The following is a 60,948-nucleotide window of genomic DNA, read 5'->3' on the forward strand; positions in this document are numbered from 1 at the left end:
GACAAAAGTATCTCCCGGAGTATCATGCATATATAATTCTTGGCCTTTAAATGTTATACGAATGCATGTGATGTGAATACGGGAAACTAGTATGGTCATAGAAATTGTTTTTTTAATTCTTGTTTCAAGCACGGATAGGTGCAAATTTGTAATTAATTTTAATTTCAAGTTTATACGATCTGCGAATCGTTAGAGTCTTGTAATTAGAGTTTAGGGCCTATGAGTCCATTGAAGAAGCTCGAGGATGAGATCCAAAGGCGAGTGGGAGAAATCAACGGAGGTTCAAGGATGACGATCTAAGGCGAATCAAAGATGAAACAAGAAGAAACCAAAAGAGATTAGATCTTCTAGGTTAGGGGCCATACTAGGATCCATGTCTGCTTAATCTACTTTCTCGCGCGTATTTACTTACTTATTTACGCTTTACGTCGTGGATGTTAGTTAGGCTAAGTAGTTCACTATAACACGTGTCGGACTAGCGTAAAAGTCCCTAAAAGTAATTTTGAGTGAAGTGCCTATCCAGATTAAGAAACTAATTGCGCCCTTGTTCGTGATGGTGGGTTGGCCTTCACAGAGTACCATCACTACCTCGGGACAATGCGGTAGGCCTATTGCAGAGGCCTACATACTAAATGGTTCCACTCAACGAGATCAGCAAAAGAGTTTTGAATACTCGAGGCAAAAGGATAGATTATTCATTCATTAATGAAATCTATCAACTAAGAGTCATAAGGATATGATCAGTGAAGTAGTTTGCTCACTTGAAACGACGTAGTCGAGGGTACGGCCCTAGTCCGCTTTACTCCGAAGAACTGGAATCTTGGAATCACGTTATTCAATCAGGGACGGTTTTATATTGAATAATGTGGGAAACTGAATTTTTCCAAAAACGATAACCAGTTTAAAACTTTGCAATTCTTTTATGTAGTTTTAAGATGACGAAAGAGAATTTCAACTTTCGCTCACTCCTCGACGAGGAGAAACTGAATGAGCACAACTTCCTCGAATGGGAGAGGAATCTGGGAATAGTTCTCAGGATGGAAGGCAAGTTGAATGTGCTAGATACTCCAATTCCAATATTGGATGCTACTTCGACTAATGAAGAAAAGGAGCACGAAAAGAATGTTCGGAAGAGGGCAGAGTCAGTTACGTGTTTGATGTTAGCGACCATGGAACCTACTCTTCAAGCGCAGTTCAAACATGGATGCTTACTCCATGATTCGACAACTTCGGGAAATGTTCCAGAAACAGTCGAGATTGGAGAGGTATGAAACCGCTAGAAGACTGCTGGACATGCGCCTCGAGAAAGGAAAACCAGTCGGGCCTCATGTTCGTCAGATGATCAGGCTCATTGGCAAGCTAGCTAAACTGGGTTTTCCTTATAGCCAACAAGTGGCTACCGACACTATCCTTCACTCCCTCCATAGTGGTTTCAATCAATTTTAAATGAACTACAACATGAATGGATGGGATAAAACGTTGGAGGAACTTCATGCGATTCTTCAGACAGCCGAACAGGACGTAGCAATAGTGGAACATAAGAAGGATGTTCTTATGGTACAAAAGGACAAAGGGTTCAAGAAAGGTGGAAATCAGAAGAAGAAGAAGCATGTGTCAAAAAGAAAAGGCAAACAGACTGCCAAACATAAAGACAAAGGTCCTCCTCCTGACACCAAATGTTTCCGCAGTGATGGCAAGGGTCACTGGAAGAGAAACTGCGCTAAGTTCTTGGAGGACAAGAAGAACGGAATAGTGGTTTTTGGTTCAGGTATTTACAGTTAATTTATCAAATACTGTAAAATTCCCAGTATAGTATGAGATACCTAAATGCCCTATCATTATGAATGTACAGGAGCAGCTGGGAACTGAGTATTTGGCTAAAGGAGATAAGATCCAAGAGGGAGCAGAAGCCAAGACTGCTAAGGATGCTGAAAGGGATCGGAGTCTTCTTTAGGCACAAAATCTAGATTAAGTGTTTTCTAGTTTAACATCATCTCTGTACTAAGTATTATGGGGAATCAATAAAGAAGTTTAATTCTATATTGAGATGTTATGAAGTGCTAAATTAATCAATTATACCGAATGATTCTAATCTTGGTTAAACCTGTAAAAGAGACATGAAACTCTCAAGTTCATCCCAATGAAAAAGGGATGAGGACGGTATGCCCAAAATAACCAAGATTTATTAAGGAAACACTTAATCGATTGACAAGATAGAAGGTCTTGTGTCAGAAACAGAGGTTGATCGTCAACGTACTTCCAACCTATCCAATTTGGAGTGTCCAAAAGGATAAAATTGAAGAAGACGAATCGAACCCTATCCTCCAAAATCCGCTATGTCTAGACACAACTTCTCACGTATTACCAAAATCCGTCTAAAAGCTAAAGCATGTGCAAAAGTGTTTTACGAGGATACAAAAATTAGCTAAAAGGCTGACGCAATTTCTTTAGAAGAAATTTGGGTTTTTTCCACAAAAGATCAAGAGAACAAAGTGTTTGTTGCTCACGATAGTATTCTTCTAGTAATTAGCGTAACAAATTATTAGAAGAATAAGTGGGACAAAAGTATAAGACGAATTAATTCGACCATGAGAAAAGTCATGAGGAGTCATGAGGAACAATCATGCAAAATTGTACCTGCCGATTAAGTTCGACCAAGAGCAACAATACTGTTAAAAAACAGTTAACCGCGGTTCCACACAAAAGATAAAAGATAGAATCTAAAACCTACCGCACAAAAGCGAATGAGATTCGCAAGAGATCTCTCAAGTAGTTGAAAGTTGTTTAAAAGGAAAAATTTCAAGTAATCGAGAGTAATCCAAATTGTTGCTTAAAAGCCCTCAAGGTCAAAAGGTCATCTCACAAACTCAGAAGATTAAATTCCTCCTGAAGAGATAAAAGACCTGCGCAGAGACGGAAACCGACTCTAGATTTTGGCATCAAGCCAAATATTATGGAATCCATATCTCATCAAGACATGTAGCTTGATAATTTAGTGAACGGAAGACTTAAATTAGTTTTTCATGATAAGAAAACTGAGAAGGATGGAAACCTTACAGTTTCCCAAAACTAGACAGGAAGAATAAGATTCCTCTAGTCCAGTTATGTCCATACGCACGCTTCGCGAATCCGTAAATGGATAGAAGCATGCGAGAGTTGGATTCTCGATTCATAGAGGTGATCAAAGAAGTTTGATTCCTGAGGAATGAAGAAAATCTTGAATCACGAGTTTGAAGAAGGTAAGTTGGAGTAACAAACTTTCAGGTCCGTATGCAGAGTACATACAAAAGATTGAGTACAACATAAAAATGTTGGTAAAACAGTTAGAAACCGACTCAATAAAGGACCACACACAAAAGGATAAAATGCCATTTTGGGCATCAAAGGTCTGTAAGCATAGATCGATTAGATGATAGGATTAAGAGTCCTTGGTATGTCAAAGATTCTTGAAGTCCAAATTCGAAAGGTCCATGACTCAAAAAGTCTATGAGAAATTCGACCCAAAAACTCATGACAGAGAGCGTTGCAAGACACGGAGTCTAGAAGACACCGATGAGCAAGCACGCATGAGAGAGACATTTATGTACAAAACATAAAGTCGGTCATGTATGACATGATTAGACTTTAGACATCTAGAACACTAATGTCGACCTCCAAATTTGGATTGGAGAATCCGAAACACCTAGAGCATCCTAGAAGGCTGAAGGATGAAGTAGCACAAAAGTTGAACATGTCATCGTAGCAAACTTCCAGACATGGAAGGAAAGTAGGTTGAAAGAGTTTCAAGCCGGGAACTGTTGCAAATTCTACATAAACAATTAAAGCCTTAATGCTAGTAAAGAGTTACTAGTAATTATCAAAGTTGAAGGAACCAACCTTCATATTAATTGATAATTAGAAAAGTTTAAACGGATAATAAAACATTCCGAATAGGTTTGTCAGATACGTGATCTGATGAATGAAACCCTATTAAGTGAACTTGGAATACATATTATCATCACCCTGGTCTAGGTCGTTACATGGACAACAACGACTAATGAAGACTAGCACGTAAGCTCGATGGGATAGCGCAATTTTATGGGTTATAGGAATAGTGTATTCTATTCGACTACGTGGGTGTGTAATAGGGATTATACACTGGATAACCCTCAAATTAGAAGTACATCACTCATGATGAACGTCAAACGCTTCTCATAAGACAAAATTGGAGAGATTCCTAAAAACATGAGTGCTCCGCTCATCTTATGTAAGGAATGTCCGACTTTGATTTCGTTAAACGTCGCGCCGTAAAAGGAGGTTATAAAGGCGGATACTGATAAGGACATGATAGACATGAAGTTAAGTGGGAGTGGAAGAATGGATTGTGTCAGCCTAATCGGAATCGAGCATTGCACTTGTTCTAAGTACAAGTGAGAGTCTGGAGGAGATATCCTTCGACCAAGATTTCGATGCGAGCAATTTGTCGGATAGGACAATTGATGAAGAAGATCATCAAGTCCGGTTGATTTAGGGGTCGTAGTGTTTAGCTAGAAACCAACTACAATCGTCGAATTACGAAGTAATTCGCGGCTAACTTCGACCGGATCCTACAACGGATTACACATAAGAATGGCTATCTTCAAGGGGCCGCCACTACCACTAATATCACCAACATTTCTGTACAAGAGTAATCGTGAAAATCATAAATAAATTCATTAAAATCAAGTATCTCTATGAGTAAAAGAAAAAAAAATTATCAAAAGTAAATTGGATTACCAAACTTACTTTTTGACTTTTTTTTTACTTATAAGTAACATTTTTGCCAAATATACTTCTTAATTTTTTTTACTTTTTTAAAGTAAAATAACTTCTACTACAAGCAAAAGTACTTATACTTTTGGTTGCTAGACGACACCTTAATCATATTCAAAATGGTCTTTTAGGAAACCAAATTAGAGGTGGACTCTTATTAGGGTTCTATAAAATGACCTTTAGGACAGTGAATAAGGTGTGGAATTTCTCTTATAGCTTTCTTACTCTACCATATTAAGTAGAGAGGAGAAAGGGAGCTAATTCTCAAAAAGCTATCAACTAGTCATTCAAGAAAAAGTGTTCTTCTTTATGAAACTATCACTGGAGTTCTAGCTAGCTTTCAAGGTGGGAGATTAAGTAGTCTATTCGGTGTCCCAAGTAGAGGAGCAACAATGGGAGCTCTTGGTCTTCTAAAGCGATTGGAAAGGTTCGAGGGAAAACTAGCGATTAAGGTAATCTTTTAGTTTTACTTAATTACTTAGTTAATCATTAGTTTATGCATGATGATCCAGGGACCATACTAATATTAGACATGAGATGTCTGAGATTCTACTAACAACATTAGTAGACACCACCAGTACCCAACACGTCCAACCCGGGGGACTTCCCCAACTGGCAAGCTCATTACGGCGAGCTGCCCTAATGTCGACCTCGGGTGGAATATTGTACTTATGTCGCAATCCACTCACATAATCTTCGTCAAGTATTGAAAAACAACGCCCCTCTAGCGTACCCTCTGCCTCGGCACTTTGCGAGTCTGAGGCACCCTCGTCGTTATCATCAGTAAGACACATGCTCGGGTCCTCCATCCCAGAAGTCATCGACGAAAAAGGTTGAACAATTATTTCCCACCTAATGTCTAGGCCTACAAACTTCTATCTGGAACAAGTCTAACAAATATTTGCACATATACTCCCATTACACTCACGAGCGAGTTAACACTTAGTCCACATAGACTATATTTTGTCTCTCTGTGGTAACTAAAGTCCTGTTAATTCGAATGGAGTGAGCCGACACTTAGTCTAGCTAGACTATATTTGGTCTCTCTAGGGTAACTAAAGTCCCGTTAAACTCGAAACGGCTAGGCATCTAATACTTCCAAACCGCCCATATGGCAGTTTCGAGGGCATTGCCCTCCAAATTGCCAGTTGGAGAAATTTTCTCCAACCCGTCCATGGGCACTTTGGAGGGAATTTCCCTCCAAACTACCTATGGGTAGTTAGGAAAAAATTTCTTCCAAATCGTCCATAAACGATTGGAGGGTTTTTGTCTCGTAACGGTGCCTTGAACTCTTCTTTGTCTGACGTTCATTTAGAAACTCTCAGCCGCCCAGTTGATTATCGAGAATCTTACACCGATAACGGTATTTGGACGTTCCAGATATCCATATAGTGGTCCCAAATTATTCGGCAAATTGTCAAGATCTTTAGTTCGACATAATAATGGTCGAACTTAGTCGAACTATAACTCCAGTACGACACTGGACACAGACGCTTCCTCAACGCTACCAACCTACTCTCTAAGTGAGCAACTCACTAACTTAGAGAGTGGGGGACAAACTATAATGGCCAAAAATCGTATTAGGCCCACTTCGTCTAAATGTCGCCTAGACCGAGCATACTTCAAACAAATATCACTTGAGCCCGACCCAATCGCCTACTAGTTGAACACTCTCCAACGCGACATTCGACCCATTAGAAGCCCAAACGGTTGTAGGCCCTTGTGAACGTCCATCTAGACGAACAATAACCGATTAAAAGTAACAATACTCCAAGCACCCCTTGGCCGTCCTCAACCGAGCCTGCCGGTTACCGAGTCAAACTCAACTTCGGAGACCTCGCCACGTATTCATTGACAAAATTGTTGATGTCAAAAAATGGCTTTCTGTTAGATCAGCATGAAATAGGGAGTTGATGCATGACAGCCTCAGTTATGTTCGAATCCTCCGTTAAGTTGGGGGATTAATCAGCTCGGTGCTCCTGCTTTCAGCTCTGCTTCTCTTTGTTCCAGCTCCTGGCTCCTGTTTCTCGCTCCTCGCTCCTGCTCCTCGCTCCTTGCTCCAGATCTTTGTTCATGTTCGTCTGTTTTCGAGGGGGAAAACCCACAAAGGGTTCGAAAATCGCTCCGACGCTCAAGCCAGTCAGGATGATCTTTGTGGTAAAAGAGTGAATATTGATTGATCCTTTTGGGGGCGAGTTATGAGAACTCTAAGTTTCTTGTAATCTTTTTTGGGTAACGAGATCGTGTCCTGTGGGGGGCCTTTTATAGGCGATGTTAGGCCGATTGTGATTAGTGGCGGTGGTGAGGCGGTTGCCGTCAATCCGAAGGGAAAGTTTCCTCCCTTGAGTATCTAGGGTTTCTCTCGGAGTCTATCCCGGATCTTTGATAAGTGGAAGTTCATAAGTTCAAGGATCTTCCGTAGATATCTTGTTGGTGTGATAAACTCTAAAAGAGAAGTTTCCTCCTTTTAGATACATGGAGTTTAAACTGACTTAAACACTTCGAGATGTGTGGCTGACTGAGATCTTTCTAGAAGTTTCGGGATTAAGTCGATAGGTCGCTTGGCGTTGCTGCCTCCCCAGTTCTGGGCGTAAGACACTGGTCGAACCTGTGTGGACCCCCCTCACTCCTTTGAAGACCCCAGGGCTGATTTGTTCATGCCAAGGGCGTCTCGCAGGGTTGGTTTCTTCTGGCCGACCTCCCAGTTAGGGGAACATTCGGTGGACCATCAGGAGCTCAGCAGTCTTGCTGCCTTAAGCCGGCTTGACCTTGTTGACTTCAGGTTTAATCTTGACTCTTCAGACGTTAGTCAACGTCTAGACATTTTGTGCATCATCATGAGTCCCGCCACTCGTTAGTCGAAAGTAATGAGACTGAGAAGTAAAAGTAACTCATGTGTTTTAAACATTGAAGACTCTGAAGTCAAGGATTTTACCTGCACCAGAGTTGTTTCGCGAAGCTCGGTCTTTCTTTTATTTTTCTAGGGTTGCATATTCCTGAGCTAGTTTGAACCGAGTTGGAAGAGATTGTTGATGGTAAAACCTCTTTTTCTAGGGTTGTATTTGTTAGAACTTATTTAAGTTGTGTTTGCTTTTGTCTGATGGATGCGTGGCTGGTTTTTTCGAGGCATGTTACTGCTTCTGCTCAAATAATTAATTTCCTTTTCATGCGCGATTCTGTGACGTCACATAATTGATCTTCTGATCACGCGTTTTCGGTGTTGATCTTTTGAGTGACTGCGTACGGCAGTTTCGGTGTCATGCGTGGACATGTGGCATTTCGCGATTGAAGAGGTTAGTGCGCCTCCTGCTCGTTTTGTTTAATTACTCCTTTGGTTCTGCCGTTACTCGAGCCGTCAGTGGTTTAGGGAGGTAAAGGGGCCTTTTTGATACCCGGTGCTTGTTGCTACGTGTCTGTACCCCATTGGAGGTGCCTTCAATATATGCTCTACATCTCTAGTTTCAAGAAAACAAACGACTTCTTTGTTTCGTAAATTTCCCGTCCGAACTTCAAATTGACTACCGTTTTCACCTTCAGACCCGTCATTGACTCTACTTGTCATTTGATTCACTTGACATCTTTTTCTCTCGTTCCGGTCGCATGAGATGAAAGTGATAATTGGTTCGTTTTATTCCAAATCAAACGTTAAAGTCCAAATAACTTACCTAACAACAAAAACACATAAATAATTAGAAATAAGACCTGAAATGAACTAACTCATCGAAGTAAGTGACCAAAATGTGGCAATTTCACGCCACATCAATGTGTTCACTGCGGGACGTGGTTTTAGACTTATCCTTAGAAGTTCTTATAATCCTAGGCTTTTGAAGATAGGTTCAACTTGAATGGAGAAGGCCCAATAAATATTCTGAAATTCAAAATCTTCTTCTAAATACATAAATATCTTTATTATTTTAGCAATATTTGTTCTAAAGAAAGTTTTGATCTTGAAAGCATTAAACTTGTAACTTTTTCTGTTGTTGTTGGTAGATGGATAATTGTGTCGGGCTCTCATCTGAGATGCTCGTGTCGAATTTTCTTATGAGATGCTTGTATATTGTTGGTAATCTTGTCTGATACGTGATTATGTATGTTCATCTTGTCTGTACTTGCAATCAATAGTGTTAGGACTTAGGATCACAAAACATTTTTTACGTTTTTTTTTGTTGAAAGAGTCTTTTATGGATACTTGCAACAAAAAAAAAAGTCTTTTATGGATAGTGTCTATGTTAAGTAAAGGGTTAGATAGAATGACCTTTAAAATTGAAGCGTCAAAAAAACTTCATGAAGGTGTTTTCATATTCGTAAGTTTGAGTTAAAGTACTCTAAACACAGGATACCAAAATAACTTTTAAGTAGTTTCTACTATTTGACTCTCTACTTCATCGCATTCTTTCATAATCATGCTACAGCAACTCTACTTCATCGTTTTCTATCATATTGTCGTGTGTTAATCTTGTCATTTATTAAGTCAAAATAAGATTTGTTCTACGTATTTTATTTGTCTATAATGCTATATATTTATATATAATTGGTATAATAATTAAGATCTCTTTGTTTTTTGTCATGATGTTACTTCATCGTATTCTTTCAGACGGTACATGTCAAGCATTTCGACTTAAGTTCTATATACGGTGTCATGAGGCAGAGGTAGGGTACGAAATATATCTTCGTGATAACTTGCTAAACTGATCCGTTGTACTAAATTACGAAAAATGTAGTCGAAACCCGATTTTTCCTTTTTATACTTATATCACACTGCCTTCATCTCACCACTTGACCACCGTTGTAGGGTTAGAGTTCTTTCCAAGACTTTCATGTGACCAGTCAGCCTTTTCTGTTGGCTTTAAGTAATTTTAGTAACCTTACTTGCTCTCTTTATTATGTTGTGTTTTTTGAAATAGGGTAGTTAGTTGAGACCAATTCATGGATAGATATCTCTGTTTTATGTATATTAATTGGGATCAGTGATAGTCCACTCCAATATGGTTAAATCTTCCAAGTGAAGGTTCTACACGTTAGATTCAACAAGGTTGTTGATCATCTGATTAGCCAAGTGCCCCTTCACAAGTTATCCTTAGTAATGGAGTGACAAAAGAAAAAAAATGAAAAGACAATGAGCGAAAGCATTAACTGTAACAGTTGCTCTCACAATTGAATATAAAGTTGAAGAAAATTTGCACATCTTACGATGGATGAAACACTTTTTTTCATTTATTTATAGGTGAAATAGGGAAGTCTTGTGCTTTGGTTTTGCGAGGAATTGTGAAGGCTTTGAGCAAAGACAGTAAGAAAATATTCTAAATTTGTGTTGGGCTTGTGAGCAATAATTATTTTCTCTCTTTCTCTCACTGACTATTTGTCTGTAGTTCGCACTCTAGATCTCTCTCTTGTTATAGATCACTCTAATTATTTCTCTAATTATAGACATTTCTCTGTTTCCCGCAGTCCCTCTCTCCCTCTTGGTCTGTATAGATCTCTCTTTGAAAATCACAGAGTTCGTGGCCACGAAATGATTTGTAGCCACGAAACATCTTGTAGCTACGGAATGTTTTAGGGCAACTAAATGTTTTATAGCCACAAAATGGTTATGGACACAAAACATTTTGTGGCCACGAAATCCTCGAGGAGGGTCTCACTAAAAACCCTCCTCAATGTCAGTTCAGACGAAGGGAACACTTTCCTTCGCAGGAACGGTGTCTATGCGAGAGAGGGACAGAAGCAATGAGAAATCGATTCAGAAATAGTGAGAGATGGAGAGAGAAACAGTGAGAGATGTAGAGAGAAATGGTGAGAAATCGAGAGGCATAAATAGTGAGAGCAATAGCGAGAGAGGTAGTAAGAGGTAGGCAATTGAGGAATCGAGACAGAGACTAAGAGAAGAAGAGGGAAAGAATAAGAGAATAAGAGAGAGATGGTGAGAGAGGGGACAAAGATTAAGGGGCAATGTTTGATTAAGTCAGTTTTTGGACTAAAAAAAATATATCCACGAGTCAATATTTATTGACTAAATTTTTATTCCCCGGAGATTTTTTTTTTATTCCCCAAAGTCGCGGCCATAATTAAACGTATTTAAAGGTGTCATGGGATTTCAAACTTATCCTCGTAAATTCCGATAGTCTTATAAAATGAACATGCTTGTTAAAGGTTAGGCTAAACATTGTGAGAAGTAAAAATAATGTAGGGCAGGGGCGGAGCTATAGGTGGGCAAGCCGGGCTGCAGCCGGGTCTTCCCACCTGTAACTTCTACCTTATGTTGACTTTTTTACGATGTAGCCCGAGTCTTCCCACCTGACTTATACTTTGCGTTGAACTTTATAACTAAAGATTTCAGTAGCCCAGCTGGTAAGGCAAGAGGTTTATACCCATGAGGTATATTAACATGGCCGCGGCTTTGGGGAATAAAGAAAATTCTCCGGGGAATAAAGACTTTCCTTAAAACTAGTCAAATAAGATTGACTTTTTATGTTTCTTTTTATTGCTAAGGGGCTTCTAATTTTAGAAGATGCTATAAAAAAGGCTCATCCATCTCATCACCTCTCTCTACCACTTCATCTTCTTGACACCTCATCATCTTCTTCGGCGAAAGTCGACCTTCAAACATTAAAAAAAAATATATATATTTTCTCTCTCCTCTCTCTCTCTCTAAATTTTTTTTTCGTTTCTCTCTCTCTCTGGAACAAATCTAGAGAGAGAAGGATAATGCTCTATACTCTGCTTCAGTGGATGACCTGGAGACAATGTCTTGCTTCTTTGAGGACCAACAAACAGGAGTTGCACCCAAAAATATGCAGTAGCCACTGGTGGATCTCCTTGAGTCTGAGAAGCCATGTAGAGACGAAAGGTCTCCTTCAGTGATTGTAGTACCAGCTCCTAGAGTACCTTTTAAGTATCTGAGCACCTTTTTTAGTAAGATAAGATGAGTGGACCTAGGTTGATGCATAAACTGTGCCAAATAGTTCACAGCATAGGTGATATCAGGTCTTGTCATTGTAGCATATTGTAGTCCTCCCACAATGCTTCTATAGAACAAGGGATTGTCAAGTGGTTCTCCATCCAATTTAGACACCCTTTTTCCATGAGAGACTGGAACCAAGCTAGGCTTGCAATCAAGGAGCTCAGCCTTATGAAGGAGCTCAGTAATGTATTTAGTTTGAGTAAGATGTAAGGAGTGATGCTTGTTACCTTGATGCACCTCAATTCCCAAGAAAAAGTGTAGAGACCCTAACTGTTTCATTGCAAATTCTCTGCCTAGATCAAAAACCAACTTGGACAGGAGGGACTCACTTGAACCAGTGAGAATAATGTCATCAACATACAGTAGGAAGATTAATAATTTCCCATCCTTGTGATAAATGAACATAGATGTATCAGATGAACTCTGAGTGAATCCCCACTGAATAAGATATGTAGCTATTATTGTAAACCAGGCCTTAGGTGCCTGCTTTAGGCCATATAATGATTTTTGGAGATGACACACAAAGTCTGGATGTTGAGGATCTTCAAACCCAGGGGGTTGTTTCATATAGACATCCTCTGAAAGATCTCCATGCAGGAAAGCATTGGAGACATCCAGCTGTTGAATAACTTGTGAGTGACTGCAATTGTGAGGGTTACTCTTACTGTTTGGATTTTAACAACTGGACTAAATGTTTCCTGATAGCCCAATCCCTCTGGTTGATCATACCCCTGAGCCACCAGTTTGGCTTTGTATCATTCCAGAGATCCATCAGATTTGTACTTTACTTTGAAAATCCATTTACACCCAAGAATGTTCATAGAGGGTACCTTAGGAGTCAAAGTCCATGTGTGATTTTGCATAAGAGCCTGATATTCTGTCTGCATTGCTTGAAGCCAATATGCAGACTTGATAGCTTCCTTATATGTCCTTGGTTCAGGAATAGGTGATAATGCAGCAAGAAAAGAAGAATTAAGAGCATGTGGAGTTGTAAAATGAGCCACATGGTCAGGGATGTTCTTGGGTTTGACAATTCCACTCTTTAACCTTGTTTGCATAGGATGAATATTGGTGTCAACAGGAAAGAATGGTTCTGCCTGGGAAGAAGATGGTTCCATCTGAGGAAGAGGAGATTCACATGAAGATGGTGAATCATTAGGTAAAGAAGGAGAAGGAGAAGTGAGTGTTGGAGATGATGAAACTTCTTGATCAGAACTAGAATAGTCTGTGTGGTAGGGTGGAATTGATTGTATTGGACTTGGAGCAAGGGAAGGCAAAGCTAAGGCTTTATAGGTTGGTAGGTGCTCCTGAGGTGGTGGAGTATTGGGTACTGGATTCTCAGCGAAAGGAAAAGAGGACTCATCAAATATGACATGCCTAGATATATAAACTCTTTGAGTAGCCATGTCAAGATACTTGTACCCTTTATGGGTTGGACTATACCCAATAAAGACACACCTTGCTGACCTAGGACTTAGCTTATCAATTTTGATGTCTTCAAGATAAGGGTAAGACAAGGAACCAAAGACTTCAATCATAGAATAGTTAGGAAGCTTATGAAATAACATCTCATAGGGAGTTTTATCAGAGAGTACCTTAGTAGGTGTCCTATTGATTATATATGTTGTTGTATCAAATGCATGAAACCAGAAGTGTTTAGGCATGGAAGCTTGGATGGAGAAGATTGGAATTCTGATTTGTGGGTTTTAGAAAATTTCAACTTCTTTCACTATTGCATTTTGTCCCAATTAGGTTTTCAAACTTCATTGATTTTGGAGTTGAAAATCGCTATTTAAGGCTCTGATACTATGAAAACAGAAGTTTATTGATTGATTACTTCATATTCATACAATGATCTCTCTCACACTATTTATAGAGTACAAAAATTATTCTAGAGAGAGAAAGAGATGAGTTAGTCACATAATTAACTAACTAAAACAGTATTTAGTACACTAACTAACACTTATTCACACGTGAGTTATAACACGCGTAGAGGAGTGCCCATAACAGTCTGGTAATATCGTTATCTCAGCTTAATCTTCATTACTCTTCTTCTTCCATATCTTCTATCTCACACTTGTCATGTTTTCCCTTCCCCTCTATATCTCTCTTTCCCCTGTATATTTTTTTCAAGCCAATCCAGAAGAGGACAGCAACAATCCAGAAGACATGCGTATTGTCTGCTCTGGCTGATGAGCCGAGGATCCCTTTTTTTTATCCTGATAAAGAGAAGAATCATTCCAATAACTAATAAAATATTTGGAACACATTCGTTCATATAGTTCTGAGGGGTTCTAGTCCTTCCTTCTTCACTCATTTCGCAACGACGAAGTCAATTCCATTGACTTTGGCTCTTAGCACCCCCGGTGAACTTGATGGAGTTGCTAGCGTCAGTTCTTTACTCAGCCTGAATGGGTAGGGGTGTGCAAAAATAGACCGAACCAATCAAACCAAACCGATCCAAACCGGTCCAGTCGGTTTTTAAACCAAACCAAACACCGAGTGGTTTGGTACGGTTGTAGATTTTAGGGGTGTTCATTTAGTATCCAAACCGACCGATCCAATCCGATCCAAACTGATTTCAACGGTTTGGATACCGATCCAATAGTATTCCGGATTGGTTCGGATGTTAAAATGGCAAAACCGAGTGGTTTGGATCGGTTTATGGATTTGGTTGACGGATAACCGAACAAACCGAACCAAACCATTTATTGTTATTTTTTATATATTATATATATAAATATAAATGATAGGAATGATGAACGGTTGAGATTTAATAGTTAAGTTAGTTCCATGTTTGTTAATATCGTAGCTTAATGCATGTGTAACAGAAGTAAATGGCGTGGAGAGTTGTAGCTTAATTCAATAGTTAAGATAGTTCCACGTTTTTAAGTCGAAAGTGCGAAATTTTATATATGGTAAAATATCACAGGTGGTTCGGTTATCCAACCGATCCAAACCGTTCATGCATAGTTTGGATCGGTAACCGAACCAAACCATGAACAGATTGGTTCGGATTTAGATTTGGAAAAACCAAACCCTTTGGTTTGGACTTTGGATTGACCGAAAAAGTCGGTTATCCAACCGATGTTCACCCCTAGTAGATTTCTAAAAACCAACTGGCATGGTTCGGTAAGTGGATGTAATTTTTAGGAACCATTAAAACCAAACTGAACCAGTCAAGTTAAATTAATATATATATATATATATATAATTATATACATTATTTTTTCTAAAATGTATCTATCATATCTCTATAATTTGATACAATTACATATGTTTTATCAAGTTCTACCCATACAAAACAACAACACTATTACAATATAATGTTACTAGCAACTATAGAATATTTCGGTCGGTGGCCTGCACACGTCTTTAATGTTTCAAATGTTTTTTCGATGTATTATGTTAATTAAAATATTGTTTCTCCAGGTTTTTAAGGAGTGTTTTCTTAATTTTATATGTCAATGTATGAAGAAAGTAATTCGATTTGTCGATTTTCATGGAGAACAAATTATTTTTATGGATGGTTTGATATCCAGTGGTTTCCAAACCGCTTATGATGGTTTGGTTAGTAACTGAACCAAACTCTGAGCGGTTTGGTAACGGATGACACCAAAATACTGGATACCGAACCAACGAACACCCCTATGAATGAGAGTGATCCCCCCCAAAAAAAACAGAGTCAATAGAAAGAAGCTCTGGCGAGCGGCCCCTGCTTCTGGCTCTTTTGACCAAGTCGCCGTATTTTGAGAAGATAATTTTGTGTTTTTATAAAACTTGTGGACTTATTCGATTCATATATTTATTCATGATGTATCTATATCTTACTGAATATCTGTGAAGACCAATGTTAAAAAGGAACAAAATATTGAGTGAAAATATCCATCGACACCGATTGAGGCACACAAGGTGAGATGTTACCCAATAATTTCAACCATTGGATCAATCTTTGACTTTCCATTCCGTCTATCATTATTGAGGCCAAAATCAACTTACCTGCTTAACATAATCCCATGTGACTCATGTGAGGACATGTAGCACATTTTAGCCAACCTTTTTCACAGGTTTCATTATCCCCCAAAGAGTTAGACTTCTCTTCAACCACACAATCTCAACTCTCACTTCTCTTCAACCACACATACTCAACTCTTACTTCATTTTCATACCTAACTGTCCAGTCCAACCCCATAAACTGAACTCTCTCTCTCTCTCTCTCTCTCTCTCTCTTTGTGATCAATAGCTCCCACCCATAAGAGAGAAAGAAAGTAAGAACTACCACTTGGGTGAGTAGAAAGAAGACACTTTATATGAAAAGTAATGAAAGAATTGGCAAATTTGAGTTGGAGTTCAACACTGATGGGAGCAGCTTCAGTAGCTTCAACGGCTGCCATCATTGTAGGCAGACCTCGAGATCCTACTTTTCAAGTCATCACTATAAGCCTCTCATCCTTCAAACTCAACTTCCCTCTCCTTGACGCAGAACTCATCCTCACGGTACAAGTCACCAACCCTAACATCGTCCCCATCTACTATTCTTCCTCCACCATGTCCATCTTCTACGACGGCTCTCTCCTCGGCTCAGCTCTCGTCGAGGCCGGCTCCCAGCCAGCCAAATCGTTTCGGATCCTCACTCTCCCGGCTCGGCTCAACGGGATTAAGCTAGCCAGCCATGCTGCAAAGTTCCTGTCTGACGTGGTAGGAAGAAAGATGACCCTTGATGCCACAGTAGATATAGAAGGTGAAGCCAAGGTACTCTGGTGGTCCCACAAATTTAAAGTCCACGTGGACAGTCACATTGTCGTCGATCCTGTTTTCCTCGATGTCATCGAACAAGAAAACAAGTCTAAACTTGAGCTCTTTCTTACTTGAATTAAGGTTAGAATACAATCTTGTAACAATGAGATGATAATGCCAAGTTACATATCTTGAAGCAATTTAATATGTTCATTAAACACAACAGACAAATAGAATTAGGACATTTTGAATTTCAGTGATAAGACATTACATTGAGGAATATTAGAAAAATGTAATGAAGCTTTCATAGTTCCTTCACTTTACAACAGAAAAGTGTAAACTAGTAGAACAAACAACTATTAAATCCCAAGATGGGATTTATTTGTGATCTAAGAATCCAACCCTATACTCATATATAATTGTTGTAGAAGTAACCAAATGAACCAACAACACAGCTACATTAATAAACTTACAAGGAACAATATTTTAATCACCCAAAACAATAGTGATGAGAGAGAGAGAGAGAGAGAGAGAGAGAGAGAGAGAGAGACTAGAGAGAGAGAGAGGTGTGTTATTACCTTAGGAGCAACATTTCTAGTTGAGTGGAAGGAGAGGTGGGCGTGATATTTGATCAGGAGAAAGCTTCTGTTCAGCTAATGATGTAGTTTCGTAAGGGTGGTTTTCTCTATAATCCTCAAGTAGAGAATCGAGTGGCATTGTTCTTAGTGCTTCAATGTTACCTTTGCTTGGTACTTCCACATCACATCTCATTGGACTACTCCCACTTGGCTCGTAATCCTGCCCATTTTCATTCAATGTTCAAACTTCTAATACATCTTAGTACAAGGACTGACCCGTTGGTAGTCGGTCGGGATGGATACTATTTTTCATGGGGCCGGGGTACTCGAGGGGGACATGTTACCCCCAGCTATAAGGTTGTGATCGTCTGAGCCATGCAGTTGGTACATATGGGCCTGGAACATGCTACCCCCCCTCCCCAAGTACCAGTTTCACGGCTAACAAGTAGGGGTTGCCCGAGTCTGTGTAGCCTATGAGCTGACACAGACTTGGACAGCTATGCTTATTGCTTAAGTCACGGGTGCTGGAGCCATTTTCCTAGCCCTAACCACTTTCGTGATGTTGAAAAATATGAAGCATTTAGTGTGGGTTTTTAGCATTCATTTTGAAATTGAAAGTCGGTTACCAAGTATTGCTGTTGGAAAGTATTCTGAGTATGTTGCTCAATCTCTGAAGTCTGGCCTGAATGTTCAGTCCCGAGTTTCTGCAAGGTTTTGCTATGGGCATCAACAGCTGCTCTAATTCCACATATTGACTCTTGCTCCTGCTCTGACATACCTGTTCAATATTTCAAATAATTATCCGGAATGGTTTAGATCGAGGATTCCAGTCCAAAGTTAACACGACAAGAATGAAACATCAAATGCCTGAAGGATGCACAGTAAAATGCTCCACGGCTCTGGTGAACTAGGTAGTGAAAACTGATTGATTTTAAGAAATTTAACATAGATAAATCCGTTTCAACTGCCGTTTAAAGGTCACTAGAAAATCACATTTCTAATTGGCCAAAACTGATATGGAGCATTATATGGAACAGGAAAGGTGGGGTGGTACAGTTTCTTACTTCCGAAACGGTGAAGTATATCTTCATTGTTCTTTGCAACATCTTCCTCTGCTGCAGTCCGTGTAGAATCGATCTCGACATTGTGTTGTTCATTAGAGTCGGAGGCATTTCTGCGCACATAAATGATCAGTTAAAAACACGAATGGAAAGAGAGAGAGAGAGAAGAGTGACTTGAACCGGACCTGACAAGCAACTCGATTGCTGAAACATGCTTCGTGCTCATCTTGTTCAAAGAAGTATGTGTCTGCTTCCGATGGTTTGAGGCATTCTCCACGATACTCGTACTGGAAAACCAAAAACATTGAAGATTGAACAATAATGCCATTTGAAAATACTTCATAAAAATAACCAAGGCTAGGAATTGCACAAAAGTCTAGCCCACAATAAAAATAAATTTTGCTGGTTTAGAAGGCTCTCTAGAAGGAAATCAACCTTTGTTGAAGAAGTAACTCAATACGACAATGTTTTGCAGCAGAAAATTCAATGCTATCCTTAGTGCCGTTCTCTGCTTGCGTAGAGAACTCTTCCCATTTTCTTTTAGCGTCAGTTGTAATAACTTCCATTGAAGAAGTATATCCATCAACTAATGCTTTATTTTCAACAGTGGAGTCCCTTAAACACCCAAGCCTTGCATCAACCTACAAGATCGACAATCACCCATTTCAGAAAAAGCAAAAAACCAATTGACACATATCACAACCGGAAAAAGTAAATTTAAAGCATACAAGCTCCTTTTGACGGCGCATGTGGTTTGAAACTAAGTTTGTCATATCAGACAAAAGCTTTTCAGCTTCCGACTTTGATTGTTCCTGCAATTAATAAAACTAATGATTAGAGAAACAGATAGTCATTTTGGTACAAGGTTATATCTAAAAGGCTTTGCAGGAGGTACCTCGTAGGTTTTCTGGAATTCACAAATGCTTCTCTCTTGAAGCTCATAAAAGCGCTTTTCTTGGCATCCAAGCTTGTGGTTTTCTTCCCCAAGCTTCTCAAGAATTCCGAGGATGAAGCTTGAAGTTTCTTTTGAATGATCAATGCTATTATAAAACCTCTATTGCAAACCAAGAAAAAGTATTTCAGAGGAAGTACATAACAATCATAAGTAAGAACTAAAAGTACGTCTGGACTATGGATTACGAAACATGGTCCACAAATCTAACCAAATAACTTTCTTGACAAAGAAAAGCTAGTGGCTGTTTAGTTTTTCAGACTGTTGCCAAAGAGTTAAATGAAAACACAGGTCACGGCTACACCACCGTTCAGATATCTCTTAGTCCAAATCAATTTCATCTTTCATGCATAACTGTGTGATTCAGACTTCAGTGAAACTATCCCTTGAAGTACACGCAAAATTGCGTCTTATATCTTCAGTTTTACGAGTTTAAACGTATAAGCAAGACCCCAACCCACAATTCCTACTTGAAGTGACTCCCTCTAACACCAGATAGGCTTTTCTTCCGTTGTCAAACAGACCAGAATATTATTTATGTCTTAGTCCAAACGAATATTTATGCATTCAATCGTAATGAGAATATACTAATCTAATATTTTCGTACAGTCGGAATAAGCCTATTCCCAGTATTGCGCCTGGTAGTGCACCAATTAGACCACAAAGAAACTGCAACTAGTAGATAGGGAGCATACCTCACGTAATTCCTTTGCAAAAAGAGCCATCTCTCCTTGTTGACTTGATAAAACACCTTGAAGATCAGCAAAAATTGAATTTGCATCTCCACATTCTGCATCTAGAAACTATAGTAAAACATAATAAGAGAATGGAAGAAAACTAAAAACATATGCGGGTAATGGAAATGTAAAGGGAGGGGTGGGAGAAAAATTGGAAACAAGATTAGACATTATTTAACTTTAATAGTACGAAATGCAATAAGAGGTTTGTGAGATGAACTTGAGTTAATAATCATTATTCCCTACATACTTGTTTAATAGAGTTGGCATTAGCAGAAGCCGATGATGAAACTTCCTCCAGACCTGCATTACTGCTTGCCATATGCAAACGCACAACATTCTGCAAAGCTTCCATATGAGAAACATACAAAGTCTTTGAAGCAGCTACCTTCCTCCTTAAATCTGTTACAGACTATTGGCAACATCTCATTAAACACAGAGAAAATATGTACTTGTTGCAAATGATAATTAGTGCTAACTAAGGACACTACAAAAGGTGTATCAAGGAGAAGTGAGATACCTTCTCATGGAAATCCAGAAAAGTAGAACATATTTTCTCAACACACTGAAGGTGCCCATCTTGTTCAGATATTGATGTGGTAACAGTGTCACAAAGAGCACCAATTTTCGCTGCAAGATCTGCCTGAAAGTTGTCCACCACTGACCTATTTTCAGCATTTAGTTTATCTTCTCTAGCTGTGCCGAGCCATCAAATTAATGGATTAGAAGTGTTTCGAGAAGAGTAAGCAGTGGGCGAGGTTTTCAGATGACTGGGTCAAAAAATTACCTATTTTCGAAAATAACAATGCATTATCCTGTAAAGACTTTTCCAAGTCAGACCGCAGAAGACATGCCTGATTAGTCAAAGCGTTTTCTGTTTCACATGTTCAAATGCGTAAGAAACTGAGAAATGAAAATGGCGTTTTTTGCTAAAAATCGACATAGATAAAGTAAAGCATACCTGCTTTCCGCTGTTCAGCTATAATATAATCTCTTTCTTTCAGAGCATACTGGGATTTCCTGAGTTCTTCCTCTGCTTTAGTCAGAGAATTGCTGGTTTCCTCCAATGTTTTCTGCATATCTTGCCAAATTCATACAATGGTTCTCAAACTAAACGAAGTAAATAACTCAATTATCTTACCTCCGTGTCATCAAGTTTGCAGCACAAATCGGACGACTGTTGGACCTGGCCATCATATTTTTCTTGCAATTCCTCAATTTGCTATTAGTCAAAAAGAAAGAACAATTACTACGAAATCAGCAATAACATAGGATATCCAGAAACAGATACTCCTCAATTATGCTAATACATCATAAGGTTTTGTGCACCTTCTGATTTGTTTCAAGCATAATCTCCATTTGCTCAATTCGATCTGCCATTGCCTTAAACCAAATGAAAGTGAATGCTTCAGCCATAATGAGAACGAACAAGGAAAGGATACAAAAAATCTAAGAATTGACCTTTCGGAATGTACCTTTCGTTCACTCTCCTCTTGATAGTATCGCTCCTTTGGTATGTAGACTCCACTTTTTTCTCGAGCAGCGTAGACCTCTTCGCGAAGCAAGTTTAGGTTTTTAATTAAATAAACACAATAAAATTGTCCAAACAACATGAAAATAAGGGAAGTTTGTTACCTGCTTTAAGACGCTCCATTTCTCCATAAAGATCCTTGATAAGAGTTGATTTCATCATCTTCTGGTTCACCTGGAAATGGCACAAGGAAGACAACATATATCAGAATAATTAATTATATCAACAATCATAGTGACACAATGACAGAATGATTTTACATGACCGCAAGATTTATCTGATTCATGATACATCCACTGAAGACATCAAATACTCAAAAACATGAAAAGTGAGTTTAGAACTGCTTAAAGCTTGATTAATCTAGAAAATTTCCAGCTAACTAATAATTCATTAGTGCAATTGTCCAGTTATCAGTTCAGAGATATTTGTAGATGCGTAGACACATTGAATAATATTTACTAACTTCCATTTCAAATAAGGATACAGTAGAGTAGTGACACTAAATTTTCCAAATGCCTGTAAACCTGGGTGGCAAGGTACAGTACTTTTTTAGTGGCACCCGGATAAGGAGAGGCCAGAGAGACAGATAGCTAATTATTTTGATTATGATTTATAGACAAAGTGATGTTAAAATCATCTGACCTCGTGCATAAAGCAAATTATTGAGAAGCTTTACAAACTTGAGAAACAGGTATCAAAAACTACAGGTGCAGTTATGTTAAAACATAACAATCAAGAGATTCACCCAAAACCATAAGACGTAACTCATAAGGAACAAGAAAGATATAATTAGACACAACTCATAAGGGACAAAAATGATATAATTAGGCCAAAAAAGAAAACGTTCCTGGGTATTAAAGTTTAATATTTTAGTTAAAGCAACTTAAAAATAGAGTACAGCATAACAAACCTCAGGCTTATTTCTAATGTTCTTTGCTCTGTGAGCATAATCTAGAGTACTCAATGTCTCCTCAAGACAGTGAACAGCTGGTGAGACAGTGGCTATGATGCATGTCTTGGTTCTTCCACCCAATGAATCTCGGAGCAATCTTGTAAGCTTACTATCCCTGGTAAGAACAATATCGTAAGAATAAGAGAAGAAGCAAAAACTGATAGCCAAGGAATTCAAGGAAGCAACATTAAGTTGGAACCTGTATGGGATATGTCCAAGATGTTCCACGAGCGCACTGATACAACGCCCTAATGTAAGTAAGCTTTTATTGATTTCTCCAGCTTCTCTTGCACGGCCCTTGCAGATTAGAGCAAACAATCTTAATAAATGCACAGCAAAACAATACCTTTTCGTTTTAAAAGTAAATGGGTGACAGGAAAGAATTTCAGGTATTGAAACTAAAGAATATAAACTACACCATTTTAACAAGTTACAAGTGAAATACCTCTCTAGCACCAGACCGAGAAATATTTTCTGACCCAGCCAAATCTACCAAATTAAGCTTGCCACATTTGATAAGCTCTTCACCTTCTGGAGTGGCTTCTTTGATGTGAATGGTTATAGAAAATAATGAATGTGATCGACTGAAAAAGCAAGAAAAGAGAGACCACAAAAGATATTCAGAATTATATTAAACAAGATACATTGCAAACCAAAGGAATTATTTGTTATGCATAACCTTGATTGTTTGTTTAACAAAGTCTCTGCCGTCCTACGTTTGGAAGACCCCCTCTCAAGTAAAGTAAAAATCTCGCTAGCACTTGTTACTATTTCCTCTTCGAGGCCTCGTACAAGTACTCCACCTTTTCCATCCTCCATAAGAAGTAGTTGTTTTTTCTGCTTCTCATCCGACGTATTTTTTGTTAAATCTTCAGGAGCAAGTAAATCCGTGATTTCCTCATTATATAACTCCAAGAAGGTAACTTTAACACTGTATTCAGCATTTTGGCTCTCCAATGTGTCAAATATCTGTTTAACAGCTCGAGGTATCACACCCGCTTCTGAAGGCAACTGTCCTCTCGGCCCACTCTATAACATAGGTAACACCAACAACAAAAGCTATATGTTAGATCGAACCACAATAAGTACTAAGCTTGTAACTAAAAGAAATCAAAAACAAAAGTAATTTACCTTAGATTTTCTACATTCACCTTCCATTGTGAATGTTTTTCCTGTACCAGTTTGACCATATGCAAAAATTGTGCAATTAAACCCTTCTAACACTTCATTTACAATGGGAACTACCGCTTGTTCGTATAAAGCTTTCTGCTTTGCTGAGGGACCAAAAACCTGAATAATTTATCAATTAAACCTCAAGAATCAGTTTAGGGTTCAAAAGAAAGTTTACTTAGTACCCCTAAATCTCTTAAATAACAGTATAGTTAAAGTTAATCCCCTGAAGATCTAACTACCCACCACAAAAATTTCTGTTCCCAGATCCAAAAATTAAAAAAGGCATACCTTATCAAATGTGAAAACTCTATCAATTTGCTTCCCTGCAATATTTTGAGTAACCGCAACCTCTCTCTGGTACTCATTACAAGTCACAACTTGTGGTGCATTATTTCGTAACTCTTCGTCACTAAAGGGTCTGAAAAATGGGCATTAAAGTAACTTATGATGAAGATGGCATTCAAAGAAAGGGTATTTCATAGACAATCAAGAATCGAAACCCTAGAAATGATGTATATACTAAGATCCAGACTAAGAAATGAAATGTAAGAGGAAGAAACCCTAACCATGTAATTGATAATGTTCTTACCTGCAACGAAGAAGAACCTGAACATTTACACCTTTCTCCTTTTCGTGTCTAGCCGACATTATTGATGAATCTGAGTTGAGATAGAGAGAAAAAAATTGTAAGATCAAAAAGGATTTTAGGAATAAGAACCAACCAATGAGAGAAACAAACCCTTTCTCTCTCTAGAATTATAGAATACGCTCTCTTTCTCTACTTTCTCTACTTTCTCTCCTCACTCTATTTAACTGAGAAGCGGGATAGGTATAAATTCAAATTTTAGAACCACTTGAACCCATTTATCCCGAATTTGAACCGAGCCTTGCCCTTTTTCTGGTTCTACTTTTAACTCTAAAGAATGGAATAGGATTACAAAAGGAAGGTTTTAAAGGCGCCTCTCCTAAGTGTTAAAGGTACCACTTACATAGAATGTGAACCAAACTTTACTCTCTCCACCTAGTGCATCTACTCTGAATCTGAAAATTCAGAAGTCACACATCAAAGTTATATGGTGAAAATCTATCATCTATTGATTTTGTGTTATGAATTGTCTTTAGGGCCGGTAATTATAAGGCCCAAAATGGGAAAGTTAAAGAGAATCAGGCCCAATACTAAATAATAATGAGGAAAAACTCCAGTAGGTAAAAATACAATTTTACCCTCTAAAATGAAATTTTCCGCCCAAATCAATGTCAAAAAAAATTTTGAACATTTCTGAACAATTATTGGTTTGCTCTCGACAATTTTGTAAATTTCTGAACAAATCTTAGTTTGTCTCAACAATTTGTAAATTTGTGAACAAATTCGTTTTTGCTTAGACATTGTTTTGCCAAAATATTTCGCATTTTTTTCTTTTGCATTTTACATAGACAAATTAACACAAACATTTTGGCTACAACATTTTTCAATTTGTCTTGTGAAAAAATAAATGGTTACCGCATTTTTTGTTTTGCTTTCGACATAAATATAAAGACTAAAGCATTTTTTTATTTGACTTTTACAAAAATTAAAATGTTATGCATATTATCCTTTGTATTTAACAAATCCGTTAACGAACAAATAATATTTTGACTAATACATTATATATGTTGTTAAGAACATAATTCTATATGACGCCAACATTTTATAATAAGTCGGGACATTATTATAGATATTGTCAACATTTTATAACAACACAATGATATATGTTGTCAACATATAAGGGTAAAAATGGAATTATGAAAAAAATATGTTGTATTGTTAACAACATAATTACATATCTTGTGAACATTTTGAAAAATGTTCAAAAAATGGGTTTTTTTGACATTATTATTTTTGAGTGGGTTTTTTTCTTATTAGGGTCTAGATTTTTGGGTTTTTCACTCATTTTTTCTTGTCTCTTTAGGGCACTTATGAGCATATTGTGTATTATGATGTATTCGAATCTATTTTTTATGAATATCTATTGTGCTCATGTATAGTAAGTTAAAAGAAGAATTAGAAAATTCCTCATGAAATACAGGCTACCAGTCCAAATATGGATCTATGTCAATGAAATTTTAGAACATAAAATTACAGTGAAAAGTTTTGAACGAATAACCACCTGCATTTTCGGCAAATGCATGTATTTTTTTTTTTTTTTTTTTTTTTTGAGTCAAAACCTTACTAAAACAAACAGTATGTTACATCCAAACACCCCAATGGAAAAAGTCATCAAGAAATTAACCTATGGGATCTAAAACATAACAGAATTAACAACCGAAGGTATTAAATAATAAACTTCTAAGCGTCAGGGGGGTTAACCGAAAAAGCCAGGAGATGAGCGTCCTCATTCTGGATTCTCGGACAATAACTAAGAGACAGCTGTTGTCTACTAGCCCTTCTTCTTAAACCGTCGATATCTCTTATAAGTCTCCAAGGTGGATCGATCTCGGCCGTTGATATTAGGTCAATTAAGACCCTACAATCTCCTTCTAATATAAAGTCCAGCAACCCTAACTCTTGAGCCAGCTCCATACCGCATTCTAACCCCTTCATCTCCGCATGAAGAGCCGAAGTAGGATTCAATCTCCATTTTTTCGTTCCAATCACCGTCCCTTCATGGTTTCTAGCTAAAGCAGCACAAGAAGCTATAGTACCTCTATAAGATCCATCAAAGTTTACTTTGATTTTTCCCATCGGAGGAGGAATCCAGTCGTTTATCTGCAAGAAAAGGTTAGAAGTTGAAGGATTATTTAAGTCTATAACATACCTGAAATTCTCTTTGGCCGACCACCAACATCTGTTCAAATCAGCTATATCATTTCGAAAATGGCGATTATTTCGACACTTCCACCATTCCCACATAAGATACGTAAGCTTGAACCAGTTATCTCTTCCATTACTTCTTTGTTCCAATAATTTATTCAATGTTCTAACCGGGTCCTCGTGGATGTGCTGTAGGTGTTGCAGCCCTGCTAGTTGGATAAGCTCCTTATATTTCGAACATTGGGCAAAGAGATGAATCGAACTTTCCTGTTCATTATCGCTACACATTAGACAGAGTTGAGGTATGTGTTGTACTCTTTTACCTATGTTGTTTAGGGTTGGTAAACCCTCTTGAATTAATCTCCATATGAACAGCTGTACTTTCGGATTCATCTCTGGTATATTCCAAAACTTTTTCCATTGAAAAGACTGAACTTGAGAAGGCAATATTGGGATATTCTTAATCTCTGTATAGTAGGATTTGGGGGAAAATTTGCCATTTTCTTTCGGACACCAAATGAGGGTATCCCTTTGAACTCCATTGCCAATATCTGTGCTTTTAATTGCATTTATGGATTCTGTTGTGAAATACATTTGAATTAGCTCCATCTTCCATTGTCCTGTATCCTGGTTTATCAAATCAGAAACCCAACAAATATTAGTAGGCAAATCCATAGCTAACATAGGGACATTATCGATTAAATTAGGGACCCAAGGGTCCGCAAGAATGTTAATCGATCTACCATCACCTATTAGCCAAATAACATTTTTTCTCATTGTATATTTTGAAGTATTGATAGCCCTCCAAAAAGGGGAGGACCTCTGATTAGCATTGGCTAGCCAGAAGCTAGTTCCTTTAAGGTATTTTGCCTCTAATAACTTAACCCAAATAGCTTGTGGAGATGTGAGAATTCTCCATGTTAATCTAGCAATCAATGATTGGTTAACTTCACTAATTGATCTTATACCCAAACCTCCTTTTTGCTTTGGAGTTGTTATAATCTCCCAATTTGTAAAATGGATTTTTCTCTCTTGTTGATTGTGATCCCACCAGAATTCTCTTTCGATTCTTTCCAATTTATCCACTACTTGTTTAGGTAGCAATTGGTAACTGCAAGGGTAGGTACAAAAAGCCCCCAAAATAGCTTTAATTAATACAGTTTTGCCCGCTTGTGAAATGAACTTCTGTTTCCATCCTGCTAGAGCATTCTCAAATTTTTCGATTAACCACTTATGACTCTGTACTTTGTTTCCTGGTTTGAGTATTAGTGCCCCCAAATATTTTTCTCGATCATTCATAAAAGGAGCTTGGAGTCTGGTGGTGAATTGGTGTCTTATTGTTTCTGGTACCCCTCGGCTGAAATATAATGAAGACTTGGAGTAGTTTACCTGCTGACCTGAAAAGCTAGCATATTCATTCATTATCTGTATAATGGCATTTAAGTTTTCGATTTTTGCTTTTCCGAAAATAATCAGGTCATCAGCAAAGAGTAAATGTGTAATACTCGGGCTGGACTGATTAATTTTGTATCCTGTAAACACTTTTTGGTTCTCATAATGATTAATCAGGAGCGAGAGAGACTGGGAGGATAGAATGAAAAGATAGGGTGAAAGAGGGCAACCCTGTCTCAGGCCTCTAGAGGCCTTAAAATTACCAACCCTCTTCCCATTAATCTGGATATTGAAGGTAGCAGTCGAATGCATGTATTTGACAAATGCATGTATTTGACAAGTGCATGTATTTGACAAGTGAGTGACAAACAATTGTGAAAAAAGTAAAAAAAAAAAAAAAAAAAAAAGTGAGTGACAAACTATTGTGAAAAAAGATTTTAAAAAAAAAAACGGTTGCATTTGCCTATACAAATATTGCAGTTATACCAATAAATAATGAGGGCATGGTCCGTAGACTCATTGTGTATGAATGATCTACAAACATCACAAAATATTTCTAGATTAACATTCAAGAAATAGATATAAAAAACTAAATTGTTTTATTGAACCTGTGTATTAAAGCTAGCTAGATGGAGGTCGTTGGACCTTCATGATCATAGGCATATTTGGAAACTTAATGGACCTCGTCGAGTAGACCCTTTGTGATATGGATATCGAAAGATGATAACTATCTGGTTGACCTCCATTTAAGTCTAAATTGATATGAATTAGATTCCAAATTGTATAAGATCGTGTCATTTTAGACTTCTTGATTGCTATCAACTCTCTCTTTTGACATTTTTGGACTTCACAACTTTAAACACGTTACTCAAACCTAACATACTTCACTACTTCAGTTTTCAATTTATTGTAGTGGAATTATTTACTGAGCGCTATATCAAATCACATTTATTTCATCAAAAAAATACATCAAATTACATTTTGTCTATTGTGTATTATACAAAAAAAATCTCAAACTCACTTACAAGTTTTGAATATCTTTTTGCACTAATAAAGTAGAAATATATAGTTTCTTCGAATCCTAATCAAATAATAATAATATTGATAAGGTGGGTGAAACCTGAAACGTAGGAAATGAGAAAAGTTTGTGTGAGGTAAAGGGTCAACAGAAAAGATATATTAACATAATTAACTTAGTTATTTCAATTTTATACACTACTAAAACTAAAATCGCCATTGATATTCATGCGCATACCTTGAGCTTTCAATATATCAAATTGGGCATAGCCGCATAGGTCCACTATTTGGTGCAGTAGTTGGACATTCAATCTGTTACCAGAAATCTCAAGATCGATTTCCACTGTACCGAAACTTCTCGAATTGTAGATTTTGAGGTAAATTTACTCAAAAAAAAATAAAAAATAAAAAGAATTATGCATAAAAAAAAATGAAAACTCCCAATAAAACCATATTTTGGTGTAGTTCTTCTTACCCATGTGGTTTAGTACTTACAAGATCAAGAAAAATTAACTTCTCTCTCTCTAGTTAATTAAGAAGTGAAGTCATCAACCAAGCTAGCAATATCAAATTGTCCATGACAACATTCAACAACACTAACAACTTGTTCAAAAGTAGAAGTATTACATGGAATTACTAATCCTTGTTTTTGTTCAAACCCAAATTCAGCTTCTGATTTTTCTAATAAAATCTTGAATAAAGGATGAGTTAGATAACCAGTTGGTACAACAAATCTCTGTCTTTCTTCTCCGACGTAAATTGCTAGAAATCCGGTTGGGGTTGTCATCGGAGACTCATCAAATTCACTAAGTAAATATTCTAAGTCTGGCGATGATGATGATTCTCGATTGCTGCCTCCGGTGCCAATTACCTTCACCATCTTTGCAAGTTTCTTTACTGACTCCATCTTCTTTCCAAGCATTGCTTCTTATTTCCTTTCTCCTATTTTTCTAAAAGAAAGAAGGTGAAAGAGAGGGAGAGAAAGAGAGAGTGAGACGAGGGGATTTAGAGAGTTGGTGAGTTCATGGGGCAATTTGTATTGTAAGATTCCATCCAAATGATAATTCACGGACACACACAAACCTCTATATATATATATATGTATGTGTATATGTAGTGTCTTTTTCCATTATACAATCCTATGTTATTTGGCTACCAGGCCCGGCCATGGCCTAGGCGACCCAGGCGGCCGCGTAGGCCCCTGAATTTAGGACGCCCCAATTTAAATAACATTTATATATGGATTTATAGTATTATGATAACACATATATAGCAGGTTTGTTTGTATCGTAGAGTTGGTAGACTAGTTGGTTGGAACCTAAGATCTAAAAGTTCGCCTCCCATGAAGTCAGGCCAGTATTATTGGCTACAATACATAGTACAAAGATACTCGTACACTTTCTAAGGCAGTTCAAACTACTAACCATTATTTTTATACTTATACTACACACAAAACTAATAAATCAAGGATTTCACCACAACTGAGGATTGAATCTATAACTTTTTGATTTTTCATAATAGATGCGTTACTGTTGAGACAAGACTACATGCGCAAATAATGTTTTGTTTATATCGTATAATGTATAACTTGATTGTATTGTATATAATGTTTCCTACTTATATCAAATATTATTGTTGAATATAGGATATATTCTCTCAATATATCATATATACATAATATAGAATATATTCTCTCAATATGGGATATATATTGAATATATTGATATATATGATATATGAGATATTGTTGAATAAAGGATATATTCTCTCAATATAGCATATATACGTAATATAGAATATATTCTCTTAATATGGGATATATATTGAATATATGATATATATGATATATGGGATATATGGGATATACTAAATACGTTATATAATATATTCTATATATGTAACTTTTGTAATTATATAAGGGGAAGAACATCTCCTATTGTATACACAAGAATTAATTAAAAGAAAAGAGTTTATCTCAACCTATTATTAATTTGTATTAGTTTCTACTTATTATTTTCTACTTGGTATCGAGAGCAGGTTCGGTAATTGAACCTGGTTATTTCGAATTGAATTGAATTGAATTCCGCTGCGAATCTTGAAATTGAAAGCTCAATGGGTTCCAATGATGATGCAACAATTGTACTATCAAACCCTCACGTTGTTCATAACCACATCGATGCACCCTTTCCATTAGGTAATACCCTGAATGAGAATAATTACACCCTTTGGTCAAAGGTCATGAAGATGCGTATTAATGGTCGGAAGATGTGGGGGTATATTAGTGGCACTAAAGTGAAACCTGCAGAAGGAAGTGAAGAATATGAAAATTGGTACTCGGAGAATGATAAGGTGAAGGGATGGTTGTGTGACTCAATGTCCACAACACTAATGAACAGGTATGTTTGTTTGGAAACTGCGAAAGAAGTTTGGGACTCTCTTGAAGCTATGTATACAGACACATCTGATGAAACTCAAATCTTTGAGTTACATAGGAAGTGTTTCTCAACAAAACAAGCTGGTCGATCTATTGCGACCTATTATGATGAATTAACAACAATTTTTCAAGAAATTGACCAACGCAACAATGTGAAAGGAAAAAGTGCTGAGTCTATCGCCATCTTACAACAATATGTAGGACGTCTTAGAGTTCACATGTTCCTTTCTGGATTAGATAGTATGTATGATCAGGTGCGTGGTGAGATTCTTCGAAAAGACCCTCCACTTACTTTGGAACAGTCTTATCAGACAGTACGAAGGGTGTCAGTTCACAAACAGGTGATGGGAACCCAAACACTTGTAACTGAGTCTTCAGTTATGGCAGTCAACTATAAAAAGGGACAACCTCAAGGTTCCTGGAATTCTCACAAAGAGGCTAGACCCTTACGCCTTGATCTTGAGTGTACCCACTGTGGAGAGAAGGGACACACAAAACAGAAGTGTTATGAAGTCATTGGGTATCCGGAATGGTGGGATTTTACAAAGCGACCTAGGAAAAACATATCTGCGAAGAAGGATTCTGCTATAATTCCTCCATCAGTGAATGTTGCCCAGTCAGGTATGAAAATTAAAGGTAGTGTTTTATCTGTAAATTCTTTGAATAATACTTGGTTAATTGATACTGGTGCATCAGATCACATGGTAAATGACACTAGCATATTATCATCCATTATACCTTCAACCCAAACCTCTATATACACAGCTAATGGTGGTTCCTCTCCTGTAATTGGGGAAGGTTCCACTGACATATCTGAAAATCTGACATTAAACTCTGTCCTCATTGTTCCCGCGCTAGAGTATAATATCCTACCAGTCAGTAGGATCACTGCTGCACTTGCATGTACTGTGACGTTTTGGCCTCAATTCTGTATTTTTCAGGACATAGTGACGCGGCAGGTTCTTGGTTGTGGTGTTAGAAAGGGCAATCTCTACTATTTGGACCTGTCTAGTAGTGGAGAGCAGAGGATTCATCAGGTGAATAAAGTTGGAGGAATTGAATAAGCAAAAGCTAATATTTGGTTATGGCATCGGCGATTGGGTCATCTCTCCTTCGGATATCTTCAGAAATTAAATTCATCGTTATTTTCGAAGTGTAGTGTTTCAGAATTTAAGTGTGATATTTGTGAACTTGCTAAAAGTCACCGTATTACATATTCTCCAAGTTTCAATAAAAGTTCAGAACCTTTTAGTATTATTCACTCTGATGTATGGGGTCCTGCACGTATTCCTTCTTTGTCTGGAGCTCGTTACTTTGTGACTTTTATCGATGAGTGTACTCGTATGACGTGGGTATCGCTACTCACTCATAAAAATGAAGTCTTTGAAGTATTTAAAGTATTTTTTCAGATGGTTTTGACCCAATTCCAAAGGAGGATACAAGTGTATCAATCTGATAACGGAGGAAAATTTACTAGTAATGACATGGCGAAGTTCCTGATAAATAATGGCATTCGACATCAAACTTCTAACGCTTATACCCCACAACAAAATGGGTTAGCTGAACGAATGAATAGACAACTGTTAGAAGTTGTTCGTGCATCTCTTTTCGGAATGAATATGCCATTAAAGTATTGGGGAGAGGCGTTAAAATCTGCTGCCTATGTGATAAACCGCACACCATCTAGGGTCATTGAATTTTAGACCCCTTTCAAAAAACTCCATGACCTTATCACCATCCCTGCAATGCCAAACCTAGAACCACGTGTTTTTGGGTGTGTTGTCTTTGTTCATATACCTAAACATCAACGAGGAAAATTAGATCATTGTGCTCGAAAGTGTGTGTTTCTTGGATATGCTGATTTTCAAAAGGGTTATCGTTGTTATGACCCTGAGGAGGGGAAAGTATATATCTCATTAGATGTTTCGTTTCGAGAATTAGATGCATATTTTATGGGATCTTCCCTTCAGGGGGAGAAACAAAATGATAGTGAAGGAAAGTTCCCCATTATTGGGGATATATTTCAGGAACTAGAGGATTTGACAAGTAATTTCAATAGGCCTAGTAATCTAGGTGATGATGGAAAGGGGAGTGAACCAGATCAGATTACAGGGGGGGGATCAGGGTAGTGAAGATGAATTTAATGAGAATGGAGAGGATCAGACAACAGGGGGAGATCAAGCTGAAATAGTAGAAGTTGCCTGTGACTCCAACTTTCTAACACCATCTACCGAAGACATGCCTCCGAATGTCGAACCTCAGGTATTACTTGATCCTATCACTGTTAATGATGTTCAACCTAGACGTTCAGAAAGATTTACTAAAGGTATTCCAAAATTTACTTATGAACCAGATATTAATTCTAAAGCCAAATACCCAATTTCTGATTATGTGTCCACCAATAGGTTGTCTAAGTCATTTACATGCACCATGAATCAATTATCCTCTGTATCTATTCCTAGTAATTTGCAGGAAGCATTATCAGATCCACGATGGAAGAAAGCTATGAATGAAGAGATGAATGCATTACAGAAGAATTCCACTTGGGAACTTGTTGATAAACCCCACGGATATCGTATTGTTGGGTGTCGTTGGATCTTTACAATAAAGACGAATCCAGATGGAAGTGTTGACAGGTACAAAGCCAGACTTGTTGCCAAAGGGTATACCCAGACGTATGGTGTGGATTATGAGGAGACCTTCGCCCCGGTGGTAAAGATAAACACTATTCGTGTACTCATTTCTCTTGCAGCCAATCAAGGTTGGCCATTACAACAGTTTGACGTGAAGAATGCATTTCTCAATGGAGACTTAGAAGAAGAAGTATACATGGAGTTACCACCTGGAGTCACGAATTCTGAAGTAGGAAAAGTATGCAAATTAAAGAAGGCATTGTACGGGTTAAAACAGTCACCACGAGCTTGGTTTGGACGATTTACAAAGAGCATGAAGGCATTTGAATATAAACAAAGTAATTCTGATCATACTTTGTTTAAAAACAAAAGTTAGGCAAACTTACTGCTCTTATTGTTTATGTTGATGATATGGTTGTTACTGGAAATGACTCAGTGGAAATGGAGGCTCTGAAAAACTATTTGTCGCAGGAATTTGAGATGAAGGATTTGGGGCAGTTAAAATACTTCTTAGGCATTGAAGTTGCAAGATCAAGTCAAGGTATTTTCATGTCCCAACGAAAGTATATATTAGATCTTCTTGTTGGGATGCTTGATTGCAAACCGGTAGATACACCGATTGAAGCAAATCATCACTTGGGAATATTTTCAGATCAAGTTCCATGTGACAAAGGAAGGTACCAACGCTTAGTGGGGAGACTAATTTACCTTTCTCATACTAGACCGGATATTGCATATTCCATTAGCGTCGTGAGTCAATTCATGCATAATCCAAGTGAAGAACATATGAAGGCAGTCTTTCGAATACTAAGGTACTTGAAGAAATCTCCGGGAAAAGGTCTCTTATTTCGGAAAGGTGGTGATATGGAAGTAATGTGATACACCGATGCAGATTGGGCAGGAGATATAACAGACAGGAGGTCAACCTCTGGATATTTTACGTTTGTATGTGGGAATATGGTAACATTTAGAGCTAAGAAGCAAAAAGTTGTTGCTAAATCAAGTGCAGAATCTGAGTTACGGGGTGTGGCTCAAGGGGTGTGTGAATTACTATGGATACGAAATATATTGAAGGATCTTGGATTTAAGCTTGTGAAAGCAATGGATCTGCACTGTGACAATAAAGCGGCAATTATGATTGCACATAATCCAATTCAACATGACCGTATGAAACATGTTGAAGTGGATCGGTTCTTTATCAGAGAAAATATTGACAAAGGGTTCATATGTCTTCCATTCGTAAAATCAGAAGATCAACTTGCAGATATTCTTACAAAAGGAGTTTGCGGACGAATATTTAACAAAGCGATTGACAAGTTGGACATGATTGACATCTATGCTCCATCTTGAGGGGGAGTGTTGAATATAGGATATATTCTCTCAATATATCATATATACATAATATAGAATATATTCTCTCAATATGGGATATATATTGAATATATTGATATATATGATATATGAGATATTGTTGAATATAGGATATATTCTCTCAATATAGCATATATACATAATATAGAATATATTCTCTTAATATGGGATATATATATTGAATATATGATATATATGATATATGGGATATATGGGATATACTAAATACGTTATATAATATATTCTATATATGTAACTTTTGTAATTATATAAGGGGAAGAACATCTCCTATTGTATACACAAGAATTAATTAAAAGAAAAGAGTTTATCTCAACCTATTATTAATTTGTATTAGTTTCTACTTATTATTTTCTACTATTATATCGTTGTATCGACTATGATAGTCGTCTCATGACTTTACTGATTTTATTATAAAAGATATAACTTTTTTTTTTGAATTGTATAAAAGATATAACTTGATTATACCACATTTAGTTTTTACTTGTCAACAAACATTACATGTTTACGTCAGATATAATTAGGATAGTTGTCTAATACTTTACTAATCTACAATAAATAATATCAAAACATAACATAGTTGTATTGCATTCCTCTTATGATTGGCAAAATGTCTCATCATCCATTTGATTTACTGCAATGTAATAGGTAATCGTATATGTACATACGTTTAAACATTTACACGGGTAAATAGAAGACGTAGGTTTAAATAAATTATGTTAAGTTATTGTGTTTCACTGTTTTGTACGTAAGAACATTGGGATTACAAAAAAGTGATGTTATCCAATGAAAAATGTTGTACCACGTAAATGTAAAATATATCTAATAGACCTTATCTTTGTGGATATAGATAATTAAGTTGTTTTTTGAACTTCCTTTTCACAATGACTTCACCTAGTTTTAAATTTCAATTAAAAATGGCATTGCTTATTTAGTAAAAGTTATATTTTTTATTTATTTTGCAAGTAACTAAGCTAGAAACTTTGAATCTGGTAACACTTAAACTTCATGATAGAAAGAGAATATAATATTTTTCAATACCCATTCCTATGTAACTGTCTACTTCCTTCTAACTTCTTCGGTTAATATACAAAATTTCTTTGGTTGGTGGCTTGATATTTTACTAGTGTGTTGAATATTGGGACTCTATGTCAATCATCCCACACACCTAGCTAGATATTGGAGTTTGAGCTTAAACCAGCTATTGTATATAATCTTTCCGTAGTACTATTGGATTTAGAAATTATGTTATGCTTGATGATCTAATCTAAAAAGATTAATTTAGCCTTTGTTTTAAGTGGAATTCATGAACCACAACTTTTGCTTTTTATAGTAGGGCTTGTGGATTAGGAACTCTCACCTCTATGATATTCTGATCGTATTATTTCTAATGTATATGACTTTCGTCAACACTTGGTTGTCCAAGTGATTGGTAGTGCTGACTTAAACTCCAGAATCCTTGTAGTCCGGTTTCGATTCCCAGAAGAGGTGTAATGTAATAAATTTGGGCGTTAGACATCTTTTATGTTATTGAACTTTAGGTTTCTTTCGTGTTGTTGGCCTTGTAAAGACTAACATACTTAGTCAATTTCTCAAAAAAAATGTACATGTGATAAGTCGGAGTAAAGGCATCCTACACTACAACTCAGGAAGTACCTAATATAAGTTTAAGAAGTACTTTAGTTGGTATGGTCGTTCGGAGATAGTCCCTATTGATTAAATTATTGAAGTTTGTACATTAAGATAATAGTGATGGACCTTAAAATGGTCGCTTCTTATTATTTGTATTATCTCTAAATGAGCAAAGCTTAGGTGTCTGTTTAATTGTTATTTTTATATAAAAGATAATACTAAAATATATATATAATAAAATGATAATTAAAATGTTTAGAAATCATAATTCGGACGAGAATAACATGGAAATCGTGACAAAATTTCCAAGGGGACCAATTTTTGTTCCTATACAAAAATATTGTTATAATTGTGAGTCATAGATTTCTACATTTTATGAAAAATATTTTTATAGACTTTATAGCAAAGTAAGGTTTAAATATATTTATAACACAAGCCACTCACACATGTCTTTTGGATTTTAGGTCAAAATGTGTGTGCAACTACAATTCTTTAAGTGATTAAGTATATTTTGTTAATATACTTGATCAATTTTGAGTTCCTGACTGTTAGTTGTATGAGAAATCTACTCTAATGAGGCAGCTCATTTTCTGGTTTAGAAACAGGAATTCAAGTCCAAAACTCCATTTTTTGTAAGTCTTAGTTAAAAAGATATGATGTTTATTTCTGTGCAAATTGTAGATTCCTACACCCTGAAATCAATTCAAACCCCTTTCTCTCTCCAACACGTGTTTGAGCCTTCCCTAGACAAGAACACCGTGGATTGGGTAGAAATCAAGTGGAAGCGGGTACTCAAGAGTCAAGGCTGACGGAGCACTACTTCCGACGAAAAGGTAGGAGCACGGTCGATGCCTCTTCTCCCCAAATCAGATAAGTACTCAGTTTACACTTTCTCTCTCGTATTTTGGATTTCTCGGATATCCTCTCTCTTTCTCCCTCTCTCTCCATCCCCTTTCTCACTCTACGCTTCGTCTGTGTTATTAGTCTTGGTCTTTGGTTTTTTCTTCTTCTCTTCTAGAATGTCATCGGTCACCACCGGAGTTAGTGAGTAGACGTCTCTGGTGAGCAACACTTTCCAACCCCCCTGCATGTCAAGCAATCATGACTTCTTGGATCTTCTTTCTCGTCCTCCTCATTCCCTGGTCTCCTCCCTATTTAAACCCTCGCTTTTTGAAATTTCATCACATCCAACCTAACCTAGTTACCACAGTTAATCTTATGACTTCCCATTACACACTCGCAACCCATGGCAGACTTACTCTCATATTCTCTAAGCCTTCCTCTAATCAAGAGTTGCAACCAATTAACTCGGGTTTTATAGCTAGGCGGTGATGTCCGTATGAAGTAGGGTTCTCCTTCATCAAAAGACTACTTTACCCACAGTCCAGATTCTTCAGAGACTGTGAATACTACCCCATGCAAGGTCCAACTAACACTTTTATCATCAAACCCAAAAGCCTCTTCATCCTAATTGCCCTCAATTTCGGCAGACCATGGATCCTTCGTGGTATGACGCTAGTCATGAAAAAGGTGGAATTTCCCATCACGGAATGAGTCAATGACCTATTTTTTGAACCTATGTGGTGTACACTTTATAAGTTACCACTCGCTCTTCAAAATAAGGAAGATTTTTTATACAATCTTTGACTACATGAGCAAGATAAATCAAACTAAACCGAGAAATTTTGGTTTGATCAACAATTAAGTCATTCGGGTCCATTTCCTATATGATTTACGCTCTCCACGACTCCACTGCTGGTTGTAACTAACCCTATCATCTCCGATGGGGAATAAGAGATCAGAATCAGTTTTTCAAATTTCCTGGAGCTATATGCCAACTCTGTAGGATTTTGACCATCCCCTTAACCACTGTCCTATCTACAACAACTCATCCGATGATGATCTAGACAATACCACTGAACCCATGGATACTACTAGGGGTGGGAAACGGGTCGGGCTTGGGCGTTTCGGGTTAGTCTCTTCAATGCCCAGGTAGTCAAGCGGGCGGGCTCGGGCCGGGTAAAAATTTAAATCTGCTGCACAAAGCCCGCCATGTGCACGAGCCCATTACGGGTACTTCGGGCACCGGGTGACTCGGGTCTCGGGCTGACTCATTACAAAAAGTCAAAAAAAAAATTTGATCCAATATAATTTTATGGAGAAGAGAGGCTATGAAGTAATGGGTGTTTGGTACTTGATTTGGGGAACTTGTGAAGTAATAAAACTAGGAAAAATAAATACAAAAACAATAATGTATTTTTCATCACTTAAATATCACCATTGATATTAAATATTGATAGATCTGTTAATATGATATACAGAGGCTCAAAAGAAATTTCAAATCTATTTTCTGAGGTTAACCATCTACATAAACAGAACCTGAACCCTCAACAAACTTCATCTTCTTCAGAGATCAAATCTCACAAACATAGTACAACTGTTATAGGATCAAAGACTTTAGACTTGCCTACTACAATAGGTTAGGTTGTACAAGATGGGTGGAAACTTAAGTAATTTCTTTGTGGGTGTGGTGGAAGGTTGATGAGTATGGAAGAAGATGAAAGAGTGCGGCTGAAGTCTGAATAAGAAATAGGGTTTACATTATGCCAATTTATAGGCTTGGACCCTTGTCCTTTATAGATTTAACGTACAAGATTAAAAGACCATTGAAATCATGGTCGTTAGATTCAGGATGCCTTTAGAGTAAATTAAACGGGCTTGACAAACGAGCTCGACTGACGGGTATTATACTCGGGTAAGGAAATTTTTGATGAAGCCCAAGCCCGCATATTATCTATAAGCGGGCAGGGCATTTATTGCCCATGTCGGGCTTCGGGCCAAACATTTCCCCACCGGACTCGGGCGTTCCGGATCGGGTTTCGGGCTTCCGGGCCAAATTCCCCACCCCTAGATACTACCATCACCATCCCCCCTGAACCAGAACTGGAAGCCCCACTACTCATTGCTCCTCCACCCTCTCATATCAGTCACCCTACCCCACCTCACCTAATTTTTACTCACTCAGGAAAAAGAGGAAGAGAGAATCCCAATCATCACTCAATCAGCTCAACCGAGCATTCGAAAGAACAACAACCATTTCAGTCAATGCTTATCGATAACAATGAAGCTAGGAGATACCTGGAAGATTCTTTGATCCTCACTCGAAGTCTTGAAATTCTACCTAGCGGGGAAGAAGGAGTTGTAACACCTCCAGAGCATTCTAATTAACTCAGTGGTGTTTTACTTCTTCTCATTGTCTTGTGTCTTTGTCTTTGTCTATGGGATTTATCTTTTGTGAGTATTGTGTTTAGTGGTAGTGTCGTTGCTTGGTAGGTACAGTAGCAATAGGAGAACTCGATCTTCATAATCATTATATCTGACTTTGAAGCTTGAGTGTTTAGCTAGGCTGGACTTTTTCGGTATAAGACATTAAAGCCCCCAACCTTCTTCTTTTGTTTCTTTTTGCAACTTGTACCTGTGTTTTCTTTTGTTTAATGGATGAAATTGTCTAGTTTTTAGTCGTTACCTCTATGATTGTTGGCACTATTTCTTGTTTTTAGGTTTGTGATCTTTGCTTGTTTTCAGTCTTTCCTTATAACTTCTGTTTTTTTATTTTTTTTTGCCTTCTTCTTATTTCAGTGCACTTGGTGGTTTTTTTCAGTTTCTGTTGTGGTTGTTATTTGGATTGTTGTGTTACCCATGTCTTGGCATGTTGTGCTTTGATGGCTTCGACTTCTCTCACACCAAGTGAAATCTCCATTCTTGCATGAAATGTCCGAGGGTGTCGCAACTTCATTAATCGAAAGCATCTTTGGTCTCTCATAAATGAGCATAAACCAGACATTATTTTCCTTTCAGAGACAAAGTGTATGAATACAAACTTAAGGAAATTGCTCAACCTACATAACAGTTATAACCAATACACAGTCGAGCCCACCAACAAGGCGAGCGGGCTTGCTATGAAAATTAAACTAGCCATCAATAATTTGGGCCTTCATGACATCGGCTACAGTTGGTCTCCCTTCACCTGGTCAAACAAGCAATTCAATGGAAATCTGATCCAAGAGAGACTTGACCGAGCCTTGGCGAACCATTAATGGCTATTAGACTTCCCGACTTCTCTTCTCACTTACCTTCCTAGCATCGACTCCGACCACAACCCCATCCTCCTCACCACCAAAACTAACTCCAGCCTGGGACGCAGACCTTTCAAGTTCGTCTGAACTTGGATGACCCACCTTAAGTGTGGTCGGTTCATCAATAAGAATTGGATCAACACCCTGTCCCAGATTCAATCTAAACTCAACTCGCTTGCTATTAAGCTTTCAGATGGAAAAGGACTGTCTTTGGGTACCTCGAAACCAAAATCAAACAGCTTACCAAGTCCATCCAAAATGTTCATGATCAAGAGACCTACCAAAACTTTACTCCCAGCTGGAGGAGCCATTTCACCAGCAAGAGAGCCTATGGAAAGAGAAATCTCGCAACGCCAGGATCGATTTGGGCGACAGTAATACCAAATATTTTCACTCCAAAGCGATCAATAGAAACAGGAAAAACCAAATCAACTCCATCAAAAGAGACGAAAACACCTAGTCCAATGATGCGACTGAGATCGCAAATATATTTTCCTCCAACCTCATCAAGATCTCCTCCTCGGAAGGAGCTCACATCTCAGAAGAGCTCCTACACTTATTCCAGTCTCAGATCAACAATGCTCAAAACTTATCCCTCACTGTTAACCCTGTTGCAGGGGAAATCAAAATTGCGATCTTCTCCCTGAAACTGGAGGCGGCCCCGGGTCCATACAGTTGCCCGCCTTTCTTCTACTAGTCCAACTGGGACACTGTCAAAATAGATATTTTTGATAGGGTTACCAATTTCTTCCGTACTTCCCAACTTCTCCCACTCTCAAACCACTCACATTTTCCTCATTCCAAAATCCAAATCACCTCAAACCACTGCTGATTTCAGACCTATCAGTCTATTTAACACTACCTACAAGATTATCACCAAAATTCTGGCAAACCGTCTTAAAGCGATTCTGCCTGACCTCACCTCCCTTTTTCAAGCTGCCTATGTTTCGAGGAGACAGATCACAGACAACATCATTATTAGTCAGGAACTGGCCCACTCTTTCAAAAAATCTGTGGATCAAAAAGCTACTTTGGTCTTAAACTCGACATGTCAAAAGCTTTTGATCGCACTGAGTGGGAATTTCTAGAGAGAGTCATGGCTAAGATGGGCTTCTCTAACAACTGGATCCAACTCATTCACTCTTGTCTGACCACCTCCTCGATGGTTGTTCTTATCAACGGTCGTCTGGGCCCGACGTTTGATGTTAGCAGAGGAATAAGACAATGGCACCCTATATCTCCTTTCTTATTCATTATAGCCATGGAAGGCCTCAGCAGACTCTTGGAAAACAGCGAGAGCCCCAATCACTTATTAGTTTTCCCATCCCTAACTCCAACCTCATTATAAAGCACCTGCTTTTCGCGGGTGATTGCATCATATTTGGCGCTTAACAGCATCTACAACCGTAAACAGATCCTTAAGATCTTCAATGCAACGTCAGGAAAAATGATCAACTACGCGAAATCCATCATTTGTTCTCAAAAAACTCACATCCCAAATTCAAAAGAATGATTATTCGCAATCTCAAGGTGCATCAGTCATCTTCCCTCGACAAATATCTCGGCACGCACCTTTTCATTGGTGCCAACAAGAAACAGGATTTTTCATCTCTCCTGGTGCAAATCCAGAACAAGTTGTTTAAATGGCAAACCAATCTCATACCCTAGATGGTCGCTCTATTGTAATTTCCACAATAGCAGCGTTCGTTCCCCGATACCAAATGCAGTGTTTTGCGCTCCCAAAAGGTATAAGTAACCGCATTGAGACCATTTAACGGTCTTTCTGGTGGGGAAAACCCAAAACCATCCACACCATAAAATGGTCCTCTATTTGTCTCCCACGTAAATTGGGAGGGTTGGGTTTCCATCTTCCTTCCCTAGATAACTAGGCTTTCCTCAACAAACTGGTCGGGCGCATCCTAAAAAACCCTCTAGACCCCTGGGTGAAATTGCTTAAAGCCAAATATTTTCCGAAAGATTTCAAACCTACTTCTTCTAAACCTAATCACTCCTGGCTTTGGAAATCCATTGTTAAACGTTTTGATCAGGTTACCGCCCTTATATTCTGGGATGTCAATAAGGGTACCCACATTAATATTTGGCATGATTACTGGATCCCGAATCATCCCCCCCACCCACCCCCCACCCAACACTAGTAACAATCCCTTAACTCAGGTGGCCCAACTCATTATTAATAACGAGTGGAATAGGAACTTAATATCTCAATGTTTTACTAATGATATACGCAATGCTATGTTAACTATAAATCTGCAGGAACACAAAGAGGATACAGTCCGATGGCCACTAACAAAATCAGGTAACTTTATGATAAGTTAAATGTATCATAACCTGAGAAACAACGGGTATGGAAAACAAAACGATACGATAGAATGGAACTTTATTTGGAATATAAACACAACTCCCAGAATCAAACCCTTTCTATGGAAATGTTGTACAAATAGTCTACCAGTCAGAGACAAAATCGGTAAATCTATTGGTCCGTAACTCTTATAATTGTCCCTACTGCGATAATTTAGAAACGATTGCCCATGCCCTCCTACATTGTTGTTATGCGAGATATATTTGTTTTCACTTTCAGATTCTGACAGATTACATTACTAATGTTAAGGAGTGGATTCTCCAATGGATCGAACTAGATGCTGATCTGGTTAATTTATACGCTAAAACTCTTTGGTTTATTTGGAAGGCTAGATGTGAGAAATGCTTTTCGTTGTAGGATCATACCCCAATGCCGGTCATAATCAGAATCAAGGCTGCGCCTACCAAACAGCTAAACATAACCTCCTCAGTAGACAAGCTAAAACAACAGACACGGTCTCCACCAGCTGCACCTTATCTCAAAATTAACGTGGACGCTTCTTTTACCACTCTCAGAACTAGCAGGCATTGGATGTATTATGTTCGACGACCAAGCAAGATTTGTAGTAGCCTTATCGAACACTGTCAGAGGTTAGAATCCAGAAGAATGCGCATCTCTAGCAATTCTATGCGCCATGCACTGGCGATCGAATTGCATATTCAACATATCCAGATTGAAAGCGATAATCTAAACTTAATCAAGCATCTCCACGACCCGAACTCGTTCGTTCAATGGCAATCAGGACAACACACTGAAGTAATTTCCAATCTCAAGAAGCAGTTTACGAACATCATCTTCTCTCACACTGCAAGACAAAATAACAAACAGCCGGACGCTTTGGCAAAGTGGAGCAGGAAACACCAGCGTAGACAGACTTGGCACTCCCTTCAAGACTTTACCTCATTTTTTCAGAGTTCTTTGATTTCGTTGGTTTCTCCCTTCAACAAAAAAAAATATAAATTCGTGCAAACTATGTGTAGGGAATTACCCAAAGCATAAGAAATGGTAAAAGAATTTGGTAGACCATTTGTCATAAAAGAATCAGAGTTCTTTGATTTCGTTCTATAATTTCAAAAACTATTTATATTAAATTTCTAGTAATGTATGATTACTTATAAATGCAAGATCGCCCTGGACCTCAATGGATGGGGATGATAAAATATTTATATGTTGGAAACTGGAATATATCGGTCACCTCTCTTAATCGACACCATCTAACATCATTTAAGTTGTGGTCATCAAACTAAAATTTAATTGACAATGAGAGGAAATATTCTAAATATTATATTATTAATTACAACAGTATTATTTCTCATTTCACACACTTGGTTCACGTGTATATTGTCTTAGTCTGGCATGTTTTATCTAACATCATGTCAAATTTGTAATTATCTAACTCAAAATAAATTAACAATGAATGTTTATTTATGTAAGTTTTTCTCAAAAAAATAAATTAACAATGAATACAGATGAGCTGAATTTTTTTTTTTTACTATAAAACATATTCATGTGAAACTATTATCACTACACAAATTGAAGTTTAAACCTTAGATACTATTGATCAGTCGGCTGATATTTTTACCAAAAACATAGCTTATACAGAAATTTTTGTTATTTTTGTTTCTGAAATGCAGTCCTAAAGTTCTTCCTACTTTAAACATATTTTAGTTTTGGTTTATTATAAGAGTGAACCAAACCACCTTATCTCTTAGTGTTTTGATCGAAAACTTAAATTACCAAAAGATCACATTAAACTTTCATATTCTAATTAGAAACCTATAACATCCACAACAAAATCATCAATGCGTATGGTTAGGAGTTAAGACCTCAACGGAAGGTGTAAAGAGAGTGTAATAAAAAGGGGTGTCAAAACAAAACTATAAGATTTTAAACCTGTTATTTGGTTTGCAGAAAGAATGAAAATCTCCCGCCAGCATTAGTTGTTGAGACTACAAGAACGAGAGTTTCATCTAATGTTCAATATCAAATTTGTGACACTTTCTCTCTCTAGAAATGAATCACACCGTCTCTTCTCAGCTTCATCTCTTACAGCCATGGCAGAACTCTCTCCTTATCTCCAACAGCAACAATTCTTGGATAATCATACCCATCTGGAACAAATTACAGATCCCCATTTTTCATTTCCTCTTAACCCGAAATTCTTCATATCTGCCTTACTAAACTGTACAACCATTACCCAGATCAAAGAAGTTCATGCCCAAGTAACAGTCACTGGATTGACCCAAAACCTCGCAGTGGCAAACAAGATTTTATACATATATGGGAAGTATAAAGCTTTAGATGATGCTTATACTTTCTTCAATCATATGAAGGAGAAAGACCCAGTTTCCTGGAGTGTAATGGTTGGTGGGTTTGCAAAGAATGATGATCATGAGAATTGTTTAAGAGTTTTTAGAGAAATTATAAGGTCTGGTTTACAACCAGATAGTTATACTTTGCCATTTGTTTTAAGGGTTTGTAGAGATTCATTGTCTCTTAAAATGGGTAGAGAGATTCATCAACTTGCTTACAAATTTGGGTTTCAATTGGATCATTTTGTGTCAGCTGCAATTGTTGATATGTACTCAAAGTGTGGGTGTATTGATGAAGCTCGATTAGTGTTTGATAAAATGCCTAAAAGAGATCTTATTACTTGGACAGTCATGATTTCAGCTTATGCAGAATGTGGGAATCCAACCGAATCTTTGATATTGTTTGATAGGATGAGAGAGGAAGGTATTATTCCTGACAAGGTTACAATGGTGACTGTTGTTTTTGCTTGTGCAAAATTAGGAGCATTGAATAGAGCTAAAGTCATCCATGATTATATTTCGAGGAAAATGTTTCAAATGAATGTGATTCTTGGAACGGCATTGATTGATATGTACTCAAAGTGTGGGAGTGTTGATGCGGCAAGGGAGATCTTTGATGGGATGAAAGAGCGAAATGTTGTTTCGTGGAGTGCGATGATTGCTGCCTATGGGTATCATGGATATGGTAGGAAAGCTCTCGACTTGTTTCCTTTGATGTTGCAGAGTGGAATAACTCCAAACCGAATCACATTTGTTTCTCTTTTATATGCTTGTAGTCATTCAGGTTTAGTTGACGAAGGTTGCCAGTTCTTTTACTCGATGTGGGATGAATATCGGGTACGACCAGATGTGAAACACTATACTTGTATGGTTGATCTTCTCGGTCGTGCAGGAAGACTCAGTGAGGCCATGGAATTGATAGATGGAATGACAGTGGTACAAGACGATGGGTTGTGGGGTGCATTATTAGGGGCATGTAGAATTCATGGCAATATTGAGTTAGCTGAAAAAGCAGCAAAATCCCTTCTTGAAATTCAAACTCAAAACCCTGGCCACTATGTTTTGCTCTCGAATATTTATGCAAATGCAGGTAGGTGGGAAGAAGTTGCCAAGATAAGGGATTTGATGACGAAAAGGAAGTTAAAGAAAATTCCAGGTTGGACATGGATCGAAGTTGATAACAAGATTCACCAATTCAGCGTAGGAGACAAAACCCATCCAAAGTTCAAAGAGATATATGAAAGATTAACAGGCTTGATTAAGAAGTTGGAATTAGCTGGTTATGTCCCTGATACGACTTTTGTGTTACATGATGTGGATGAGGAACTTAAAATGGGTATCTTATATACCCATAGTGAGAAGTTGGCGATCACTTTTGGACTTATAAGCACGCCCGAAGAAACCCAAATCAGAATCACAAAAAATCTGAGAGTTTGTGGCGATTGTCACACGTTTTGTAAGTTGGTTTCAGCAACTGAACGGAGAGAGATAATTGTCCGCGACGCAAACAGGTTTCACCATTTCAAGGAGGGGGCTTGCTCTTGTGGGGATTATTGGTAAATGGCCGTTCAAAACTGATGGCAGGTAAATGCCGCTTACTGTGTTTGTGGTTTGCCATATTTGTTTTTGAACCAATTTTAGTGATTTCAGTTGAGCAAGTTGTACCGGCTGGGTTACTATTAACATGTGAGTTGCTACAATTTTTCTACCTTTCAACAACTACTTAAGCTGTGTTTTCCTTTTTTCATCCTAAAGGGTGAAATAGGACTGAGAAAATGGATACTCTGTTATGACCAAACACCATGAAACTGATTTCATATGTCCTGATAATATAAATATTCATATTAGGAAATTAGGTTGGAGACAAAAATTTCGTGTTCGTCTTGGTCAAAGAGACCTGTCACTATTTTAGTAGGCTCAGACTCCCTGTGCAGACCTTTGCCAACGCGTGCAAACATATGCATAGCCGTGCAAACCAGGTGAATAATATGTTCGAATTTGTGCCAATCTTACGTGGGCGGACCTGTGCAAGCATCTACGAACCGATACAAAGCTTTCATAGGGAGATGAAGGCTAAAATACGGAAAAAGAACAAATGGGGCATGCGTTGGGCGGCCTTTCGGAACTGCCCTCGGCAGTAATAACGTTTCTTCCCCGAAACAGTTGCCCATTCCCTGCCGAAGGGCTCGTAGTTGGATCCTTTTTTGCCAAAAGAAATTTGGCCTATGCCAATGTTCACTATTTATATTGACGGGGGTAACCAATTCAAGAAGTAAGAATAACATTTTCCAAATCATTGCGAAGATTGTAAACAAAGTTACATGAAAATCCAATGAACTTCTTGTTTGTGCTCATGGCTGTTTATGGATATAACCTGATTTTTGGATTAGGTATAACTTGGTGTTGACATTTATGGTGTGTTTGGTTGCAGGATTCCTAAGTAGGATTCCTATCAAAAGTGGAATTTGTTAGGAATCATGAATCCTTGGTCTGTTTGGCTACCAAGAATCCTAGGACTCTTGAATCCTAAGGATTCCTAAATCCAAAATTTGTATTGGACCAAAATCCCACCCTACCCCCTAGGATTTGTTAGGATTTTGGATTAATGAACCTAAATGTCAAACTTAAAATCAATAAAAAAATATTTCCTTCTACAAAATCATTATTTTTTTTCAAAATCATTATTCTTTTCAAAAATCATATTTTTTCTAAAGACGTTTAAAAATACTTAAATAATAATAAATCATAGGATTCTTAATTTCCAAACAAGCCAAAAGATATTACTTGGATTCATGAATCCCAAGGAATCATGAATCCACAGATTCATGATTCCGCCATCCAAACACACCATTAGTTCTTTTTATTTTCTGATGAGTTTCAGGTGTGAAATATGGGAAAGTGAAGTTAAGGCTCATTGTTACAGTTCTCTGATTCCATGAAAGTTGTGGGTGGACCCAGAATTCTAGACAGAAGATACTAGATCAACATAAGCAGGAATTCACTCCGTCATCTGACTGCTTCACCGGACTGTATCAAACAACCGTATACAGGTATTCTCAGTTTTTTTTTTCTTTTTGTTCTAGGGATAGTGTTAACCCGAACAATACTTCCTGCATAAATCAAACTCATGTATATGTTGAATCAAATTTCAGATGGGTAAAAATTTTAGATGCTCTGAATCGTGTTGTTTGCAGTTTCTGGCTTCAGAAGTTCAAAATGCTGAAACTAGTTACCGGCACTAGACTTATCGTGGGAGTGAATAGACTCTTTACTGCTTTCTTCCGCAGGAGTTGTAGCCAGGGCTTCAGAAACCAGAGCTTTCATGGTACTTTCACCTTCTTGAGGTTCACTGTTTACTATTTGATTTCACTTTGTTTCTAAATGCATATTGGGACATTTTATGCATATTATCTAATACATGGGTATAGGTTTCCTTCTTTTGTCCTTCCATGATTTATCGAAAAATAAAAAGAAGCATCTTTCTTGTAGCTTCAGAGGATTGTGTTTAAAGTTTCAGAAATAAACAATAAAACTTCAACACAGACTAGGTCATATCATTTATGTAAACTGCGGCCGTTTATCCAATCATTTTTTTTATGTATAATTGGCTATTTATCCAATTGCTTGCTCAGCAGGGAGGATTTTAGGTCATTTCTCTCAAACATACAAGCTGTCAACTCAGATTCAGTCGAGTTAGACAATAGCAAACCATACTCTACCTTCATCTTTTGATTTCGACAACATCAAGTTTAAACCACCTCACCATAACATCTTACTAGAAAAGATAGTCAACAACATTTTCCTGTGGGAAATAAGTATGTCCACCTAAATCTCTTTTCACTCTCGCCAAATTGATTAACATACCAAAATCAACATGAAAGTCAAATTTCAAGCATATGCTTGTAGCAAAACTTTTAAACATTGTAGATGGCAAAATGTCATACAAGAGAACAGACAAAAAAGAAAAAACCAGTTTGAATGTCGAAACAAAAACAACTTCTATTGCAACACTTGAATCCAAGTCTGAATCTAGTTCTGCTATCTGATACTGAAAATGGAAATTCTAGAGCTCACTTGATCTTCTTCTTAGGCCTCAGCTGCAAAATTAAACACATCATCCAGATTAATACTCAAGTACAAGCATTTTTTAAGAAATTTATAACTCTAAGTTCCAAGTTCCTATTCTTCAACAAAAAAAAAGTTACTATTATGGCTGAAGGTAGTTTCATAATAGGACATGGCATCTAGGAGTATGGCACTGCTAGCTCGCCCGGTCCAGTACAACCATGATCCTTGCAAGAGCACCACACAACCACAATTAGGTTTACACCCAGCTAGAAATTTAATTATCTATTTTATTTTGTTTTTTGGGAGGGGTGGGGGCTGATTTCGTCAAATACCATCTAACAGAGCATAACACTTGCAATACCTGATTGCTGTGACCACACTTCTTTTTCCTGCAATTCACGGCTCTAGGGTGCAGACGAGCGTAACACCTAGATGCAATCGGAAAAAATAATTAGTTCAGAAAAATTTTCATGTAACAGGGTCATTCTGTTTTTTCTTAGAAAAATGTACATGTCAAGATTAAGGTCAAGCATTCAGGCAAGATAACTACTCAAGAGTATTTTTCAATTACTCTTAGATAAATAAGAAGCAAGGACAAATTCATCTTATCACAACTTTTAAATAGAATGTTAAAGAACGAAACAGAAAAAGAAATACTCTTTTTAAGTTTGAAAGAAAGCATGCCTATCATTACTCAACACACATAACAAAGTTACTTATTTCTTGCTATATTACACAATTTGCTTTGAAGAAGGTGTAACCACTGAACATACTTTTCACGAGAGAAGTGCGTTAAATGCAAATGTGCAATACTTAAATGTAAATACCAATAACCAAGTGAAAGTGTGAAACCAATAGACTCGGATTTACTTGAAACAAAAGCAAATCTTGGTTAAAATCACCCTTCACCTCTATTATAACCACTGACGTCTACTTAAATACACCTCTTAAACGTAAACTCTGTTATTTGCATTTTGCAAGTCTAGAAAATGAATCTATACCTCACGAAACCAACTGCAGTTTTAAGGTCAGGGTACCCGATAATACAGGACGAATAATCATCTCTTTAGCATTCCCACTTCAACAAAACCACATAAATATATAAGAGCAGAAACAATGAAGATCGAAGAAAACAGTTTACTTGAGAACAGAATTATCAATTCCATATATGTAAACCTAATAGAAACAAAATTAACATTGAGACATAGTTTTTGCTAATTTCAGGTTTACAGATGCTTACTATGTAGATGCAAGAACAATGCACATAAGAAAACCGAATTTGAAGTACGAAGGTGGGAAAAGAAAATTACTTTCTGCAGATCATCTTATCTTGATTGTATTTCCTAGCCAAAGCCATCAAGGAAGGCTCAATGATTCCTCCACGAAGCCTCAAAACCAAATGAAGAGTAGACTCTAATCCAAAAACAACAATCTAAAATCATCAATGGATAACACTAAGACGAAAAACAAGAAACGGTTTCAATGAAAACCCTAATTCTGAAAGATGAATTTGAAACTACCTTTCTGGATGTTGTAATCAGCTAGGGTTCGGCCATCTTCAAGTTGCTTTCCAGCAAAGATCAATCTTTGTTGATCCGGAGGAATTCCTGATACATAAATAACAACGTAAATTTCTAATCATTTAGATTATGAAGAGGTTTAAGGGTTTTAGAATGACAAAAGGAACAGATTGAGGATGAGAAGTTGTTAAGATTAGATTCAAAGAATTAGGTTTGTGCGTTACCTTCTTTGTCTTGAATCTTAGCTTTGACATTGTCAATAGTGTCACTGCTCTCAACCTCAAGGGTGATCGTCTTCCCCGTTAGGGTTTTCACAAAGATCTGCATCTTTCTCTTTCTCCAAAAGTTTCATTTTACCCTCCAACTTTACTTTTATAGTCGAATTCTAGGGTTTCTGTCGTGTACGTACGCGGTACGCGAACCATCGAACTTGGGATCATTAGCCCGTGTCGTTTGGGGTAAGTCGTTGATTCTCATACGTTTTGCTTGATATTAAGGCCCCTCCAATTAGGGATGGGATTTTGGTCCCGAAACCGCCACGACCGTCCGAATCCGAAGAGTCCGTGACCGCCCGATGCCCGAATCGGTCCGTATCCGTCCGATCGAAAGAGCTTAAGCGGACGGACGCGGGTATAGGTCTTTACGATTCGATCGAGTCCGTCCGCTTATATAGTCCGCCTGACCGAACCCGTACATACCCGTTCGTTTATCATACCCGCCCGCCTATATGATTGATTTTAAGTCTTTAGATTTGTAAGGTTAGCTACAACTGTTAGATGTCAAGGGTAAAAATATGTATAGAAATCACTTTTCTTAATCTTGTCATCGCCCCTCTACTTCTCTAGTCGTCCTCTCATCCAAAATCTCAATATCTCATCAGTAACCCTAAAAGCCACAATACACCAATCGTAATCCGTGAGAAGAAGAATAAAACCGATCGTAATCCGTGAGAAACCTCAATGATTATCTTTTTTCATTTACTTTTTGGAATTGTAAAGTGGGAGTTTAGAAAGTTGTATTTAACTATTAAATAGTTTTAATTTCGAATTCTTTATTTGTTCATTAGTGATCGGTGCCCGACCGACCGATACCTAGTTTGCCCGACTATCAAAACGGTCACGGACGGACACTTTGTTGGAGAAAAATCCGAAATGTCCGCCCGTTTTGCCCGGATGTCCGAGTGGACAGTTAGGACGCCTGCCCCTTCCGCCCGCACCGGTTGAGTTAGTGTCCGTTTCCCGCCCGTCCGGACCTATTCCCACCCGTCCGGACCAATTCCCACCCCTACCTCCAATAATGAAAAAAATCTTTTTCTTTTGTCTTATCTCCGCTCCACCATCACAACTAAACTTTCATTGTACCATTGTACCTCCACCACTACCACCACCACCACAACAACCATTGAATCTACATCACCACCACCTTCGAGTCCCCCCTATCACCACCACTACCACCACCATACCTTCATCACTAACACCACCACCACCACACCTCAACTACCACCACCTCTGTACCTCCACCACCGCCATACCTCCATCACTACCACACACATACCTTGTCCATCGCCACCATAACTCCACTACCACCACCATACCTCCACCACCACCATCATACCTCTATCACTACCACCCACATACTTTATCCGCCACCACCACCATCACCATCATACCTCCATCACTACCACCCCACATACTTTGTCAACCACCACCACCATATCTCCATCACCACCCCCATCATCGTACTCCACCATCCTCATACCTCCACCACCGCCGCCCCCGCCACCATCATACATCTACCCCCACTAAACCCCATAACCACACCTTTAAGGCACCACAACCACCACCACCACTTCTTACACAAGAGTAATAGTGAAAATCATTTTAAAAAAAAGCGTGGAAATCATAAATAAATCAAGTATCTCCATGAGTAAAAGAAAAAGAAATGTAGAACATTATATTGAATTACCAAACTAATTTTCTGACTTTTTTACTTATAAGTAACATTTTTGCCAAATACACTTGATATTCTACTATAAGCAAAAATACTTATACTTTTAGTTGCCAAACGACATCTAAATAAAATAACACAGAAGGGATTTGTGTTGAGACAAACATCTTTTTTTAATTATGGATATTGTCTAGACACCCTTCGCTATTATAATAAAGTATTTTTCTATTTCAATGATTAAGACTGAAAGTAATTTAACGTGGTCATCCATTTCAAGAGTTTCCTTTTTTGCAATTATCTCTAAATAATCCTCTTACTAATAAATGTCAAGTAATATACGGTTTTCTCCTCCTCATCCATCAATCTTCCACAACTACTTATACTTCTTACAAATATAATTTCCCCTTCCAAGTTTCCAAAAATTTTAACCTATAACTTTATTATAGTTTGGGTTTATCCTTGCTCTTTTTACATACTGTCATGGTGATATTTTCTTTATCATATTAATCGATTTCGAAACAATTAACCTTTTGTGATATGCTAGACAAGATTGCCCGTGCCCATATTAATTTTCCACAACTACTTATACTTACGAAAATAATTCTTCATTCCAAGTTTCCAAAAATTTTAACCTATTATAATTTCTTAATTTTATTTTAATTGTGGTTTATCGATGCTCTTTTTACATAATATGTTATGGTAATATATTTTTTCATCATGTTAATTGAATTCGAAACAATTAAGGTTTTGTGATGTGCTTGACAAGATTGTCCGTGTCATATGGCCACGAGTTATACCTAGTAAGTGTTAAAGGTGTCTCCTTCCTCCCCGAACTCTAAAACTTTTCTTTAAGTTTATCTTGAGAAAGACACCTTTAACACTTATAAAGAGTGCCGCTAAAATGTTCAATAATAAATCATAGATGGAAATCTGGAGAGAAGTGTAGTAATTCAAAAAGAAAAATCACGGGATGGGTGAGTTTGCATTTTTCTTTTCCTTGGAACCTTTATCAATTTGATACTCACGCCCAGTGCCCTTTGGGTGTATGAAAACTATAAGTATTTTTGTAATAAAAAAAAACTATCAAAATTATATTTGGTTACATAACTTATTAATTAAAAAAAAGTCTATAATATTAGTTTGGAGCAAACTTATCTTTTCTATTTTCATTTTCTTATCGAGATACTTTAATTTACTTCATTTGAATTTTTTGATGATGATTAATGTGACAAAGATGAAGGTCATGGTGGTGGTGGTGGTGGTTATGATGGTGTTTTTGGTGATAAAAGTGTTATTGGTGTTGGAGTGTTGGAGGTAAGGGGATGGCGTTGTGAGGTGGTTGAAATGTGACGGCCTAACGGTAATGGTGGTGTTCGTAGTCATAGAAGTGCTACTGGTGTTAGAATGTCGGAGGTATAGGGATGAAGTCGTGGTGGTGGTTGAAATACGGTGGTGGTGGTAGCGGTAGAGGTTGAAGTGTAAGGTAGTGGATGTATGGTTGTGGGAAAACTATGTGATGCTGGTGGTCACAGATGGATCCAAGGGGGGTGGCCGCACCAGGGTCGGTCCTGACTTTTCAGTAGCCTGAAACAAGATCTGAAACAGTGGCCCATATATTGTATCATATCGTAAAACATATAAATGTATTACAGGAAAATTGTATGTACCACAAAATATTCAATATATTTAGATAACAAGATAGTTTTTTGATAATTACAAGCACTGAAATTTAGTTCTTCTGATATTTTTCGATGCAGAGTCACTAATAATCGCCGAATAATCAAGATTTCAGCCATACACTTCTCAATAGATAATAGTGCTAGTACATTTAACCTTTCTTGCGACATAGTAGATCGAATATAAGACTTAACCAACTTTAATTTAGAAAAGCTTCTTTCTGTAGAGGCAACAATAGTTGGTATCGTTAACACGATTCTATAAGAAACCCATGTATTTGGTAACAACCTTTCATATCCTTCAAAAAATTTAGCACTTTAATTGGTCTTTTGATCTCATTTGGTAAAAAACACTTCAACACTTTTAGTTCAAAAAATAAGTGTAGTTTGTCTATGTCATATGACTCATTATGCTTGAAAAAGGTTTCAAGGCGAACACATGAATCTCCCAAATCACTGTCACCTTGGGAGTTTAACTTGTTCAACTAAAAAAGAAAATCAAATATTTTTGTGTACTCCTGTAATTGCCTAAATCTGCTCTTAAATGAAGAAAGAGCATGATCTAATATGTATATGAAGTAATTAACTCCGAATGTTTCTTCAGGTGACATGCATCTTCATATGCATTCTCGTCAAACTGTTCTTTCCAAGAATAATACGTTTTTCCCGAAATGTTGTTTCAACGTCCATTTTAATGGCAATCTCTTTAGCTTCAACCATGCCTTCTTCAAATCCGACTTCTCTATAATCTTCAAGATAACGAATGAGTCCATTCAATTTCTCTAATGCAACATTAATCTCTAGTTTGAAGTGTTTTGCTAACAGAGTTTGCAAACAATATATTGTGCCAAATAGCCATGCTAAGGAATTCAAAATTTTAAAGTCTTGTTCTAATATATTTTCGGCATCATGTATTGTTTTTTAATCAGCACTTATCTCCACAAATTCTTCTAAAGTTTCTCGTAGTTGTGGAGCTTCAAACTTAATTGCCTTAACACTTTTTACTCTACTTTCCCAATGAGTTTGTGATAGACATTTAAGTGTTATACCATCAAAACTTGGCACTTTGTCTTTCAATATTTATCATCAATTTGGAGAGGATGAAAATAATACATAAATACAATGAATGACTCCAAAAAAAGTAATCCCCCTTTAGGACACGAGTTAGCCATATCACAAAAAACAAGATTAAGACTATGACAACCACACTGTGTGTAAATTGCTCTTGGATTTATTTCGAGCAATCTTTTTTGGACACCTTTGTGATTTCCTTTCATATTAGACCCATTGTCTTCTAACATAATCAATATTTAGATGGAGGTCATTCGACTCATTCTTAAGGACACCAAAAAGACCATGTCATGATGTATCTCCCACCATTAAAAAGCCAAAAAAACATTTCTTCAATTTTTACTAGAGTGGTTGCAATATGCACACAACGTATTACTAATGACATTTGTTATTCATGACTTATATCTGGTGTACAACCAAGTATAACAGAAAATTATTTGGCATCTTTAATTTTCTTAATAGCCATATTTTTAGTCTTTGAAATCAACATCAATATCAATTCATTTTGAATCTTGCGACTAAGATAATGGTAATGAATTTCACCATATCGAATTTGTTGAAGGTGCAACTTTAATACTTTATCAAATTCGGCAACCCATTCAATTATACGCAAAAAATTTCCATTACTCTCTTGATCAATCTTCTCATTAGTTCCACGAAAGGCTAAACCTCTCTTAGCAAGAATTTTCACAAGATCAATTATCCTCCTCAAATTTTTTTTTCAACATTCCATCTTTTTGTTAAGTTGTTCTTGCACATATTTGTCAATAGTTTCAACTCTTCTCAATCTCACTTCACAATCATGTCATTTAATCAAAGTTTCACGATGGTGACAAGTACCTGATTTTAATGTCTTTCTGTAAAATTTCTCCAATCTTGAAATCCTTCTTAGGTTAATTGGCTAGTAGTTCCATGAGCATTGAACAACTTACAACAAAAACAATAGATTTTGTTTCTAAAAATTGAACAAACAAGCCATACCCTATCATAACAATCACCGTTAATCGCAGTACGGGTATAATATGCAAGGGAAAAAGGTCTACCATGTATATCCGAAGAAAACTCAAAATTGCGCGCCTAATCTCATAGGACCTTTTTATACTAAAAAGTCTATCAAATTTTGATTAATGATATCCTAATTTCCCAGATCAAAAAGATTTGAAGGTCCATGTACTTCATTGATGAAGTTTTCATTTGTATTATCATGCATAGGTTGGTTGAGATTGTCTCTATCAACATCATCTATATCATCCTCATTCCTGTTATCATCATTAGTGATACCCTCACCCACATTTTCGTTATTTATATTTATACCATGCTTAAAGAACTTATCAAGAGCACCAACTTGAGATTGAACTAACTCCTATTCTCTTTTCATACGGATGCGGTAGATCTCTTTTGGCTAATGCCTTAATGTATGAGCCAACCTAAAATATGTAGTCTCGCTACTCATCGACTGTGTTGAGCATCTTAGGGTGCGTTTATATTGGGATCGATGAGTAGCAAGACTACATATTTTAGGTTGGCTCATACAATAAGGCGTTAGCCAAAAGGGATCTACCGCGTCCTACGGACGCGGTGGACACCTAGTTCTTAAAAGAATGTATAACCGGCTCATTGGATCTTCAAAAAAAATTTGCTGTAATTTAATAAAAAAAATTAGTAGGGATATTAATAAAAAAAAAAGTATTAAGTGTACTATTAACTTTGATGTGAAATAGAAATTAGATTAAATGTTTATAAGTTTATTTGAATGAGTTTTTTTCGTTCATTTATATTCATCATGGAAAACATCATTATCTGCTCTGGTGTTTTTAAAAGTTTTGCTCCTTCCATTTTCATTGAGTAGTCCAGATCAGGAATATCATAAAGTGTTTTACACCAATTGGTTGCATTTTTTGTAGTCTGAACTAATTCTTTAAGACTCAAATTCATTTGTTCACTAACATCATCATAATGTGCCCTTGCTCTTTTTTGTTTGACATGTAGTTTGCTTCTATTAGGTTGTTATACAAATATTGTTGCTCGCAGTTAGAGGGTCGTTAGGTTCGTCATAGTTATTCTCACTTGGAAAAGGGTCCAAGTTGACATCAAAATTGTCTACATCAATTCATTGTAAACATTCAGTTGATGCTTCACATGAATTATCTCCAACAACATAAGACTCATACAAAATTGTGCACCAATCATTGTATTCTGAATATTTCCCGGTAATCCTTAGCATCAGGGTGTTTCTGCAATAAACTACTTGAAACAATATTTAAATAGGAAATATCTTTTCCGTTATGAAGTAAACTTGTTGTACTTAAGGCCGCCCAATAAAATAAAAGCGATCAAGGCAGCCCACGAAACCATCACCCACGCTATTCTTGGTGAGTTTAGTCCCCCATTGCTTACCTTAAAATAATCATCTCAAACTTCTTGTGGAGCGGTGATCTTACCGTTACTTGCATCCCAACGAAACCAGAAGTAAGAAGCCATTAAGTCTCTAATTTATGTATACTTGCTTTTCCATTTTTTAATTTTACTACTTACATATTCTGATATATTTTATTCACGTTGCATTATTTTATTTAGAGTTGGAATAACAACTTGTTCACAATAGTTCTTTGAAAGCGAACCATCTTTACCGCTATTCACGGCTTCAACAAAAAGTAGAAGTAGGTACTCATTTTCAGTTGTATTCCATTTCAGAGGTTTTTTTCTCTGAATTCATCTACAAAACAAATTGAAAGTGTACAACATTTATATCCACATTGATCATAGAACCATTACAAATATTCTCAAACTAAGCATGAAACAAATATCAAACAATCAATTCGAATAGAAAATTAAGTAATAAAGAAAAACATACACATAGCAAATCAAGCATGACAACTCTCTATTCAATCGTTTCTTCTTCTTCAACCGTCTCACACAACCGAACAACCAATTTAGTTATTATTTTTCGTATATGTTGTTTGTAAGAATGAAAGTTTATAGAGAAAAAATGGGTTTCTGATTTTCATACAGTGTATTTAATACTGAAATACTGGTAATTTATATAAAATTTCGAAAATGTAAAACAAGTTAACTTGTTTATGTATGTGCAGGAGATTGATGAAATGGAGAAAAATCTGGTTGGTCTTGAACCAGAACATATATATATATATTGATAGAATCAGTACACGATTTTTATTAGAAATAACACATATTAATTGAATTTTTTTCACCTAAATATATAGTCCATTGTAAATAATGTATATTGTTTGAAACATTATATAAGTAATATGTTATTTATTAGATATTTTACATCTTACACAGAATATATTCATTAATGTTGTAACATCCCGTGTTTTCGATTCAGTAAATAAAAGACTAAGGTTAGACGAAGGGTCATTTTGAGTTTAGAGAGAAGTTAGAATAATGGCTAAATCAACTGGTGCAGAATATAAGATGTTTTCTACGACCAGGAAAGATTTAGGGGTTATTTTGCAAGTTGATAGAAATTGAGGGACTAAACAATAAATTCGAGTGGATAAGTTAGAAACAAAAAAGAATCAGATTTTTCTTTCTCTCTTTGAACCGACTACAACTAGGGCTTAAGGTTAAGGGAAGAAATTAATTAAGATTGAGAGTTTGGTGAATCTTATAGAGAAATTTTAATTTCCATCAAGAATAAGTGTTGTTCTTAAGGTTTTTTTGTCTACGTTTTGTAGGAAATCTGATTTTCTCTCTCTATGATGTTAAATTGAGATTTAGTGGAAGTTTTCTTTAGGATTTGAAGAACTTAGTGAATTGAGGAGAAATTGGAAGAAGACTAATCAAGAGGAAACTATCTAAATCGATTTTACTGGAATCAAGGTAAGGAATTTTGATCTCTATTTATAATGATTCTTTAAGGGGTTTTCTACCTTTATGTGTGATGGTATGATTTTAGTTAACTTAAAGAGTTATAAAGTTATGTTTGAAGAATCAAAGTGGATGATTAGGTTGAGACTTAATGAAAAACAGAGAATTAAGAATAAAATTGCTACTGTTTTTTAGTGTTTAGACAGTTGAAGAGACTTCGGAAGAATTTCGAGTCCTCATAGATATTATACCTCGTCTCGTGCCGATTCCAGAAACATATTATAATGATTATTCAGAGTTCGGATGAAGACGATATGATTTTTAGAGTATGCAGCATACGAGCAGTAAAACTAATGCACTGCTGCGTATCTTTTATGCTTTTCTGTTATGTTTTAGTCGTAATTAGGAGAAACCACCTGAGAATGAAACGCTAGGAATGAGATTAACTATCCGATAACTTAAGAATCGGTTGAATCGGATTAAAGACTAGAGAGTTATGTTTGTTTAAGTGCGCAGTGCGCAATTAGGACTACTTTATGTGGTTATGCTATTTTGGATATGGTTCGTTCGGATTGTGGCAATGAGAACCAATAGAATATGTGAAGGGCATAAATATCCTTCAAGCGATGTATGATTCAACTGAATTGGGTATGGTAACGAAAGTTAGATAATGATAGAAATTACTCGGAATAGTCGATTTCATTACAACGAACAACTTCGAAATAGTTTGGTCTATAACGGGTACCTAATATATATCGGATTCATTATTATATTGAGGGTGCGACTAAGATATTCGTGTTTTCAGAGTCAACATGATTCTTGTGACTTCGGAATCACATAATAGACTTTATGGAATTGTTCAATGGTTTACGACGCAAGCTAAGTAGTGAATGTTATATCGTTCATGGGTTCTTCAGAGATCATTCTCATGCATCTTATTGTTTTCTTAGTTTGCAAGATCTCCTCAGACAGTTTTCTGACTGTCAATTAACCATCTTGTTCCTTGTACTTTCAGCAGGAAGTGTATACTACGTAGAAGAGAGACCCGAGGAGTCCAAATCTCAGGTGGAAGATAGTAAACCAGAAGTGTATTACATCTAAGATAGGATCCTATGAATCTTACTTGGAGCACGGGTATTCCCCGTTACACCATTATATATATATATATTTAGTTTTTATCTTCTTCTTCTTCATTTTCGTTCTTTTGTTAAAATTATGACATGATACGCTATGGTGTGAATGTATGTAT

The 60,948-nt window shown here is 37.1% G+C and overlaps 4 protein-coding genes and 1 pseudogene across 5 annotated transcripts; 3 read left to right on the plus strand and 2 right to left on the minus strand.

Annotated features, from left to right (window-relative positions):
- The first annotated feature begins 15,955 nt into the window (after nt 1-15,955).
- On the plus strand, nt 15,956-16,686 carry LOC147568370 (uncharacterized). The gene has a single exon (XM_086654822.1). It carries the CDS (start codon nt 16,070-16,072, stop codon nt 16,619-16,621), a length of 552 nt encoding a protein of 183 aa, XP_086510948.1. The 5' UTR covers nt 15,956-16,069; the 3' UTR covers nt 16,622-16,686.
- A 29-nt stretch (nt 16,687-16,715) lies between these two features.
- LOC147568371 (kinesin-like protein KIN-5C) lies at nt 16,716-24,352 on the minus strand. Its single transcript, XM_086654821.1, has 24 exons — nt 24,210-24,352; nt 24,060-24,129; nt 23,759-23,888; nt 23,429-23,587; nt 22,977-23,326; nt 22,743-22,881; nt 22,497-22,594; nt 22,256-22,412; nt 21,450-21,519; nt 21,290-21,366; nt 21,144-21,197; nt 20,956-21,036; nt 20,776-20,887; nt 20,602-20,688; nt 20,335-20,510; nt 20,065-20,226; nt 19,773-19,880; nt 19,021-19,179; nt 18,854-18,937; nt 18,561-18,766; nt 18,311-18,412; nt 18,129-18,238; nt 17,691-17,842; nt 16,716-17,284 (listed from the first exon to the last, which is right to left on the minus strand). The coding sequence occupies exons 2-24, from the start codon at nt 24,116-24,118 to the stop codon at nt 17,081-17,083; spliced, it is 3,036 nt and encodes a 1,011-aa protein (XP_086510947.1). The 5' UTR covers nt 24,119-24,129; nt 24,210-24,352; the 3' UTR covers nt 16,716-17,080.
- Nucleotides 24,353-30,782: 6,430 nt separating this feature from the next.
- LOC147568372 (uncharacterized) lies at nt 30,783-32,153 on the plus strand. The gene is made up of 2 exons (XM_086659509.1): nt 30,783-31,725; nt 32,046-32,153. The coding sequence occupies exons 1-2, from the start codon at nt 30,783-30,785 to the stop codon at nt 32,081-32,083; spliced, it is 981 nt and encodes a 326-aa protein (XP_086515635.1). The 3' UTR covers nt 32,084-32,153.
- Nucleotides 32,154-45,004: 12,851 nt separating this feature from the next.
- Nucleotides 45,005-49,126, plus strand: LOC147568373 (putative pentatricopeptide repeat-containing protein At5g52630 pseudogene; annotated as a pseudogene). The gene is made up of 3 exons (XR_015231036.1): nt 45,005-47,170; nt 48,468-48,636; nt 48,781-49,126. The product of XR_015231036.1 is annotated as a putative pentatricopeptide repeat-containing protein At5g52630 pseudogene (transcript).
- A 335-nt stretch (nt 49,127-49,461) lies between these two features.
- LOC147568374 (ubiquitin-ribosomal protein eL40 fusion protein) lies at nt 49,462-51,639 on the minus strand. The gene is made up of 5 exons (XM_086654826.1): nt 51,399-51,639; nt 51,175-51,261; nt 50,965-51,067; nt 50,016-50,082; nt 49,462-49,683 (listed from the first exon to the last, which is right to left on the minus strand). The coding sequence occupies exons 1-5, from the start codon at nt 51,499-51,501 to the stop codon at nt 49,657-49,659; spliced, it is 387 nt and encodes a 128-aa protein (XP_086510952.1). The 5' UTR covers nt 51,502-51,639; the 3' UTR covers nt 49,462-49,656.
- Nucleotides 51,640-60,948: the final 9,309 nt, after the last annotated feature.

Source organism: Eschscholzia californica, unplaced genomic scaffold (assembly GCF_041429995.1).
Source record: "Eschscholzia californica isolate CP2 unplaced genomic scaffold, dmEscCali1.0.p SCAF_1, whole genome shotgun sequence".
NCBI classification, from domain to species: Eukaryota; Viridiplantae; Streptophyta; class Magnoliopsida; order Ranunculales; family Papaveraceae; genus Eschscholzia; species Eschscholzia californica.

Coding starts and splice junctions, on each gene's coding strand:
- LOC147568371 (XM_086654821.1), bottom strand. CDS start 24,118: ATGTCGGCTAGACACGAAAAGGAGAAAGGTGTAAATGTTCAGGTTCTT. Junction 22,413..22,496: donor CTTGGACATATCCCATACAG/GTTCCAACTTAA, acceptor TGTTCTTACCAG/GGATAGTAAGCTTACAAGAT. Junction 21,520..22,255: donor ACATTAGAAATAAGCCTGAG/GTTTGTTATGCT, acceptor TGCCATTTCCAG/GTGAACCAGAAGATGATGAA.
- LOC147568374 (XM_086654826.1), bottom strand. CDS start 51,501: ATGCAGATCTTTGTGAAAACCCTAACGGGGAAGACGATCACCCTTGAG. Junction 51,262..51,398: donor TAAGATTCAAGACAAAGAAG/GTAACGCACAAA, acceptor TTTATGTATCAG/GAATTCCTCCGGATCAACAA. Junction 50,083..50,964: donor GATAAGATGATCTGCAGAAA/GTAATTTTCTTT, acceptor GATTGCATCTAG/GTGTTACGCTCGTCTGCACC.
- LOC147568372 (XM_086659509.1), top strand. CDS start 30,783: ATGGGTTCCAATGATGATGCAACAATTGTACTATCAAACCCTCACGTT. Junction 31,726..32,045: donor AGTGAATGTTGCCCAGTCAG/GTATGAAAATTA, acceptor TGTATTTTTCAG/GACATAGTGACGCGGCAGGT.
- LOC147568370 (XM_086654822.1), top strand. CDS start 16,070: ATGAAAGAATTGGCAAATTTGAGTTGGAGTTCAACACTGATGGGAGCA.